Here is a 72,089-nt window from a genome sequence, read left to right on the forward strand (position 1 = left end):
CCCCTTTACTACCTGACTTAGGACGAACATAACGACAAAAAACTCCATCCTTTAAACAAAAAGTTTCCTTACACACATTATCGAGATCATCATCCAACTCACATTAAAAAATTTGGGTAAGTGTTTCATCCTCTCTCTGGAACTTGACTAGCACATCCTTATTCAAAAGGTTAGTGCCTAATTCATCACTGTAACTATTACTTGATTCCACGACATCATCTATGTTACCCTCGACAGCTACATCTTCTGTTTGGCTATCACTGGCACCGACAGGGTTAGGTCTCTCAGCCACACTCATGCCAAGATCAACCTCGTCACCTCTATCACACTCGTTCAAATCCAATGATCACACTCTCGTTCGAATCCATGAACTCACTCTCGTTTGAATCCACGAACACACTCTCGTTTGAATCCACGAACTCACCCTCGTTCGAATCCACGAACAAATTATGACCGTAGCCTATGTCTGTATCTAAACCTGACCTAGTTACTATCATTTCAGACACATGGAATCTCAATCACAACAGGATTCACATTCTTGGATAAAGCTAAGTCATTACCGACAACAATGTCAACGCCATCAATGGGCAAACTGTCAACAACTGCTAGTTTCACTAATCCTGACACTACCTGACTTTCTAAATTCAACTTCAACAAAGGACAAAGAACACAAGTGTTAGGAAATCCACCTAACATGACTTTTACTTCCATGTTAATTTCCGCCCTGTCTGGCACACTCTCCTAATCAGTGAGACATGCAGCTCCGTGTCTCGAAAGCAAGAACTACTTCTCTCGAATCTACTCCTCCAAAGAGGAGGGGAAACAACACCTTCTGACAGAAATTCACCAAAAAATGTCCTAGTTTCTCTCATCATATCATTCCTACCTGACAAAAGGTTAACTAGAGACACTGGTTTCTTACCGTCCTTCCTTTCTACTGTACAATTTCTCGCTAAATGCCCTTTCCCATTACATCAGAAACAAGTTAATTCTGAACCACTAAATGACACTTTAGTCTTACAAACCTTAGACATATGACCAGGTTTTCTGCATGTATAACGGGAATAATCAGTTTTACTCGCATTGCTATTACTAGAAATGAAACCTTTACTGCTTTGTATTCTACCAGACGAAGGATCATTTCGTTTCTTACTAACACTCAAATTATGAGTTAGACTATATTCGTCAGCTAACCTAGTTGCTCCTGCAAAAGATACTTCTTGCCTATTTTCTATATTAAGCTTAATCTCAGAGGATACATTATCTTTGAAGTTTCTAGCAAACACTAAGTTCTTCAAAACAAACTATCAAAATCCTCACTTTAGCAGAAGTTAACCATAAAAAAACAGCCTTTCTAACTTCTTACCGTATACAAAGTACGTAATATTTTCATCCTTTCCCAAACTTCTAAATTTCTTACGGTATGCCTCTGGCACTAGCCTATACGCGCTAAGAACAGTTTCTTTCACAATATCATAATCATCACATTCCTCCTTAGACATGCAACTATACATAGAAAGTGCCCTGCCACTCAAAACTGACTGTAAATATAAAGTCCACGTTTCTTTAGGAGAACCTACTCTTTCAATTAACTTTTCAAAACACATGAAATATTTCGTTACATCTTCCTCATCAAACTTTGGTACTAATTTCAGCACTGCACTCATACCTAAACCATCACCTTCACTTTCGTTCCCGCCTGTCTGACTGTTACTAGTATTTTGTCTTAACCAAGCAATTTCCAACTCATGCATACGTTCTTTCTCTCTTTCTTCCTGCTGCATTACCAACATTTCTCTCTTGCTGCATTTTCATTGCTTCTCTCTCTTACTGCATTTGCATTACTTCTCTCTCTTGCTGCATTTCTCTCTCAGCTGCTCTTTCCTCTCTCTCAGCAGCTCTTTCATCTCTCATACTTTTCTCTCTCTTTCCTCTCAACATACTCACGGAGATCATTCCCCTCTAGACGTAGGAGCTTACCCGACTCAATAAATTCTTTCACCATTTCATTCATTCTGTTTCTTTCTATATTCTCCTTGTTTCAAACTGTTATGGTGCCGAATATCCTGGCAGGGTCACCACTAATGTCACGGACCCCGAGAGGTCCGCCTCAGGTTCGATATTAAAAAAAAAAAAAAAAAAAATTGAACACCAACAGTTGAAACTTGGGATACGAATATAGAAAGATACACAAACGCAACAAAGGTTTATTTACAAGCTTACTAAGAAAGATAAATGCAGAATGGTTTCTCCTATTCACATAGCAAAAGTAAGATCTTACACTGCATGAACTGGGGAAACAGTGAGGCAATGTTAATACTAGCTGGAAAGTTTCAGCTGACGGAAATCAATGCTTGAAGTGATGGCTTCACAAAAGGAGAACTGTAACTTCTGACGTCTTGTTGACTCCGTATTGCAGAAAGCAATGTCTACGCTTGATACTCAAAGGGCAGGAACTCCTCGAAACCTCTTGTAGAACGTTTCTTCTCGGAATGCTTGCTCAATGTAGAAGTATCACGGTCTTCCACTCCCTGACGATGACTTGACCAGATTCTGATTAAACTCTCGAGCACCCTTTTCCCTCTGATCCTTCGTCTGTTCCTTCTCTTATCTCTCTCTGGATCACTGATCTCTAACTGATGATCTCTGATGCTGATCTCTCACTGATGATCTCTCTCTCTCACTGATGATCTCCTACTTCGTCCGTCGTATTTATACAGCAAACTGGGGGCAGGGCCTACCAGCGAACGTCACAGGCTCCCGAGATGACCAGAAAATCTTAGAAGAATCTCAACCAGGTATTGCATCATATTTCACTGCATTTTCTGACGACGTGACGGCGTGTGTTGCGTTCCACAAAACGCCTGCCGATTCTCGAACCATTATGAGAACAGGCGCCTCCAACACGTGCGAGAATGCCTCCTTGCTGCAGAACTTCTCAAAGATGTGTTTTCCTTTCCTTTAACTTATAACTCCTTTGCTATAAAGCAATTACCATGACATATGGAAATAAGAATAAGCAGTCATGGAAATAATAGACTATTGTTATGATGTGGCTACTAGTTGAATTAATAAAGAGAATTAAGAACAACGCAAAATGGGAAATTTGTCAACCGGACTACAATACCGCCTATGGAGAGAGGTAGGCAACAGGAAATGGATTATATAAGCTGATGGAGAAGTTGCACCTATCTGATGCTCGCTTCTGTTTCATCTTTATAACCACCTAAATGTAAGCTACCCGTGAATGATTGGAGGGAACAGAGACAAACACTGCAACCAATGACTTTATTGAATAAGCAAGCAAGCAAATGTCCAGCTAAAGTTGAAGCTAGTAACAACAGTTGTTAAATACAAGAACGTGATTAGAAGCTATTTTAGACAAAAAAAAAAAGTGCCAACTTTCATTATCACAATCACCATATGAGCAGCAATCCGTATTTCACCAATACCATTGAATTGGTGTAACATAAGAAGACGACATAAATATATACCACAAAAGTCGAGAAAAAACAGTACTGGATCTATATTTACTACTGAATATAGTCCCTTCACATAAACAAATAAATAAAAATGTAAGTAAATTATTGAAATACATAAAGATGTGTATCAGGGTAATAATGCAATGCATCTTTGCTTCAACGTTTGAAGTTCCAATTGCACGACATCCTCAGGGAGGCTGTTCCTCAATTACAGCATAAAATTAATGTTTCATGCATAGTTCTAATTTGAGTATTCCTGAGCAAAATTGACACAACTGATTTTACCTTGGAAATTGATTGTTCTTACAGTTTTAGTGCTTTTGATGAAGAAGAAGTAGTTATCTTTTGTTGACCAACTGTTATTTATCACCTATCTCTACCCAACACTGACAGGGAAATTTGGGAATTTGGGGCTTTGGGTCAGGGAGAACAAACGTAAACAAAGTAGCCATGTTTGTGTTCTGGGACGACAAAAACGGAAACCATTGGGGATCCATATGCTCCATGGAGGGGTGCAGCTGTGGGAGGGTAGGGTAACTGGTGGGGTTGAAGGTACGAGTTAGAAATGGGGGAGGGGTGTTAGGTATAGATCCCTGGGTGTAAATAACAGTTGAACAACAAAGAACTATTTCTCTACATAAAAAGCACTAAAACTATAGGAAAAACCAATTTCCAAGGTAAAAGCAGTTGTGGAGCAAGTACATAGAAAATACTACTCAACTGCAGGGGTGCCATAACTGGTTTTCAAGGCAACACTCATGACGAACCAATGCAAATTTATATAATACACAAGGTTCATCGACACTACAACGAATATAAATAAATACCTTAATCACAAGGGTAATGTTGGCATAATGATGGCAAATCACAAAAGCACTCACCTTACAAATTAAACACATGAATCTCCATTCTTTTCCTTATACCGGGGAGGTAAAAAACACAATGTTCTCAATAAAAATTCCGTAATGATGGTATAATGCAAATATTTGATGTAATTACTGCAATAACATAAACTGGAATAACACTGATTAACAGAATTACCAACACAATTAACAGTGAAAATGCGGCTACTTTAAGATTGAGGAGACGAGGATGTTGAAGGTACCGGAACTTGTCCTTAAGTGATATGGAAATGCAATTATATTAGGTGTACTACGTGGGTGATCAGGCCTGTGATTGGCTGAAAGAATGTGGTGGGGGGGGGGGGGGGGGGGGGGGGGGGGGGGGATGACTTTCTTGAGGGGGAGGATTTCAGACAACTGTGGCAACCTGACGCCATATTTGTTTTGAAGAAGAAGAAGAAAAAAAAAAACAGTGTGCAATACTGAGAAGGTAAATATTATAACAGACAGGATCTCATGATGGACATGAGAATTTCTATGAAGCCAAAGAAATCGTTTTTTAAAGGAAATACCAGTGTAAACAAATGTTATGGGACGGGTACCTCTTTACAAATAACTTTATACATACATACATACACATGTATATTACGTATACAGGCACATATATATATGTATACTGTTTAAGCATAAACTATGAAATGGATAGAAACCTCTAGTTCTATAAGGAAATACCGGATGGAATATTATTATCATTAAAGAATAGTTATTATCATCATCAACAATATCTGTTTCCCTATATCATATCATTTTTATATCAGACTTTGTTGCCAATGTATATATTTCTCATTTTTGCTACTATTGTCGTGAAAAATGAGTGCACCATTTCCCAGAATTGTGAGAAACCCAGTAGGCAACAAAACACAATGGTTCTCTGTTGAATTGTCATGTTTTGTAATCTTTATTAAATCATCCACGTAAGATCATTGAGAACATTTCAATACATTTCATGCTGCTAAATTTGACATTAACTTATAAGAATCATGATACTGGCAGAGTTATGAAATGCGAATATTAACTAACTGGTCAGGGAACGAAGCGCCTTGGGTGGCTGCTGGCTTCCTTCCCGCAAAAGACATGAGTGAGGTAGCTCATACATAAGTCTGCTCCCTATTTTCACACTAGAATTTCAACCTCCACCAAGGGGTGGCAGTGAGTTGCCTTGTTTATTCATTGTATCAATAGTTAGGATGTATGTAAACATTAGAATTTGAAGGGTTCTCGGGTAGTTTACAGTTTAGTGGTCCAGGCTGCGCAACACCTTTTGCCTGGCCCATAATCCCTCGCCAAGCTAAGTTATATAGACATGAATGAATGAGTCTTGTTATAAGAAATCTTAACTTTCCTTGGTTCTGGCTTAAAATCTTGAACAATATATATATATATATATATATATATATATATATATATATATATATATATATATATATATATATATATATATATATATATATATATATATATATATATATATATATATATATATATATATACACACACACATATATATATATATATATATATATATATATATATATATATATATATATATATATATATATATATATATTATATATATATATATATATATGACCCCATTCCTTCGGGGTTACTTACTCTGGTCCAGCTGCAGTACTGAGGGTCATGCTTAAATGAGGTTCAGTGGGTGAATTTAACATGATCTGTATTATCTAAAACTTACACAAGGGACCGAGTGAAATTAAACTTAATATCTACAGCACAAGCGAGATTGAGACAGAGCGAGGAAACCAGCAAAGGGCAACAAGGGGATGGACGTCTTCCCCATCTCATAACTGACGTGTAACTAACTAACTGACCCTCAAGGGGATGCTTTGGCCTTCTCTCTCTTTCCTTTAGTTCCCCCCACAAACTCCCGATATTTTTCCTCCGGTTAGTGATTGGTTCCGGTACCTATCCTTAGGCCTATTGACCAATGGGTGCCAATATAAGTGACGCTAAATACCAACAAACTTTTTGGGGGATGCTGCGGGCAGGAGACGCTCTTATCAACCTGAGAGAAAATGGCGTTCAGGGATTTTTGGGGAGCTCCTTTTAAGCCCTTTAGAATGGTTTATCACTCCCTCCCCAAGTCCCGTTGTATTCCTGCAAAGCTGCCCTCTTTGCCTTGTCCCACCCAGAGTCTTATCTAAATTAAATTAACTGTCCTTTAAGATAGTTAATTTTAATAAGGGGCCATTTGACGTGTGTACAAACTAAAAGTTACAAGTGAATTGAACACGTCTTACAACAACACAAGATATTAAAGAAAAAATATTCAAAACAATAACTCTTCCCTGGAAACCGATCAATACTAAAAATAAATAAATAAGTGAATAAAAACTTCAGTCAATAAGTTTTGCTTTACACTTACAACAAAATGGTGAAGACAAAAAGACAGAAAATTACACCCACGTAACCACTGCCCTTGGCAATCAAGACAACAGGGCATCAATATTTACATAACATTGCATCACGCAAATGCATTAAATTTTCTCAAGAGTTGGACAACAAGAAAAAGCAATAATTTAGAAGTTCAGGCATAGAAACACAAAATAATGCAGTAGAATTTTGCCACAAAATATAAAAGAATATTCCCAGAGTATCAATTTACATTTAAGACAACTACATAAGAACATAAAACAGAATTAAAAAATTCACGCACAAAAAATTTGTTATCTGTGAAAATATAACGTAACTTTAAAAGGCATTAGTGGAATGTATAAATGATAAAGAAAGGATGGAAACTTGGTTGTAACAAAATTTAACACCTAATAAAAAACAATAAACCATAATAATGAAATAATGTACATAAGCAACACAACCACAACACAACAAGAAATTACAACACAAGAATATGATTCACACGCAATAACATTTCTAAATATAATTTGAACAATGAATAAAAACATAAATTCGTGGCACGTTGCAATCTGACCGACATATATAAAAAAAAACAACAACTGCCATGATTCTGAATACTAGGCAAAGACATGGGTTGACATTTGCAGATTCTGATCACTGACCCCTTTCATTTACTTTGCAATAGCATTTACTTATGACCTGGGCTTGGGAGCTCGGTCTTGAGCTCCCGGCCTGGCGTCCACCTGTACTCGTGTGTGTTACACTGTCTCTTCTTCCAGATACCTGGCCAACCCTGGGTATGGGATTACTGGTTGGTTGGTGTAGTACACCAAACTGTCTTGATGTACTGCATGCATGTGAGACAGGTGTTTCTCTCTTTGTGCTTCTATAGCATTGAAGTGGAATAAGCCAGTATTGTGCTTAATTTCTTTCACATGATACTGTCCTCAATGGGCAGGTTATATCCACCATCTCACCCATGGGTGGGAAGCGTATGTACGAATCCACAAACGCGCAATAATACTTGTGTTGACCCTGGCACTGCAGGGAATGGTCTTACCACATTTATTGCCCATTTAACCCCTGTAGGCAGAGACTATCTAGTAACATTCCAGGTCCCCCCACCCCCACCCCCAACGCCATTTCCCCCTCATACACATCAGCATTCTTCTGTTCACCCCACAACTTCGCCTTTCCAGTCATTTTTCAAACATTATTGTTGCATTTTACGATATTTGTTAATATGTTAATGGTTCATTGTCCTATGATTTTTTACAGGTATCTCTAAATAATGATGGTCCGTCTGGTTTTACCTTGGAAATTGATTTTGCCTACATTTTTAGTGGTTTTGATGAAGAAGTAGTCTACTGTGATTGATTTATTTACGTCCAACACTCTCTTCCTAACAACCAACCCTCTCCCATACCCCCCATTACCAACTCATACCTTGTGCACCCACAGCCCCTAGAGACCCAACTCCCCTCAGCCTCTCCCTTCCGTGGAACATATGGTTCCCTGAAGGTGGCGTATCACTCGGCCTCTACCATAACACAAACATGGCTGCTTTGTTTATGTGTGTTCTCTCTCACCCAAAACCCCGATTCTCAAAGTCCCCCCATCATTGTTGGGTAGAGATAGGAGGTAAATACCAGTTAATTACCACAACATAACTACTGCTTCGCCATCAAAAGCACTAAAACTGAAGGTAAAATCCATTTCCAAGGTAAAGGCAGCCAAGCCATTATTAATTAGAAATACCCCTCTAAGTACCATCTCGCACAATCCACAAGCATGGCAGGGCAAAACATCAATAGGAAGACGAAGAAGTAACTCATTTATGCAGTTGGTCTGAGATCCTTGAACTGAACGGCTTCCTAACTCACAACAAAGATAAGGAAAGGGTGAAAACTCTTGGAGTCGTAAAGAAATCAAGGAGCTTAAAAGCAGTAGCAATGTTTTATAGCTTCCTGTCATTTACTCTGTGTAGCAAAGATTAAAAAATCTCTCCTTCAATTTTTTAGCAGTATATATATATATATATATATATATATATATATATATATATATATATATATATATATTATATATATATATATATATATATATAATATATATATATATATATATCTATATATATATATATATATATATATAATTGAGCTTATGATAAAAATCTCGTTTTCTTCGGTTTCGTTTTCTTTGACGCGTAAGGAAATGAACCGAGTCACCTTTGTTAAGATATTCATACTATTTACGTCTATTGCCACTCTTTCTCTCTTTTTCCTTTTTGACATTTGAGGTATATATATATATATATATATATATATATATATATATATATATATATATATACATATATATATATATAATATGTCCTACATAGCACACATAAATTCTGTATCATGAAAAGATATTTATAATAAACTGCTAATGTAGGTACATAATGCCTCTAACATGTAATTTCGTTGACTAAAAAGTGAATATTTAAAATTAACAAATTATTACTTTAAATAAAATTATATTTTCTTAAGTAATTGAAATTTGTAATTATTTATTATGCTATAGATTAACTTTTTCACATAAAATTCCTTTATTTTTCGAGTTATTGAATTTTATCCATTAAGAGCAGACAACAACTACAGTTATTCGTTTTATACATACTTATCGAATACACTTTGGAAGGAAGGCCGCTTGTGAAAGCTAAACTTCCTAAAAAATTCCTTTAATCCCTCCAATCAGCATATATCGTGCATGCCGTTCCCACTGCAAAATAAATCCTTCAATCTTCTACCCAGCTATAACCTATTTTTATACAGGCTTGCCATTGTGAATGAGTCATCTCCATCGATTTCTGTCCTGTGCATCGCTCTCGTTAATACTTTTCCATGGCATATCTTCACCTACACGATCATGCCATCTCTTTCTTGCTCTTCCCTTCGTCCTTCTACCCCACACTTCCATTTCCATCGTATGTGTTCCTCTCTTTCTAACAGGTGTCCATACCATCGAAGCCTTTCCTCTTGTATTTTATTTGATATTTCAACTACCTTTGTCGATCCTCTGATATACTCATTTCTAATCCTATCTTCCCTTGTTACTCCTGACATCCATCTCAACATTCTCATTTCTACTACATCCATCTTCTCCTCTGTTTTCCTCATACTTGCTGTTTCTGTTCCATATAACATTGCTGGTCTGACCACCATCCGATGACACTTTCCCTTCAATTTCAGAGGAACCCTCTTGTCACAGAGGACCCCTGATGCAGACCTCCAGTTATTCCATCCTGCCTGAATTCGACGTTTCACCTCTTGGTCCAAGCTTCCACTATCTTCTAATATGGACCCTTAGTGATTAAACTTCTGTACTCTCTTTATTTCTTCCCCACCCAATCTTATGCTATTTCCACCATCCTCAGTAATACTGGAACACATATATTCGGTTTTTGATCTGCTTATTCTCATTCCCCTCTCCTCAAGTGCTGCTCTCCACATCTCCAACCTCCCCTCCAACTCCTCCCTCCCCTCTGAACACAACACAATGTCATCTGCATATAATATGCACCATGGCACTGCTTCTTTAACATCCCTGGTCACTACATCCATCACAATGTTGAAGATGAATGGGCTAAGTGCCGACCCCTGGTGTAATCCATCTCTTATCTCAAATCCATCTGTCTCTCCAACACTGCTTCTCACTCTAGTATACACATTCCTGTACATCTCCTGAATAATTCTGATATGCTTTTCCAGCACCATCCTCTCCCTCAAACATCTCCATATTTCTTGCCTTGGCACTCTGTCATAGGCCTTTTCAAAGTCTATGAATACCAGATGCAGGTCTCGTTGTTTTTCTCTGAATTTCTCCATCAGTTGCCTTATGCAAAATATTCCATCCGTTGTGCCACTTCCCTCCATAAATCCTAACTGTTCCTTCCATATTCTCACTTCTTCTCTCAGCTTACTATCTATTATTCTTTCGAAAATCTTCAACGTATGAAACATTAGTTTGTTACTTCTATAATTACTGCATTCCTGGACATCCACTTTACCTGTAAATATAAATATCAAGATGCTTTCCTGCCATTCTTCTGGTATCTTTTCTTGTTCAAATATTTTTACCATCAGTCATACAAGATGTCTTCCTCTCCTAAGGCTTTCCAAACTTCGACTGGGATTAAGTCAGGTCCTGTTGTCTTCCCATTCCTCATTCTTTTTAAGTCTTGTATCACTTCATCCCTAGAGATCCCCATTGCCATTCCCATGTTCACTTGTCCATCCTGTCTTACAAGTCTTTCACTTCATTTAGCGGTTGCTCAAAATACTCTTTCCATCTTTTCAAGATGCCCTCTTCCTTTTTTATGATAGTACCATTCCTATCTTTCATTTGCTTAAAATGGGTGATGTCCTTCATTCTTTTATTTCTCACTTTTGACAGTTTGAGCATCTTACTCAACCCTTCCTTGGTTTCCAGTTCATTATAGACCTCTTCATATGCCCTTGCCTTAGCTTGAGGTACCACCCTTTTTACTTCTTTGTTCCTTTCTCTGTCCTCCTCCAGCTGTGACTCTTCAAATCTCTTCTTAGCCTCCCTTTTACCCTTCACCACCTCCTCCCCCGACCACCAGCTCTCCTTTTCCTCCCATACTATTCCAGATGTTTCCCCTAGTATCTCCTTTCCCTATTTGCTAATAACTGATACATTATGCCTCCACCATTCTCCACCTCAATGCAATGAGGCTCATGCTAGGAGCACCTACATGGACAAGGCTGTGCAACCTCAGGCTTGAAACTAACTTGCCAAAACTAGAGGATAGGATTGCACAGCGAAATGCAAGCACAATGGCCAAGAAGTTCCTCTCAGAAAGAGACTCCATCTCTAAGAAAAGAGCAAGAGAGGAACTTGCTAAACACCCAGAGATTCAAACTTCGAGTTCCTATGGTAAGGACCAAAGTGACAACATCAAGAGTCTAGGCATGGCAGAAACACTGCTGCAACTAGGTCCAGACACAACACAGGGCACACAACAACTACCACCCTGGAAGAAGGACACTGCAATATACAAATACACAAGCCTGCCAAGAGCAAAAGAGGACTGCACAAGAGAAGAGCTAAGAGCGGCGGCCTATGAACATACTACACTGATGGCACTGTAGATCCTGAGAATCAAACTACGGGAGCTGCAGTATATCCAAGAAACTTCACAGCCTGCTGGAGGACCTCCAACCACGCCTCCACTATGCAGACAGAGTTAACAGCAATAAGACAGGCACTGCTGTACTCACTGGAGAATGAAGAAAGGCCTGTAATCATCCACACAGACTCAAAATCCTCAATGCAAGCCCTGCAACAACAGAAAAATAAAGAAAATAAGGCACTGCTGGCTAGAATTAAAACACTGCTACACCAGCACAGGGAAAGAGGAAGACCTGTCACCTTAAATTGGATTCCCAGTCACATAGGAATTCCAGGCAATGAGAGGGCTGATGAGCTAGCCAAAAGTACAAAACACATTGACAGAGTGCAAATACATAAACAACCTGCACTGCAACAAGTCAAGAATGCAATGAAACCACTCTGCAAAGAAAAATTGCTAAAACACCATCGTGAGTGGGTAGAAAAGAACTCACCGTCTGCCAGATGGTATAAGACATCGACTGGTCTAGTGCCACCTCCCATAGACAGGCACACAACAAGAAAACTTGCTGTGATCATCCACAGACTCAGGCTAGGATATAAAGCCTGCTGGGAAATTGTGGAAAACAGTGTCAGACCATGTGAACACTGTCAAGAAGAAACACAGCAACCACTCCTTCACTACCTGCTGAAATGCAGAGAAACAGCACAGCTAAGAGGTGCAGCACAAAGTGAAGTACCTGCACAAGATGCTGAGCATGCAGCTGCCACAGTCACAAAGACAATAATTGAAAACTTAGAAGAGCATGCCCAGGTGCTCTACAACCTACCTCCACCAAGGTAATCAAACTAATAACATCAACCACCCTCATCCCATCCCCTCACTGTAAGGCTCTATCCACATCATCCACTATCATTCTTTTAAAAACTTTACCTACAACTAAAATCCTCCCGCAGGGACCCAAGGGAGTAAAGGGTTGGACAACCCCACCTGCACCGCTTCTCCGATTTTCGAAAGCCTTACACTCATTCAAACTTCTTCTATAATATGACATGATGGCCCTCTCTTACTGACACCATCATCCTTCCCCTGTCCACTCCTATCTCTACTACTAAAGATATTTCCAATTTAAAAAAAAAACTAACCATGTACCTAAAGAATCTTTTCAGATCACCTACGGGCCGAACAAGGGAAAGGCCCGTGCCAACAAGAAGTGTTGGCTTAATACAACAACAACAACAACAACAACATACGACAAAAAGATCACTGGTAATAATCATTAATATTATCATCAATGAAAACAAAACTAAAATATCAGTACTATACTGTTTATGAAGGACTCGCTAATTGTTCTTTATCATCACACTGCAATAACAATAAAAACAAAAAATATGTATACAGAAAAAAAAATGATATTCATCGTCCTTATCATCACCTTCATTAAAGAGAGAGAGAGAGAGAGAGAGAGAGAGAGAGAGAGAGAGAGAGAGAGAGAGAGAGAGAGGTACATATTTGTCCGTTACCTTTCCATATCTTCTTTTTTGTCTTCTGCTCCTTTTAAGCTTTACTTATTTTCAGGCGGCGAATGACCTTCGGTGCTTTATAGCCTTGAATCTTCTAAATTCCTATAAGTTGACGAAAAGGTAAAAATTATCATGCATTTCCAGTAATTATATATATTGCGAATTATTGTATATCGTACAGAGGGTCAAATTATCCTACTCGTACGATAATTATCGTACGTCTGGGAACCCTGTTCTTGACTTCAATCAGTCTTGATCTATTGTAAAGGTAATCTATTTGTGTGCATCTACCGCCACTCCTGTATGTTATCAAGTGCTTCCTCTTCTTTTATAAGAATGTGTTCACTATTGCCATATCAAAAGACATGGCAAAGTCTACTATACTCTCTCCTGAGTTTCTCTCCCAGAGTCCTCCAATACTTAGAAATATATACGCTATCCAAACCACATTCAGTCATTGCTCCATTTAGACAACATTACTCCCTTGAATCTAACCTGGCTATTCTATGGATTCTCTACTTTAACATTCTATATTTTTATATCAACTTACCCTCCCACCTGCAAAAACCACAAATAAATGAAGTGAATATTTTGGCCGCCTTGATTAGTGGTTAGGCTGCAATTTGGCTTTGTTCAGCGACCTCTTCCTGGACTTTGCAAGCGGTAGCAGACACACCTGAGCCCCCGTTTCCATACCTATTATTTTCTTATGGCTATGCTGCACCAAAGCACTTCCATGCAAATGATGAAATACATTATAATATCCCAATACACTTCCATGAGAGAGTTGCTCATCAAGAATGAAGCTGAAGAAATGTCTGAAAATCCAGATTTTACTTTTCTATTTGTTTTTCTCTCTTTGGATTGTTCCGCTTTAATGCTGATGACATGAACGGTTGTGCAAAGCAGAAAATGAATATGCATAACAGATACGGTGAAATTATTATGTTTAATTCTTGTAATATAGCTACAACATAAATATATGATGAGTTTAATCATAGCGTATTTATCATCCAGATATCATGTGATGAAATGTCTCTGCGTTTTAGAATAAGATACAATCATATGAGATAACATAAGAAAATGATAAAAATAATGGCAATCCTCATTATCAGATCAGAGTTCATGAATTTACTGTCATCTATATATACATGCACACACACACACACACATTCACACACCAACAGACACATACCAAGACCACCGAGATAGAAGGCCTGTTTGATGTTTTGTGACGTAAGCAAGGGTGGTCCGAGCTGCTAGCACTGACTACGCTGCCAGACGAAAGAAATGTAAACAAATCCTCGCTAAAATCTATCATTTTTGGTCCGCCAATTATTAATTTACTTATTTTCTTGTCTACACTAATCAGTGTACACCAAATAATACTTACTCGAAACACAATTTATAAGATTAATATAAAATGCTGAACCAAAAAATTTGTTTAGTTACAATAGTGTCTACCAAAGAATAAACAGCAGTGCATAGGTTTACATCACAACAAAAAAAACATGGTTCTTTCTACTATATGGAATGAAATAATTCTCTCTTACAGAGTCATTATTTGGTATTTAAATTTTCTAACTTTCTCTTTGGCTACAACAAGTTATTTTATTCAATAAAACGTTAGTAGAAGCCCATAGGGTTGTAATTATTCTGTACTATAACCTTCAGTTACTTATTGAGCAGCTTATCTATTATTTACCCTTTGACATTTAAACGTTTAAATTCATGATTGTTGACCAATGTAAAATTTTGACATTTGCATCCTGAATTTAAATAAAGGAGTGAATTTTTCCAATAAAGCTTGAACGATATATTCATTGGATATCTTTAAAATTAAATGAACATTTTGCTTCTCAAAGGTGTAGGGAGATAATGCTTTTATGATGGTTTATATGAATGTTCACTGAGTAAACATCTATAATGGTGCATTATGAATTAAGTTTTCCAAATTATTGACATCAAAGGAGAACTGAGGTAACTTTATTGTTTTATTTATAACTTTCTGGCCAAGCCAATTATTCCTGATATGTTTTAACAACTTTACTGAAACATGCATGAAAAACGGCCTTTGTTACTCTGAAATGGGTGAGGATACACTATAGACAGCTGTGGATTGCTGGGAAAATAGGACATTGCTTTCCCAGTGATAGCATTATGATGTTGCAATGCAAAACACTGTAAAAATGATTTGTTCTAAGCCTATATGTAATTACTTTCTTCAGTGTGCAGTGCAGAACATCAGCTTTTATGCTTTAATTGGGAAATTGTGCAACTTACTTGAATTTAGACTTTACCTGTTCAGCAAAGTAAAATGCACCTGTTGCAGCTTCACTATAGCCAAAGGCTGAACCAACAACATTTTGCCTTTATAATGAAAATTTGGTATTAAGTACGTGAGTTTCATCCACCATCAGTATCGCTATTTTGTCATTGGGTAGTAATGATTTACATTTACTCTTAATGTACATAAGAAAATTTGAGTCCTTTTGTTACGATGCTGGGCAGCCCTGTTTTGAAAAACGCTCTCTTTTTGATAGTACAGTTTTAATCTTGAGGGGACAACTATACATATAACAAAAAAAACAATATTATCAGCTCTGATGAAAAATCTAATTTATTCAATCATTAACTAGAGCTAAAATTATTGCCAAAAATGAAGTAACTAGTTTTATAACAGTAATGAAATATATATTGGTGTTAGAAATACATTCAGCAGTACCTGCTCTCTGGAGTTACTGAATATCTGCTTGATGATATTTGTATCATGAACCTCTGTAGGAATCTTGAGATCTCCAAGTGACGTACTTCAGTGACATAAAAAATGCATGTGCTGTACAGTTAGGCTTAACTGTAGGTAGGGCATTAATTGTGGCATAAGTATGGTATTTCATTAATCTGTACTGAAGTTTTACCTGCGGAAGAAGAAAGGTGGTCTTTTAATATTTTTGCGTGTATATATGAACACTGAAACCTAGTAATGCAATGAGGATAGGTTAGGTTAGGTTAGTGAAATTTCTAATGTAGGCTCCTGTTTTGAACCTGTAACCCTTAGAATATTATGCCAGTCTACTTTTTCAACTTAAACCCATCTAGGCCCGGAAAGGTTTGTCCAAAAAAAAAAAAATGCCCTTTGAACTATTGTCAATGGAAACCCCTATTTCCCCACCACTATACTGCTACTTAAGTTGTGATGAACCTATAACTTATGTCTGTGGTAATGTTAGGTATCCTATTTGCAACTTCTTACCTGATACAGGGCCCTTGTCCTAACCATTGCAATATACCTTTCTTAGGTTTACTTGTTTGATGTGTTTGCCCTTTCTTTGCTTGTTGGGAACTTTTTATATGCTGCTTGCCTTACCTGACTACTGCTACCATTATTAGTCTTGGCTATTATGACATTTAAATTATTTTTTTCCAAAGCTTTATAAGTCCTGAACTGGGTTGTTTGACACAGGTGTATAGGCTACACTGGGAGTTCTTTGACTTAGCCTAGCCTATACCTATTTGATTCTGTTAAGCATTGGTTGATATGAATTCCTACTAAAATTCAATGTAGGCTAAACCAGTCTTTCTTTATATTGCACCTGACCTTGTTGCTCACAACTTCTACCTAGAATGAAGACTGTATTTACATTGCAGTCGAAAGTCATCAGAGGAGAAAAGTCAAATAGGTAATACCTGTTGCAGTGAACTTATTGCCGAGTTTATCTGCTTACCACAGTAAGTTCGTCAAAAAAAAGACACTAGATGTATCCATGGCTCGCTACCTCATGATGCCATGTAAGTTTTATGTTCCAGTTCATAAATAAAACAATGGAACCACAAAAACACCTCGTGTCCAAGTGATGTAAGCGAAGGAAGATCGAGAGTCGGGAGTGAATTGCCAGTCACTCGCCTTGGAGAGTCGGACCACCAGGGTGGACGTCATCACGTCATCACGTCACATCGAACAGGCCTTCTATCTCGATGGTCTTGCACATACACACACATACAAAAATGAAACTAATCATACAACTTTTTCTAATGCATTACCATTACAACAAACCCACTAATGTCCGTTGAATCCCATGTAAGGACAACGCTTTTCCATAATTTTCTCCATATGTAATTCATCATTCACATTGTTCTTACTTCCCTCCGCGAGAGCGTTCAGCGGGCTTTCCGCCAGTGTATATAACTTGTATAGCCATATTTTGTGTACTTTTATATTTTATATTATATGCCTCTCAAGAAACACAAATCGGGTCTTGCCGACCCACTTTTGGTCTCTCGCGGGTCGGTAACCACATTTCCGTCCGCATGCGGTGTACCCTATTTATATTTTCTTACCTGTTAATAAAGTCAGTACACTTCTACCTGCCTCTTTGTCCACTCCTCACACCCAAGTGACATCAAAATGAAATACACTTGTGAGCAAATTAATGCCAATAAAAAAAACAAAAATTAACTTTCACACTTACGTCTTCATAGGCTACGGCACATGAACACGAAGTCATTTGCACTCGCCTTGGTGCGTAATATCCAGTTACACTTGCAACCGTGCGTACTAAATTCCCGTTATCCCTTTCCCCCAAGAAACACAAAAACATCTCTTACCCTTAAAAACTAGCTAACCTCACTGCCAAACGCCCAGCAGCCAGCTAACCAGCCGAAATCCCTGACTACTAGATAAATTCCCCATAAATCAGCAAAAGAGTCAGTTGCCAATATACATAATCCAAATAACCACTTTTTTTCCCACATATGCCTAATCTATAAAATCCTAGTCTCTCCGGAAACGCAACCTAAAGGCATGAATGCCCCTTTTCCACTTGCCCCCAATCTCTTACGAGGTCAAAACGACACTTGTTTAAACAATTGGAGAGAACTCCTAACTTGATAACGTGAGCTACCTTTCATGGTTAAGTGCCACCCCTGATGTTAGCTGAAAATCAGATATCAAACTCTAGGCTAATGGAATAAAATATGTTAAGATTTGTCTTAAAAAACATTAAACTATCATATTCTTCACAAAATCATTTTGAAGTAAGTACCCCCTCTTATCTCTTTCTGTCCAAAAATTCATAGTTTATCAAAAGTCAATACAAGTTAGAGAAATCCCATTTTGTTTTTTTCTATAAGGTGACTTCGAATCCTCTGAAATATAGAGGGCCATAATTATCAGACAATTAAAACATTATAAAGTTCGTCAATAAAATGTGTGTCACATCGTCCTCCCCCTTCTCTAGTACTTCACTTTTACCTTTTCCGACAGACCTCCGAACGCCTTCTCTATGCCAAAATCACTTGTGTCCACTATGACAGTTTGTCGCCTAATTCACCCATTAATTCACATACTAGAGATCATATGTAATTTTCTCTGACTCATATTTACGCCCACTAACCGACATATGGATACACGCATACAATGTAACTCAATAACTTTACCTGTGATTAACTCATTTACTCTTGCCGAGAACATCCAGCACACTGGCAAATAACCCATTTCAAGGTTTATTTTGCGATATGGGTTCCCACAACTTGGTCAAATGTAGATTCCTAAGCACATGTAAATGAGTTATATATTAGAAAGAACCATGTCTCTGCCACCTTCTTACATCTCCCAACATCCGGTCCGAGACTGCTGGCAGAAGCAAAATTCAAGAGAAAAATAGAACTCACATTTTTTCTTATGACAGCCATTACATGTGAGTCAAAGTTTCTAACTTTTTATTTCTAGTAAAGTTTTATTTACTACAACGAAGTTACTTTCTTGGGAACAATAATGATTCAATAAAATATTAGTAGAAACCAATAAAATTAATTCTGCTATTTTTTCTGTGCCCTTCATCGCAAAAATCATTCTGAAATGAGGCTTCATCATCAGCAAGAGCATTAAAGGTAAAACAGCTGGTGCCTATACATAAACCATATTTACGATATATCTGGGCATAATTATAACGAAGCCCTGCTGATAACAACAATTAAGGTCATTGTGGTTCTGTTGGACACATTATCAAATCTTTAGTACAAGCGCTGCATTTTTATTACTTTTTTGTTTAACTTGACTTTGGATCTGCCATTCTGTTTGGGTCAAAACCTTTAATCCAGTTTTATAAATTTTCCCTTCTCTCCGATAGACTTAATTCTGTCACAGAACTTTAGGAAAAATTGCATCGACAGGCATTATAGCACAGCAATTGCAGGACTGACCTCCAAAGGCCATATTGACATAACAAAACTGACAGATGAGTATCAAAGTTGGAAAATTATGACATCATAAATTGATAGAGATTTCGAGACGAAGATATGTGGAGAGGGAAATGCTTTCATTGGAAATAAAGGGAGACCTCTAAGGGATGAGGGGAGAGAAGCAGCCGGGCTTAGGAGGCCATATTGGACGACTTGACCAGATATAGATTTTATCTTCACTTTACATTTAATGTTAATTTTCTGTCTGTCTAACACTGCTGTTATTCTGGAGATGGAAAGTAAGCATTCGATATCATCATAACATAATGTGCTGTTGATCCAGGAGAGTTAGGATGCTGCCCCACCGAATCCACCAGGTGTGTCCAGGGTGTGCCCTACACTGCCAAAGTGGCCTCGCCTGTCTATAATCATGTCCGTCTTCTTTCTGCATTTGTGGCCCCACCAGAAAACAAGATGGACAGTTCAGCAGCATTTGATTACCATCGTGGAGGGAGCGTGTGAATTTTTGCTCTACGACTCACTGTCAACCAAATTATGAGTTGGAGGATAAGGATCTTTTGGATTCATGACAAATTTAGACAAGAGGAAAGAATGGAAATTATTGTCGCAAATTTCAGCGGTATTTGAACGACTCATTTTATCCCCTCTAGATGATATGGGACGGATGACCTAGACACTATGAGGAAAAATCCACAAACAGGGGGGTGAACACTAAACAAGAATGTTATTTTACGAGCATTTTATTACAAAATAAAATTCTTATAAATTTGGCAACATGGAAAGTAAAACCACAGCTTTCTCGAACACAAACTTGAAACCTTAAGGGCATATATGTTCACACATGTGGCGATAAGGACGATTTCTCTTTAGCCATTTCACAAATTTAGAAAAACACCAAAACTGAATCTCATTATAGTAAAACAATGACTTGAATCTAAAGCGGGATGACTAAACGACAGTTACTTTACTACTACAACGTGACAGCCCTGGGGATGGCAAACTTAATCTCGGATAAAACTGACGGTGGCCGGTATGCATATTCCCAAAGTGCACTGAGCGTTTGGACAGACTCCACCCCCTAGCAGACGACGCCCTTTTTTGTTCTCCTCCGTCATTAACTTATTTTGTAATGTTTTTATTATTTTTATGTTGTGCAAACATGAAATTGTGATATATATTCCACATTTACGATAGCTATATGCATATTTTGCTATATAAATCAATATTATTCATAAACATAAATTTTTTTGTAATATGCTGCTAGCCAAAGTTCGTTTGGCTTCTAAGTTTTACATTACAATGTGAATTGATGCTATGACAATGACAACAATATATACACATTTCATTGTAATTGAAGCTCAAAATGTGACAGTTAATGGTGTTTCCAAATATATATATTTTACTGATTGATATGAGTAATTGTCAAATGCTAGCACATTTAATAGGAAAGGAGCTTCATTTCCTAAACCCAAAGTTTTGTTTACATTCGTCAGCTGACGTGTGGCCTGACTTCTACTTTTCTTTTACTATATACAAGACAGAATTTGTAAATAAATTTTTGTTTTTCAATAGAGAACGAAGAGGGCATCGTCTGCTAGGAGAGTGACATATCTCCGCCCACAGTGGCTGTAGGGGCGGAGTCTGGCCAAACACTCAGTGCACTTCGGGAATATGCAGCCAGTACCTAATAATGTCACAGGAAAAATATCAGAATTGCGGCTAGTGAGAAGAGTCCCAATCAATTTTCAGTTCTTTGTTTATGCTTTTACGGCGTTGCAATTTTATCACAAGTTCGTTGCCCAAATGTTGAGGGCCGATGACAAGATCGTACAGGACCAAGCAGCAGCTACACAGGGTAGGGTTGAACAGACAAGGTTGACAATTTTCACAGTTTTATTAAAAAAAATAAACTATTCAAGTTGAAAAAAAAGAGACAGTTCCCATATATCACAATTATATCGACTGGTTAACAAAATTAAAAATTTTTAGTCATCAGAGTTGCAAACTGACTTTCCTGTGTTAGTTTTTGATGCTGATTACGTATCTGAAGTCCGTTTTTCTCTATGGGGTCACATTTTAATGTTACCGATACTTATTGTTTAAACGTACATGGTATGTAAAGCATACTCATATAAGGTATATTGAATACAAGATATGACACTTACATGGCTTTTTATTGTACAAAATCAAAACTATCATGTACAAAATAAAGTTAGAATGTACTCTAATGAAGTACAACTTAAAATCTTTTAGCTTTGGACTTTCTTTGTTTTTTTTTTCTCATGTTTCATCTCTGTATAACATCCAGCAGTAGTCAGCTAACATCCCTGCATTCCAAAATCCTTGATATCATTGTTCCATTGATGCAATATTTTGATGAAATCGTTCCCCTTGCTCATCAGACACTGCTCCAAGGTTCTCTGCAAAAAATTCCAGGTATGAATCAAGGAAATGGACTTTCAGTGACATCCGACAGCCCATTACAGCATAGGAGTCTAGAAGACATTTCACTCTATTTCTAAACTCTAGAGATCTCTTAATTGTTGCCTAGAAAATTTTCACAGAGCCATTTGAAAGATTCCCAGGCTTTAAGCTCAGTCTCATCCAGTGTTGTGAGAAAATTGTTGTCCTTCAGGAGTTATTTTTTCTGTGATCCTACGAATACACCTTCCTTCAGTTTTGCCTCAGTGATTTTTGGAAACTTAGCCTTCACATATTCTAAACCTTCTGAGCTTTTCCTTAGCAAGTGTCTTCACGAATTGTTTCAAGAGGCCAAGCTTTATGTGAAGAGGGGTAAGGAGAACATTTTCTGGACTTACAAGTGGCTTACTCTGGACGTTAGAAACTCCTGGTTCATATGATTTTTGCAGGGGCCGCTCTGATTGCACATGGTGCTTAGCAGTTGCATGGCTGTCCCATACGCATAAAAAGCAACAATAATTCGTGAATCCTGATTGTATTCCCATCAACATTCCAATCACCTTCAAGTCTCCACATATTTTCCACCTGTAGTTTGTGTACTTTATGGCATTGAGGAGTACCTGCATGTTCTTGTAACACTCCTTCGTGTGTACTGAATGTCCTATGGGAATGGATGGTTTTTGTTGCCGTTGTGTAGTAGTACTCCCTTAAGACTTCTCCTAGATGAATCAATGAATAAGCGCCATTCAGATGGAACATGTTCTTGAAACAAGCAGCAAAATAACTCTTCAATGTTATTACTGAAAGAAAGCGGTCCATCAACAGAGAAGTAAGAAGTCAGATTCCTATTTCTCTTTCTGAAATGAGTAACACAAACGTCTTTCTTAAGCAGACATTTTTCTTGTAGACGAGATGCCAATAGTTCAGCTTTATCCTTCGACAATGGCAAGTCTCTAACCAAATCATTCAACTCTCCTTGAGAAACTTTTTGTGATTCGTTTTCATTTCCAATCACAAAATCTGCATCCACCTCGGTTTCTTCGCTATCAGCAGTATTTTCCTCAAGAAAAACATCTTCGTCAGACATTTGAAGGCCATTCTCTGGTGGCACTGGAATAGGAAGGTCATCATCGTTGTGCATTACTGGTCTTCTTGCTGATTCCAAGTTGGGATACAATCTTATGCTTAGTCTGTACAATAAGCCAACATACAATAACCTTGCAGAAATAACAGTCCGTGAAATGATCCTTTGGTTCTCTCCATATCATAGGTACCGCAAACGGCATTGCTCTCTTCCATATGCCAATCCCTTAGTCCATTTGAACAAGCTGAGCAGATGATGTGCAGTGCCCAACTCTTATCTTGATCCCCAAGAGAACATCTAAAGTATAACTGGTAGATCTTGATTTCAGTTCTGATGGTACGTTGCTGAGTTTTGGTAGTAAATGAACCACAGACATAACAAAATATATCAGGACTGTTCTTGCAATGCCTTGACATCCTGAATAGAGTTTGATGATGATGATGATGGGACACCTGAAACAGAAAGTAAAGTTTTTTAAGGTACAAAAGATGACCGATGAAATATTTTGTAAAAAATGCCTTCTAAAATCATAAAGAAAAACATAAAATTGCATAATGTACACAATTGGGTATAAAATACCAACCAGAATTTACTGTATAAGATGTTTACGCATAGTGATGCTGCTGATCAGCATTTTATTCCTCTCTTATCTCATCAGACGAACTGTTCCCGATAGAAGGAAACCGATTACTGAAATCGGTGGACATAACTACATATGAAACACAACATAAAATCCCTGATGAAAATTGGCTGTTGACAAGTGAATTATTTACAATTCTCATAAATGTGAATCTACTACTAAATGGTCATTAAAAAGAAGGGGTAATCTTCACAAAACAGAACACAATAATGTCTTCCCACTGGGAGGCAATTGAAGTGCTGATTTCCATTTTAGGGGTAATGAAGACAATTCCTGGTACTCAGCTTGTTTCTTTATTACTCATTACATCATGCCAAATTTCTCCCAGGCCTAGTCTCCTGGACTTGGTTAATTTACCTAGTCTTCAGAACTCCTGGACTAGATCCCTGGACTAGATCCCTGGAAATATTCCTTTTATTTAATTTTTGATTTCCAGAAATCAATACAAGTGCGTAGTTTAAAACTACAAAAAAAAAATAACTCTTTATATTGAGAGACTTCAAAAAAATGTATCAACTACAGATTAATGGGAATTGCTTTTCCTTCATAATAGGATAAGTATCAAACATGGAGCAGTCCTGGAATCAATTAATTTACAGTAAGGTGTAAACCATTTGATACCCTACGCCACCACACAGTACTAAATGTTTGTACACAATATATGTCAATGGATAAGGCTACCTGAAAGATTTCTGAGAAAAACTTAACCTAAAATGAGGTAAAATTAGGCTAAGGTGCCTTTTAAACAGGATATAGTCTAGCCTAGGCCTCTTCAGAAATCGTTAAGGATAGCCTATGCAAAGTTTACATGGCTGATTTTTGACTAGGTTACAATAGGCCACAAAGTTAGGATAGTTTAATGAGGGTACAGGCTAAGTCCTATGTCATTAAGTTTTCCTTGAATTTATATACATATATAGCCTAACTATATTTATCAAAAATAGTCATAATTCCTCATTCAAACAGGATTAGTCTAGGGTAGGCCTTCTTAAATTACTGTATTGCCTAGTCTAAGATCATGATCGGCAGTGGAAATTTCCATGAGAGAGGTAGGGGTAACCCCTAGATGCCCTGTAGGTCAGCCATTTTGTTGTACCCTTTGGCAATGGTATTTGCAAAAACTTTATACAAACAAAACTTATAACTACTTTTGTACGTTTTACAACCCCATCAAATGCTAAGTTACAACTCAAACTAACGCAGAAAAATCTCATGACAATTAATGAATGTGAAGCATCTTTCACGAAAATGAAAATTTTCCATGTTAAGGTGTTGTAACATGTTTGACTGGGCAGGCAACTCTGCACTTGAATTCTCATCTGCTACTGTTCTTTCATGATAGTGATCTGTTCCAACTAATGAACTAACGGTAATATCACGAATTTAAAGCTTACCTTGCAAGGGATAGATAATCATTTGTATTAATAATTTGGTAACATAGCCAAATTGAAGGGTGGACCGGTTGCGTCCTTCTCACAAGAGAGCATTCGTGATTCTTACATGGTTCTTTCAGTTTCTAGTGTTACCAGAATGCAGACGAAAGATTCAGGACAACGCTCCCATACCCAAAGCGCAAGAAAAAAAAAAAAAAAAAAAAAAAAAAAAAAAAAAACAAGGGACTGGCTACACTGCCACGTACTCAACGTTCACAACAAAAATGAAAACATTTTACAGTTCCAATCACTTTCACAACAGCAGTGTAAAGATATTAGAGGAGGATGATGAATCAATTCCTAAATAAATAACTAATAATTAAAGGAATATTTTTCCCATTACATTTCTTCACAGCCGAAAATACACCTATAGTTTGACATAAAGGAAACGGATTTACCCGATATATACACTGATAAAAAGGGCGTGAATTGCTCTACAATTTAGTATCTGGAAGAGAAGGAATACACATATGGGAAAAAAGATATTTATAAAAGTAGGGTGAACATTCGGCCCGAATGTCGTCCTTAAAAACAATGCAACACAGTCAAAGATCTTAGGCCAATTGCATTAACAAGTGTAGCTATAATATAACATTTTCATGGGGATCCTGGAAACCAAAATAGAAAAGCTGATTAGAAATATAAGGAAAACTAATGAACTGTAATCAGGCTTTACCACATAAAGAGGAATTGATGATTTATATATCTTAGAATACTACTGAACACAAGAAAATATGTAGGTACAAAAGAAAAGACATTATCTGTGGCATCACTAGACTTCCAAAAAGCTAAAGGAGGCATTGATCATTAATAAGCTTTTATTTGCAGATCTGTTGAGGGGAAGTTGAAAAGAGGAAAGAATTATGGTATTGCAGAGAGAAAAGAAACTTAAACCAACATAATCAAAGGAGGAAAAAAAAAAAACCAGGGGAGTGGTTTTAAAAACAAATTCCATCTAATACTTCTAATACGACATCGCCTGGAGTACTTATCATCATCCTTTATCCTAATTATCTCGCGATTAAATAAATTATCTGTTTTTTTAATTATTTTTCCAATGAATATATCTAACTTTCCCCTTTTCATCAATTAAGTCTGAATCAAAACATATTCAAATTGGAATCACGAACGAAAAGTCCCTAGGAGACGACGCCCAAAACGTAAACAAACCTTCTCTACGTGAATCCATTATTTACCCTAATAACTACCATTAAATTATCCAGTTTATTAGCTAATTATCCGAATTTTTAATTATATTCCAACAAACTGCATACAATTGTCCAGAAAATGACTTATTGGAATGAATGAAAACCACCGAAACCACTTCTAAACCAAAGCCACAAACATAAACACCGTCAATAGAAGACGTCCAAAATGTCAACAAAGAGACGCCATTGACTGCCTTAGTAGCGTAAACTTCTATTCAAACGTCTTTTTATCTTCTATAATATTAATGCCGTCTTCAGAATCAAGACAATTCTAATCGTAATAATTGATAAATTTCGAAGACAACTGATAATTACTGTAATAATGTGAGTTATAGATGTTTATAGATTATATAATTAGCTTCTATAGATATGGTTCTCTTAGGTTACCCAATACTAGACCTGATCTGTGGAGTCTTAACCTGAGGCTGTCTAAATGAAATGAGTTATATTTTATATCACAATGATTTACTTGTAGGCTAATGTCAAGTTTAAGTTGTAAGTTTCTGTAGGATCTCATTGCTGTAGGCTGCAGGATGCCTCTATCCTGTATCCTGGCCTACTTTATCCTAAGACTGTCTGGTTCAGTGATACTGTATGATTTCTTAATGATTCCACGGAAGGTGTAGGTACGGTAATTTAATCTATAGCTAACCCTATACCCTAGGCTAGGCTATAGCCCCATGACCTAGGTTATTTTTTCAATTGACCAAAAGACGACTAGAGGAGGATTTATCCTACAAAATAACTAGTGTAAATTGTGTCTTTCACTAGTTTTTGTCATTTCTTTTTACAGGTATTCTCCTACATACGATGGCGTTAGGTTCCAAAAAATCCATTGTTTGTTGTAAAAGTCATATCTCGAATAGGGGGAAACACTGCCTTGGGTCCATCGTACTCAAGTGGATCAGCCTTATTCACTCGATATTTAATTGGTGAAACAAGAATATAATTACATCTTTAAGCATACCATTCAAAAGATTGAAGTTTCATCAACAAAATGTGATATATGAAAGCACCGTATAAACTAAAATAAGCATGTGAGGTCTTCATAAAATATGTTTTTAAGGCAGTTTTTAAATCCAATATGGCGTTGTCCACCTCCGGTCCCTTTTGTAACCGGCAGATCCAATGCCCTTCCCAACCTTCCCAGCGCTCATTTGAACAATATTAGCTTATATATGTAATGTTTATTGATCTTACTCAAGATTGCAGTTGTAATCAGCAAAATAAAATAACATTTCGATGCCTATATTAGTGAAAGTATGAAACTTCTTATTCCCAGGGTCATGGTTTGAACTGAATTTTTTTTTTATCTTGTAATCGGTGGTTTTATCCTTTCTACCATCACAACTAAAACTCCACAATGCTTATTTGATTGTAATTATACATGTTTTGGTCTTAATTCACTCCAAATTCCACTTGAACTACATTGAGAGTTTGTTGACAGCAAAGTCATGGCGGGAAAAAATTTCTAGAATGCCGTACATCTGGCTGCTGAAAACCATTGCCAAGCAGAAGATGGATTAGTGAATTGTTTATGACAAAAATTTTGTATTTTTTATTTATTTTTGTTGTTGCTAGCACTTTTCATTGATATAAGTCTATATTACTATTTTGACTTTTTTATTTTTAATAATTGTATGCCAGAAATAAATGTAACCTTTAATGCTTGTATGGTAGGAAGGGCAAAATTTCATTGTTGCCAATTTAATGCAGCTTTACACGTACGCCGATGCATATACAAAGTGTTTCCATGAATTCTAGTTGTCATAATAATGCAATAATTATAAAATTGCTCTAATATGTATATATTAGAGCAATTTTAGGCGGTTCTGTTCTTAAGACGCGTTGTAACAAGAAAATCGTCGTAAGCCGGAACATCATACAAAATACTAGAAAAAACCTTACTTTTAATGCTTTGGGTGCATTGAAAACTATGTAAACTACATTCTTATTGCGTTTTTATCAAAAAAACCTTCAAATATTGATTATTTTGCATTTTTGGTGTCATATTTCTTCTGCCAGATGAGCGTTGTAGGCATTGTAACCCTGGAACATGTGTCGTAACCCTGGAAGTAATTTCTGATGAATATAATTGAAAAGCGCCTTAACCTCAAAACGTCGTAAGCCAAACCCGTCGTAACCCAGGGACTGCCTGTATACTACATATAGATATGCTAATTTCACTTATTGCCCTGGTTTTGTGTAAGTCTTAAACCCCGTTTGGACGGTAAACACATACCAATTGGCAACTCTGATAAACAATAGGAGAGCACAAACAACACCTTATGTACTTCTCACAGCAAAACTGTTGATATTTGAGTCAGGAATCTAGCTACTTTTTCAACAACGAATATTTTTAAATTAATTATCATGAATAAAAATTTATGCAATTTATGGCCTTATACTGATGTTTAACTTTTTATTTAAATAATTATCTAGTGCACGCTTCTTCTTTCTACCAAAAAGTCGCGAGTTTCCTTGGATCCAAGGGGGAGGGCGTCATTGTTTACGATTTTTGTGAAGAAAGTGTCCCAGTTCAGAGCTAATTTTCTTGCTTCTAGTTTGCATAAATGAATATCTAGGTACTTTACTTATATGGGACAAGGTAATTTTTTGTTAAACATTGTGTTTTTAAGTTGTAATATGACTTGAATATGTCTTGTTATGAACTAAATTATTTTCTTCATAATAGATTGCGTTGGGGGAATGTTTATTGTATAAAAAAAATTGATTCTGTTCGCTATTTTCAATTGATTTAATTGTAATATGAACTTTAAATTCCTTATCTTTTATCGGTGTGAAAAGAATAGTAAAATGTGATTTTCCATGCCAGGTAGATTTGATAAAAAAAAGTTTTCTGTCGATTTTATCTACAGTTGTATTTGATTGCATATCAAAGTTTACGGGAGTTTTATCCTTGTTGCTGATGCACGATAAGTCATTAGCAGCTTGGACATTGTTTTCTCAGCTTCAGCTCCAACTTGCATTTGTTCCTACATGTTATACAAACCCTCAGTCCTTTGCATTAGGAATTTCTTTCACCGTAGGCTGGAAATCGGTTGTAGAAGTCTAACAACAAGGTAGTTAGGCAGCAAATACTTGTCCAATTGTCGGGAGTCCTGCCCAACTGGACGTTAACATTCCACTTCACTTTTGGCTGCCGTGGTGATCAGATGTGCTTTTGCTCTCTGTCCATTGTTGTTGTATGAAGTTCTGGAACTCTTTTGTTTGTGATATTTTATTTGCCTTTCTGTGATTATTTTGCAAGATGCAAACCCAGGAATCAAATAAGCCCAATTGCCCCCCCATTCTCTCAGCGCATTTGCCCTGGAGTTGGAGGCAAGAGTGTGGTAGCTCCTGCTCAAAAGTTATGGACCCTCACGTCCTCTGTGTGAAGTGCCGAGGCCATGAGTGCTCAATTGATAACTCACATGGTACTTGTCTCTCTTGGTCGGTGGAGCAGTGGGGTAGGTATGAGGGGAGGAAGCGATCTCAGGGGAAGGCTTCCAAGTCTTCGTCAGAGGGTTACACACCTCTGACGACCCCGTTGGTGACTAATCCTTTGTTTTCCTTCCACCCACCTCGTAAGCTTCCTCGCCTTGCTGTTTCCCCTTGGGATGAAATGTCTCCCTCCGCTTCTTCACTTGATTTGTCAAGCATAGATGCGGGGGGGAGACACACCGACTCATAGATGTACTCAGGGGCTTCTGCTTGCTCCAGAGGGGATTTTTGCCCTTCGGGGCGAGTAGGACCTCCTCCCACTAACCTGACTTTTGCTCTCTCAGTTGTGTCTGCCTCTGTGGTTGCGGATTTGTAGCAGGCATGGCTGAAGTTGGGGTTGTTGCCTGGTGCCCTTCTCTACAAGGGGCTGATGCATCATTTTTCTTTTTGTCGACCCTGGGTATGTGGCACCAACTCACCTGGTGTACACTCAACACGTGACACAGAAACACCCTTCTTTGGTTGTGTCATCCATGCCACATTACTTCAAGGGTTGAACCCTTTATTTCTGCCCCCTCTTCCTCCAGGTTATGCAGTCCTCTCTCCCCCAGCGACTTACAATCGGCCCCAGAGACCATTCCTGCTAGACCTTCCACCTGTCTCCATGTTCATGCCTGCTGCTGTACCAGTTCCTGATTGTGTGAGTGCTGGGGTGGAGGGGGGCACCGGTCCCAGCTTCCCTGGATGGGGGATCTGACTGATGCCCTGAGGAAGCTGACGAAGTCCAAGAAGAAGCATAATTTGTCGTCGTCTTCCTCCTCGTCATCATTTTCTGTCACCTCCTCCACTTCTTTTGAGGCTTCCTTGCCAAGGAAGAAGAAGGTAGTCTCTCTCCCCCTAAGAAGTCTCATTCTGTGACTTCTAAGGGTCTGTCTCGCCGTTCTGGTGAAACAATTGGGCCTTCCACTGGTCCTCCCGTTCCTTCAGGAATGGGAACCACCTCGCCGCCACCAGAGGCACACGGGTCGAGGACCACAAGAGTTTATGCATTGGCTTGTACCTCCACACCTAGTCCAAGAGGTTCTGTCTCTAGGATTAGTACCATCTCATGTTCTTGTTTGCGAGGTTCCCTGAGTGCATGCAAATCTACTGATGAGCATGCAGGTAGAGTGTTTGACACTGAGTCCACTTGTTTCCATGACTCAGGCACGGTGCGAAGGGAAGGGGTGAGTTGCTCAGGTGACTCATGCCTTGCCGATGATCACTCCTTTAGCGATCGATTGGCTCCCAGGGTTAACGTGATGGTCTCGCATGAACGTGCACGCGGCGAGACCAGTAGGAGGTCCCGTTCAGTTCTCTCAAAAGGTTCAAACATCTTCAAGGATTGGGATGCGTCAGGAGGATGGTAACCCCTTCTCGTCATGCAGGTGCACGCTATTCTTTGCCCGATTGTCGGTCACGACTGGTCCAGGTGTCGAATAGCACTTATCCTGTCGTACGTGAGCATTGTTGGACCCAGTGAATAATCTTGTCTTTGGGGAAGAGAATTCACTTAGGGCCAACAGATCATATAAGCTGATTCCCCCTCCTCTACCTCGATAGAGGCGTTTCTACACACCCTTGGAAAACCCTTTGCTGATAAACAGGTTGATCTGTAGCTAGTTCATCTGACTCCCGGCTTGCCGATGCAGCACCTTGCTACAGAGAACCTCTAGTTCATGCAGCATGAGGCAGGGGCCTTGGAAGCTACCACTATGGGAGCTTTCCAAACAGTCTCCTGGCTGGATCTGTGGTCCCTCACAGTATCCAAAGTTGCTTCTTCTTCGGGACTGATAGTTCCCGGAGAAGATTCAGTTTTTGGGAGACTTTGCCAGTCTAGAGGTAGGGCTATTTTCTACCTGGCCCACCAGATGGTAAACCTGTCGGCCAACCTGGTTCTTAGGAGGAGGCACTGTCCTGAATCGTGTAGCCAGGTCTGCTGGGCCAGAGTCGACATTGGTGTTAAGGAACGACGTGTTGCTGGGCTCCTCCTCTCTCTTCCCTAGAGAGATGGTGGACTCTGCAGTGAACAAGTAAAGAGCTGAAGATAATGATTGACTTTTCCATCGGGTAGTTGCCAAAACCTCTGGACCATCTCATGCAACTGCAGCTAGGCCTTCAAGCCAAGCTAGCTCTTCCTCCGCCTCCAAGAAGACTCCTCCTTTGAAGGTGGGTGCGAGGAAAGACCCAGCCTTCTTAGTTTGCTTCGAAAGGGGAACAACAACACCCCTTTCAGCCCCCTTCTCTCAGGGGAAGGGAGGTAAGCGAAAGAAGAACAGATGGAAAAGTTAGGGACAGCGTTCCCCTCACCTGCTGCCGTGGGGGGCGGGGGGTGGGGGGGTCTGTGCCTGGAAAGCCATTGGGCAACATGGCAGCACTATGCATCCAAGACCTGGGTAGTGGATGTTCTCGGGAAGGGCATCTTCTTCCCATTGAGTCGAGGCCACCTCTCACCGAAACTCCAGTCCTACTACAAACTTACATCCCTGGTTCAGCCAAGGATCTGGCACTAGAAGATAGAGTATCTGGGCATGCTGATCAGTACGGTAGCAGCACTGGCCTTCCCCGCAGACTTGAGAATCCGCAAGTCAGGAAGGCAGCTCAACTGTTTCTGTCACAGCATGAACAGCCAACTCAGCTTTGGCAGGTCGTGATTGGTCACCTTTTGTCACTAGAGAAGATAGTACCTCATGGGCATCTTCACCTGCGGTCTCTTTAATGAAGACTAAAGGAGTGTTGGTCACGGGCTCGAGATCCTCAGTTCTTTCTCATCCCTCTAACAGAGGAAGTGAGGAAGGATTTAGCCTGGTGGCTAGATGACAGGAACCTCTTAATAGACGTGGAGTTGCACACTTCCCCTCCGGACATGCTTCTGTTCTCGGATGCATGAACGAGGGTTGGGGCGCACACCTGGAGGAGTTGCTGACTGCTGGAATGTGGGTCCGGCACAACAAGCACCTTCACGTCAACATTCTGGAACTCAAAGCGGCTTTCTTAGCCCTCCAAAAGTTCTGGGATCAAGTGATGAGACATTCCGTGGTGTTGAAAAGCGATAACACCACAGTAGTGGCATATGTCAACAAACAGTTGGACCTAGTGTCCCTTCCATCGTATCAGTTGACAGTGCAGGTGCACGAGTGGGCTGCAGCGCACTCGGTAGAGCTATTGGCCATGTATGTTCCAAGCAAGAGGAATGTAGTGGCAGACAAGCTCAGTTGCCAGAATCAGGTGTTAGGGACAGAGTGGTCCCTACACCCAGATATGGCGAAAGGGTTGTTCAACCTATGGGGCATCCAGTGGTAGATCTGTCACCACCCGGTACAACAGAAAACTTCCGGTGTTCTTTTCCATACTTCCAGACCTATTGGCAGCTGCTGAAGACACGTTCCAACATCCATGGGACAATTTCGAAGTTTACACCTCTTCCCCGTTCTGCCTGATTTGCAAGGTGATCAGCAGGGTGATGGTCACCAGGAATCTTCAGATGATGCTGGTGGCTTCCATTGATATCCCACTCTGTTGGCTCTTATTTCCAAGGCACCGCAAGAGATTTCCCTGTAGCACAACCTTCTGTGTCAGCAGCGCATAGAGTGGTACCACTCAGCAATACAGTCTCTGTGTCTTCACACTTGGTGTTATCCACCATCTCTTGTGAGCGAGAGGCTTGTCTTGCCGAGCAGCAACAGAGATGGCAGTGTACCAGGGAAAGTGGGCTGTCTTCTGTGGATGGTGTTGTGGATGGGGTCTCTTTCTGCTTAGAGCGAGGACTTTCTAGTCTTTCTTCATTGAGAGAAGCTCCTCTTTGTCTCTGCAGTTAAAGGCTATAAGTCAGCTTTGGCTCTGGTCCTGAAACTATGTGGAGTGGATATTTCTGCTTTTATGGAGATCTCTCTCTTTATGAGGAGCTTCAAGAGGTCTTGCCCACCCAGGGAACTCAGGCCTCCTGAGTGAGATGTGACTGTTGTCTTAAGGAGTTTGACTTGTAACTCTTTATGAGTTGTTAGACAGGGATCTGACCCTCAAGACCGTTTTTTTGCTGGCCCTGGCATTGGCAAAGAGAATAGGTGAGCTTCAAGGTCTCTCTTTAAGGAATGGGGATCTCGTTTGCTCGATTTTGTCCTGGATTTCGTGGCGAAGACTCAGAATCCTTTGGTTACTGACACTAGATTCGAGTCCTTTATGATCCCCTCCCTAGAGGAAATTTGTGGTAATGACCCAGAAGAGACACTACTTTTTCCTGTTAGGGTGCTATGGCGCTATCTGAAGAGAACTCGTCATATCCGCCCTGAGTGTCGACGCCTGTTTGTTAGCACCTGGGTGACCAAGAAAGGGGTGTCCAAGAACACTATCTCATTTTGGCTTGCTGAGGTGATCAGGAAGGCATACTCTTCCAAAGGGAGGTACGACACTGGCACCTTTCGTCCGCCAAACCCAGTACTTGTATATTTGTCTTTTTGCTTCCGACTGTAAAGTTCTTGTTTCATTATTCATATGAGGCTACACTTGCCTCCCTCTTATGAAGTGGGCCAGAGGTCTGGATATTGTTCACACAGTTCCCATACTCCGATCAATTGGACAGAGGCTAAGTTTCCCTTCTCGCTCCTACAACCAGGATGGGAACCTTGGTTGGGCAAACACCAGTCTGTTCACAGGACCCTATCAGATTCCTCCCTCCAATCAGTGAGTCTTCCTTATGTAAAGGACCAAGGGTTTGTATAACGTGTAGGAACAAATCACAGTTTTTTAAAGTAAATTATATTTTTCCTAACTATACAAACCTGAGGTCCTTTACATTTTATGCCCACCTCATGCTGATGTTCCTTGCATGGAACTATAAACGTGGAATGGAAATGCGCGAAATCGCTATGCACAGCATTGCGCCATTGCAAAGGGTGGAGAGAGCTTTGTTATGGCGCCAGTGAAGGTGAAGCAGAAACATAATGACACCAAAAATGGCAGACAGTGCTTTGCCATTAACTGTACAAACTACAAAAAGGGATTTGCAAGAGCTTTCCAATGAGCCTATATTTATTAAAATCGGTGGAGAATTAAGGACGACAGTGAAAAAAGTACTTGGAAGACTATGCTTTAATAGCTTAATTCCCACCTTTTCCCATGGCGCCGCGCAGTGAAAATCAGCATCAATACATTTATGCACGCATGTCCATTCCATATTTATAGTTCCATGGTTCTTTAGTTGGCTCTGACTACGATCCTGCAGAAGCTGCCAAAGAGAAAGTCGAAGAAGAAGAGATTGAGGAAGGTGTTGTCATTTTTCTTTCATGTTCGTCATAGTCTGCCGCCTCCTCACCTCCCCCTTCGAAGGTTTCATGACCTTGAGGCTTCTAAGGGTCTGTGTCCTCCCTCTCAGGGGGAAAGGCAGTTGGCTCTCTCGTTGGCTCTCCCACTCCTTCGGGAGAGAGGACTGAGACTCTGCCCTCAGGGGCCAGAGTCTCGGGAGCCTCTGGAGCACGAACCAAGGTTTGTCCTCCAGTCCCTGGTTCCAAAGGCACTGCTGGCGGGACCGGGGCCATGTCGAAGACTGGTTTGTGAGTTTCTCCGAATGTACAACCTCCCAAGGGAAGTCGTACATCCGCAGTCAGTGACAGGGAGTCAGCTATCTGTCACAACAGTGGCACGGGGGGAGAGAAAGGATTGAGTTGCCGCTCAGACCCACCTGCGAAGACCAAGCCTGATTCTTCGTAGGAGCCGTTTTTTATGTCCCTGTCCCTCGGGATAGGGCATCGGGAGAGGCTAAGAGGAGGTCCCCTGTACAGACCTCTTCACTTGGGGGATTCGGCCTCGAAGAGTGCTGAGATGCATTTTGAGGACGATGCTCAGTCTTGCCAGGTGGAGAGCTGCGTCACTGCTAGCAGCAGCGCTGCTAACAAGGATATTGCTCTCACCAGCACTGCTACCAGTCCTGCTACCAGCACTGCTACCAGTCCTGCTACCAGCACTGCTACAGCGTGGCAAGAACCAATGCATTCTCCTCGGGAGAGCATATTGTCTGTGTGATCGTGCTCTCCTAGACCCACGTACTTGTCACCACCGCGGGTTGATGCAAGGGAGCAGCTCACTCCCCCTGGCAGCAGGAGGAGTAAGACCATCTGATCCACCTCTCCTATTCCCTCTACTTCCTCGGGCTACACCGGGAGGGGCGAGGTGAATATTAGGAATCCCTTAGAGCTTTTTCCATGGGATTCGGCGGCCTATGTCCTTGGGGTTTTAGGGATCCATCGAATGTATGCTCAAGTCGTCAAGGATGGATCCAGGGGGTCTCGTGAGGGTCTCTCTCGTGGGGCAGTAGATTAGGAGGAAGAATCTCTGGAAGAACTAGATGGTGCTTTGGCAAGAGCCTCTGACACCCCCGAGATATGGAGGACCTTTGCAGAGATTGTTGCATTGAGACATCAGCACAATGATTTCGGGGAAGCAGCCGCGACCTCCTTTACAGGAAATCGCCCCTCCCATCTCGAATCTTACTGGGGACCCAAGAGGGAACCCAGGGCTTTGACGGGACTTCTGTGGTAAGCCTTGGCTGACAGAGTGTTGTACCAGGTGAATAATATTGTTTCAGGACAAGAGAATTCCCTTAGGTCCAACCGATCGCATATACTTCTTCCCCCCTCCTCTACTTTGCCAGAGGCATTTTTACACACCCTCCGAAAGGCCTCTACTGACCAAGCAGGTGGACCCGAACCTGGTTTGCCTTGGTCCGGGTCTGTTGCTTCAGCACCTGACGAGCGAGAGTATTTCTCTCTCTCAGCAGGGGGCAGCAACTTTGGAAACTACTGCAATGGCGGCTCTCCAAGCAGTCTCCTGGCTGGACCTGTGGTCTTTCACAGTGTCTAAGGTTACTGCTTCCTCTGGGGCCATTGTCCTGGGGGAAGAATCAACCCTTTGGAGACTGTGTCAGTCTGGTGGTAGGGCTATTACCTATCTGGCCCACCGGACTGCTGACTTGTGGCCAAACCTGGTTCTCAAGAGGCATGATGCTGTCCTCTCTTGAGTAACAAGGTTGCTTGGATCTGAGTCTGTTTTGCCTTACGGAATGGACCTTTGCTGGGTTCTACCTCTCTCTTCAATAGAGAACAGGTAGATGCTTCAGTGGACAAGTGTCGTGATGACGATAAGGACCAACTTGTTCACGAGCCAGTGGCGAAGGCTTCCTTGCCTTCATTCCACTTTGGCTAGACCTTCCACTCTGGCTAGGTCTTATTCAGCCCCACAGAAGTCATCCACTCCTAGGGGAGCCCGAGGAAACTACCCAACCTTGTTCCTCCTCCTCAAAGGGAGCACTGTCACTGTCGGGTAAGGGTAAGAAGAAGGAGGGGCAATGCTAGGGTTGGCATTTGCCTCCAGCTGCTGCCATTGGTTGGGGGGTGCCTATTGAGCCTTAGGGCAACTTGGCAGCGATATGGAGCAGAGCCGTGAGTAGTGGATGTCCTTCAGGAGGGTTGTATACTCCCCTTCGAGTCTCCGCCACCCCTCACCAACCACCTGGTCCGTCTTCTTTCCTACGTAGTGGGATCATTGAAACACCAAGCACTAGCAGAAGAAGTGCTGAAGATTCTGAGCAAGAGCACTGCAGAAGTCGTGTCAAACTGGTCTCCTGGGTTCTATGGCCAAGTCTCTCTTTTAGAGAAGACCTCGGGGGATGGAGACTGGTCATAGACCTTTATCCCCTGAACCGATTTGTTTGCCAGACTTGGTTCAGGATGGAGATATGAACAATGTTTGCCTCTATCAGGGAGAACACCTTCATGCTTACGGTGGACTTGAAGGATGCGTATTTCCAGATGTGGAAGTACCTTCGCTTCCTTCTCGGAGAGACAGTCTACCAATTCAGGGCACTCTGTTTTGGGCTCTCGACCACTTCAGTGTTTATGACAGTGTTCAACCTGGTTTCAGCTCGGGAACATTCACATGGGATATATCTATTGGGGTATCTCAATGATTTGGCTGGTCCTGGGCAGCTCCTGCTCGCAATTGGTACAGGACAGGGACCAACTCCTCAAGTTTTGCCAGGATCTAGGGATCCTGATATATCACGGAAGTCCAATCTCGAGCCCAAGCAGAGGATGTTGTACCTACGCATGTGATAGACACCAGTAGCAGCAAGAGTCTCAACTCTCATATCAGCAGGTTCAGGGAGGCAGCGAGACGGTCAGCCTGCTTGGCTCTGGCAGGTCACCTTTCGTCCTTGGAGAAGCTGGTCCCTCATGGGCTGCTTCATCTTCGGTCTCTCCAGTGGAGACTGAGGGAGTGTTGGTCTCAGTCAACAACCCTCAGTCTTTTCTCATCTCCCTCTTGCAGGAGGTGAGAGAAGCCTTGGACTGGTGGCTCGACGACAGGAACATCATAATAGGAGTGGATCTCTCCACTTCCCCTCCGGACATGCCTCTGTTCTTGGATGTATTGACCGAGGGATGTGGCGCACACCCGTAGGAGTTGCTGACTGCAGGGGTGTGGGACCTTCATGACAAGCGCCTTCACATCAACGTCCTGGAACTCAAGGCAGCCTTCACAGGAACGTGTGATGAGACACTTTGCAGTCTTGATGAGCAATAACACCACTGTAGTGGCATATGTCAACAAGCAAGGGGGACTCACCTCTCTCAAGCCTCATCATTTGACAGTGCTGGTGCACGAGTGGGCAATAGCACACTCGGTAGAGCTGTCAGCCAGATACGTTCCATGCAAGAGGAATGTAGTGGCAGACAAGTTCAGCCGCCAGAATCAGGTGATAGGGACCGAGGGGTCCCATCACTAAGATGTGGCGGGAAGGTTGTTCAGCCTATGGGGGAGTACAGTCATAGACTTCTTTGCTACCCAGGTCAACAGGAAGCTAGAGACCTTTTGCTCCATTGTTCCAGACCCATGGGCAGCTGCAGAGGACGTGTTCCAACATCTGTGGGACAACCTCAAAGTTTACGTCTTTCTCCCGTTCTGCCTGATTCGAGCAGTGTTTGGCAGGGCACTGATCACTCTGAATTGTCAGATGATTCTGGTGGTACCCCCAGGGCAGAACCTGCTGGGCCAGCCATACATTTAACAGTACCACCAGACAGTGTCGTCCCTGTGTCTTCATGCCTGGAGGTTATCCACCATCTCTTGCGAGAGAGAGGCTTTTCTCGCCAAGCAGCAACAGAAATGGCAGGATACCTCAGACAGTCCTCTGCAGCTTTATATGATGGAAAGTGGGTCGTTTTTGTGGTTGGTGTCACAGACTGGGTATCTCCAGTCAGAGCCACTCTTCAGCAGGTCGCAGATTTCCTCGTCTTCCATCGCTGAGAGAAGCTCCTTTCTGTCTCAGCTGTAAAAGGCTACAAGGCTGCACTGGCCCTTGTCTTGAAGCTGAATGGTATTGATATCTCATCCTCCTTCAAGATGTCATTGCTAATAATAAGCTTTGAGAGGTCTTGTTCACCCTGGGACCTCAGGCCTCCTGAGTGGGACATGACTCTCGTGTTGCAAAGCCTAACTCATGCCTCATATGAGCCTCTTTGAGGGTCCTCAGACAGGGATCTGACCCTCAAGACCGTTGTTCTGCTAGCCCTGGCTTCAGGAAAAAGAGCTGGCAAACGATATGGTCTTTCTTTTGATGTAGAACACTCTAGGGTATGGGGATTAGTTACGCTCCATTTCGTCCTGAACTTCGTAGCGAAGACTCAGAATCCATCGGTCCCTGATGCTAGATTCAGGTCCTTCACCACTCCCTCCCTGAGTGACTTCATTGGTGATGATCCAGATGAGATGCTGCTTTTCCCGTTAAAGCATTATGGCGCTACCTGAAGAGGACTCGACGTCTCCGGCCTGAGTGTCAACAACTCTCGTTAGCTCTGGAGGTTCAAAGAAAGAAGTGTCCAATAACTCTGTCTTTCTGGCTTCGTGAGACGATCAAGAAGGCATACTCTGCTGCTGGTGATGACACCAGTGCACTTCATCCTAGAGCTCACGAGGTCAGGGGCATTACCCAGTTCCTTGCATTCTGCAAGAACCTGTCTGTTCATCAGGTTTTAAAGGGGGTGGGGCCACTTTCACCTCTCACTACCTTTGGGATATTGCCCACAGGTCCTTGGACACTTCCTTGGGACCAGTGGTGGCTGCCCAAAAAGGTTTGTAGCTTACCCAGCTCCTCTAACAGGACAGATTCGCATTTCACCTCATTGTACAATATGAATGAGAGTAACTGTGGAGTGACTGACTCTCCTTTCATCTCTTTCTCTACTCTTTCCCTTCGGGTAGAGAGTATGCGGAACGTTAAATGCTGGACCAATCATGATACAGGTAAGACACTCCTTAGAGTACCTATCTATTTTCTTAGACTATTTAATGAAATCAAATATCTGCCTTGTCCCTTCACAAGGCAGGGAAGGGGGCTTTGACATAAGGCAAACCTATTACTTGTATTTGCCTTCTGCCTCCAACATAATGGTTCTTAGCTGTCTGTTAAGGGGGACACAACCTCCCCTTATGAGTAGACCCAGAAGACTGACTATGAACTTGTATTTCCTTAACTCCGATCAAAACTCAGTGGCTGGATTCCCTTCCTCACTCTTGCGACCTGGAAGGAAATCTCAGGTAGGCTGAACCCCAGTCGGTTTATTGAAGATCACTCAGATTCCACCCACCAATCAGTGAGTCCTCCTATTGTAAAGGACCAAGGGTTTGTATATTGTATAGGAACAAATCACAGTTTTTGAAAGTAAATTGTATTTTTCCTAGTTAAACAAACCTGAGGTCCTTAACACTAACTGCCCACCTCATGCCACCCCTCAATCTACTACCTGGGCCGAAAGCAAATTGGAATGTTTATGTCCTCTCGAAGGGTCTACCAACGATTGGGCTGGTAGTTAACCACCGAACTGCCTAGTTTACAGATTTCAGCAGCCATATCCAGGCTACGCCTTAAGCAATTCCTATCATAAAGGGCCTCAGGTTTGTATAGCTAGAAAAAATACAATTTACTTTCTAAAATTGTTGTATTAAGAATTCCTTTCCTGATGGAATTGGAGAGGTGACATTATCAGCTGATTTGGGCTGGGAGGAGGCTGTAACAACTGGATCTTCAATGATAGTGATAATAATTATGTAAAGTTGCCACACATACTAAAGTAGTACTGGTGGGTGTAGTGTACATACACTTTTTTCACAATTATAACAATTTGTAAAACATTGAAAAAAAATTAAGTATTCCTTACCTGATGAATTTGGAGAGACATCAAAACCCTGGAAGGATTTAAGGTCTTCTGGGTCTTCATCACTATCAAAGAATTCTGGAATGAATAATGGAAAAAATGAGTTTATGCAGCAGTAAACATTTTACATATTGTATGTATGTATGTAGTACAAACAGTTTACGGCATGGAAATAATAAGAATGAAATTATGTTAATTAAGAATTCTTTACCTGATGGAGCTGGAGAGGCTGCTGGGTTGGGTACTGGTTCATGTTCAGCGGAATCTGGATTGGGCATCAGTTTTGCAATGATACAAATGATAAAGACTATTGGGTTATGCTGTGTATGTACTACAGTAAATATAAGTTACAGTCCACTAACACTATAAATTACTATAATTTATAACATGTTTATTTGTTCCTACCCGATATACAAACCCTCGGTCCTTTACATTAAGAATTACTTTCAGCTTAGGCTGGAATACAGTCATTAAATTCTTGAACAAGGTGGTTAGGCAGTAACTACCGTCTGGTAGGTGGGTAGGCCTGCCTGCCCAGATGTAAACACTACACTTTGCTTTTGGCTGTCTTCCGATGAAGATGTATGTTGGTGAGCTCTTGCTGACCAGCCATTAATCAACTTTTTCCTGGTGGGATCTTTATTTTGTTATTTTTAATTAGTATATACTGTGTTTGATATTAATAATTAATATACAAACCCACTTGTTCTGATAGCCTTGCTAGCTGCCTTTCTGCTTAGTGTTAAGGGTCGGCGGCAAGATTTGTGCCAAGACCTTTATTACATATCTTCGCCCTTTAATGTCAGGGTGAGACAATGTGTTCATCCAAAATCTATGCTTATGCTTTGGAAATCACCGAGGGGAACTTCGGAGGTTTGTCCTTTGTATTTCTTTTGGTATTTCCTCTTCTCTTTCGTCCTTTCTCTAGCTTATCAGACAAAGATAGAGGAGCTGACGTGTGATGTCGGTGTTTGGATGCGAGAGGAGTAACCTTATTTTTTTAAATCATGTTTTCTTTCTTTTACAGGCTAACTGTGTTGATAGTTGATTACCACAGTAGATTGTTGGATATCTCTTTGTGTTGACTATCCTACCTTGGAATTGTACCTGTAACTCGTAGCATGCTGTAATATTGGTCCTTGAGTGTGTGTGTACTGTTCCCCTGCTGGATTCGTTTGCCACTGTTATTGTACAGTTTCATCTTTGGACAATGCCTTCGTGGCATCCCCGTGATTATTAACTCTATTTCTGCTGGTAAATGTGCCTCATCCTGTAGAAGAAGTCTTGCAGAATTTGGAGAAGTCAAGGAGGAAGAGAGCTCGTAAAGTGTCATCATCTTCCTCTTTGTATGCTTCATATTTTTCTTCAACCTCCGCCCCTTTTGACTCCCAAGGCTCCTGCTGAAGAAGGAGAAATTAATCTCCCCCCCTTAAGAAGTCTCATCACAGGATTTCTAATGGTCTGCCTCCTCAAACTGAGGAGGCAGTTGGTCTTCTGCCGGCTCGTCTGTTCCTTCTGGAACAGGAACCATCACGTTCTCCCCAGGGTCTAGTGAGTTGGAAGCTGTAGAAGCGCAAACATTGGTTCACACTTCTACTGCTAGTCCTAGATATTCTGCCTCTGAGACTAGTTCAGTGTTGGTCGCTCTTTCGTGAGATTCCCCAAGTGCATGTAAATCTACGGATTTGCGTGCATCCAGAGTTGATGATACTGAGATTGCTCACCATCGCAACTCAGGCATGGAGTGGAAGAAAGGAGTGAGTCGCTGAACTCCACCTAGACCATGGTCACGTTTGATTGGCCAATTGGTCTCTGTGGCGGTGAAAGTTTCCCCTGCCATGCGAGAGTTTCAGGAAAGCGCTTCTTCAGAGCGAGGCAAGGCAAGCAAGGGCATCCAATCTTGCAGAGTGCTTAAATTCTTTGGAATTTCTAGTACTCCCCGAGTGTTTTGGCCTTCTATGACCTGCAAACACTCAGGCAAGATGAGAATTCTGATATTTGTTATTACAGTACCATGGAATTTAGCTGAATGTTCGAATTCCTTGGAATTTCTGGCATTCTCAGATTTTTACGGTTTACTGTTTTTTCCAAACACTTGGGTGAGACAGACATCCCCGGTAACTGTCATTACAAAAATCAAGAGTCTCACTAAGCCATTAAATTCCTTGGAATTTCTGGCATTCTCAGAGTGATTTGGTTTTCTATGATTTCAAAACACTTGGGCAACGGGTATTTCCGATAATTATTACAATAATCGGGAGTCTCGCCAAGCACCTAGATCCCTTGGTTTCGCTGGCGCTTGTTGAGTGCTCGGCTTCATCATATCGTCGAGTATATCAGGGCAAGACAAGGCTCGCCTGATTATTGTCTTACAAGAGTCAGGTTTTCTCGCCAGGAGTGGAAATTCTTATGAATTATAGCGCTCACTGAGGACTCACCATCATGAGTGCTTGGATAGCAAGAAAAGCCTTTACCAGTACAGAACGAACTCTGCTCTTGATCAGTGCAGTTCCTGCCATGACATAGCACCCTACCTTTCCGTGTTGCAGCAAGTTTTTCACGGGGTCATCATCTTTTGTCTTCCTCATCATACGTCCCCTAACTTCCCTCTTCAAAGGCTTCCACAGCCTAAGTAGAGGTAGGTGTTTTCTCCGCCCCCTAAAAAGTCTCTCTTTGAGAGCAAATGCCTGTCTCTTCTACTCAACTGCTCCTACCGTAGCGGGAACCAGGACACTATCCCCAAAATATAGTGTCTCAGGAGCCCCAGAAGTTCGAACCCAGGTTCGTTCTCCTAACTGGTTCCAAGGGCGCTGCTCATGGAACCAGGGCTGCGTCAGGTATACCCATGTACGGGTCTCTCCGAGTATACAATCCCCAAGGTTGTAAACTCCAGTCAGTGATAGGTAGACTTCTCTCCATCACGATAGTGGCGCAGGATGAGAGAAGGGACCGAGCCGTGTTGGTAACTCAGACCCACCTGTGAAAGCCAGGGGTGGTGGCTATTCTTCAGGTGCCAAGATCGATGTTTGCTGTTCCTCAGACAAGGCATCTGAAGGAGATAGGAGGAGGTCCTCTGCACAGTCCTCTTCATGAGGCTCGAACACAGAGAAGATAGTTGCGTAACAAGATGTGGCAAGTTTCGCCAGCTTTTACTGCAGTTAACTCCACTCAACTTTCGCTTGTGTTTGTGCAAACGAAATGGTTGTAGTAAATAAATATATGTTTAACAGAGTGAGAACATCACAAGTTCAGAGAAGAGCGGGCAAGAACAGAATAAACAAGGAAATAAGAGGAATCATATGGAATCAACTCCTTAGAGTTCAAATCCAAGAGACTAAGTTTTTGGTTCAATCTTAGGATCTTATCAAACATATGTCAATCTGTTCAGGATGGATAGCACCGAGAGGTTTGAACACCTCTCCAGTGCTACTGTTTTGGGAACAACCACTGGTTGAACTAGTCATCTGTGGTCTCCTGTTATCACCGTAGAAGTCCCCCTTCTGGACAACTTCACCTTCGCTCTCTTCATTAGAGAATGAAGGTTTGCTTCCAGTACTTATTCTTGTCTCTCAAGTAAAGAAGAATTAGGCTGGAGTGCTATTTAAAGGATCCTAAAAATATACTAGTATATTTCTCTCACAACATGCTTCTGTTATCAGTTGAATCTTCTGAATAATAGGTGCATATCTGTAAGTTAATTTTTCTGGTATGTGACCGAGATGAAAAGTACCATCATTTAATTAACTTGAAACTCAGGACAGCCTTTTGGGCCTCCTAATAGTTTCTGGTTTTGATTTTGAAATAACTAGTGGTATTGTTTACCAACAACACCACAGCATTTGCATTATTACTGAACAAGAGGGTTTTCTTCCCTCCCATATCGGTTAAAATGTAGATGCTCGATTGTCTTTTTTTGCACTTGATGGTTCTAGCCAAACATGGAATGCACTACCAGGCAACTCAGTATGACAAATCGACAGGACTTTTTCTATGATCAGAATCGTGAGAGTTTACTTCTCTCGATTCAACTGTGAAGATGTAGGTCCACATTCACCTTAGTCATTCACTAAGTAGTATTTTTTTTCCTTGGGTGAGATTCAACTACTGATTAGAAGATAGACGATTTGTATTGTTGTTCTCAGCATCACCCTCCAAAGGAGGGGGGTTGGTTGTGATGCGCAGAAGCACAATCATTCGGCTTCTGTTTATGAGTCTGAATCATTCGTGATCTCCTGCACTGCGGACTTTGTATTGGTTAATCCAGATCAGTCAAACTTTTCCCTATTTGTATGTTGCTCAACCTATGAAGGATCGACACCCTTCATTGAGTGTCAATACCTTTATGCACTGCAGACTTCCTTGGAACCTCTTTTCCTTGGATCAGTGGAGGATGCTCACAGGTTGTGTTTGCTTACCTGGTTCCTTCAAGAGGACTAGTTGCATCTCACTTATGGTGTGCAGTTCTAGGGGTAAGAAGGATGCGAGAGTGACTGGCCTCTCCACCTTCCCCTCCTTGTACTACTACTCATTTTCCTGCAGGTTGAAGATAGGACTCGAACTTACAATTGCTGGTCAGGCGATTGATTTGGTAAGCTTGCACATTGAGTTTCCTTTCTATTTTTTCTTATCAGAATCATAGAAGCAATCCCACTCTTTCTTGTGGCAAGGAGAGGAAGGAGACTGGCAATCCCTTCCCAGAACTCTGCATTTATGCCTCCACTCTAAATATTCTCCCCAGGCTTATTTCGGATGAGTTATGATTCCTCACTCATTTCAAAATGGCCCAGAGGTCTAACTCTTGATCATGCAGCTCCTATGCTCCGATCAAGTTGTCAGAGGCAGGGCACTCCTCACTCTTACGGCCAGGAGGAATAGCCCAGGTGTGCTGAACTCCAGCGAGTCTTCCTAATGTAAAGGACCAAGGTTTTTATATTGTGTAGGAATACATCACAATTTTTGGAAGTAAATTGTATTTTTCCTAACTATACAAACCTGAGGTCCTTTTCACATTAATGCCTACCTCATGCCACCCCTCAATCTGAAACCTGGGCCAAAAGGCAAAGTGGAGTGTTTACATCCGGGCAGGTGGGCCTACCCGCCTACCAGATGGTAGTTACTGCCTAATCACCTTGTTCAAGGATTTAATGGCTGTATTCCAGCCTACACTTACAGTAATTCCTAATGTAAAAGACTCGGGCTTGTATAGTTAGGAAAAATACAATTTCCTTTCAAAAATTGTGATATTACAGCGGTAAGCAAAACAGGAAAAGTTCAGAATTTCTTACTTAGACTAGGAGTGGCAGGTGGTGTTGGAGACTTCTTCTTGAAGAAAGCATCTACCCTAGACTGCATACTTTTCTTCATCTGTTTCTCCTTCAACATCTTGTAAAGGGTTGCCAAATTCATGATCTCTCTGTGAACCTTCACATACTTTGCGATGTTAGGGTCTTCAGCCTCCAAATATGCCAAAGCTCACTCTAGATGATTGAAACCCTCTGACAAGCCTTTGACAGTTAATGCTCTGGGCTTTGGGTCTGGTACCTCTAACTCCTCCTTGGTAATCTGCTTCTCCAGCTTAATGAGGTCCTCTGATGACAACTCCTTTCCTGGGAGGCCAGCAGCTCGGTAACATCCTCAACTTCTAAGTCCAGTTTTAGCCTCTTCCTTAGCCCAACGATCTTCCTCGTCACAGTCTCGACATCTCCTGCCTGGTCAAACCCTTCAAAACTGTACACATACTGCGGATACAGTTTCTTCTAGGCCCCTTTCAAATTTGTTGTCTTTACCTCTTCCCAAGCACTTGCAATTTTCTTCACTGTATCTGCAATGTTGTAGCTCTTAAGATATTGCTGCAATGTAAACTCCTTGTTACCTTCGACAGCCATCAAAGCAGAGCGTATTGTCCTCCTCAGGTAGTATGCTTTGAAGTTAGCAATGACTCCCTGTATGAGCAAAGTTTTATTTGGTGGAAGATGCACCACCTCCATATTAGGGTATGTGCTGCTCAAATTTGCAGGGTGACAAGGGTCATTATCTCAAACAAGAAAGACCTTAAAAGGCAGAGCCTTTGAGGCACAATACTACTGTTCCAGTACTGGCACAAAGTGATCATTGAACCAGTCTTCGAAGACCATCAAGGTAACCTAAACCTTCTTGTTAGACTCCCAAATGCCAGGGAGTTGACTCTTGAAAATGCCCTTAGAAGCCCTAGGGTTTTCTGCCAAATACACTAGCTTCAAGTCGCCACTAGCATTGGCCCCAAAGAGTAAAGTCAGTCTCTCCTTACCAACTTTATGGCCTGGTGCTGAATTCTCCTCCTTGGAAAAATATGTGCGGTTGGGAATCCTCTTCCACAATACTAACCCAGTCTCATCTACATTAACCACTTTGTCAGCAGTATAACCACTCAGACCACTAGGAAAACTTTCTGCTGCCTCGCTTTCAGTGCTAGCTGCTTCACCTTGCAGCTTCACGTTGTGCAAATTTGCAGGAGCCTCTACTGGCAGAAAACTCTTCACTAGCACCGCCTTCCCCATTCATTTTCACTACTGCCGCATGCAGCTCCCTAGCCTTTTCTTGGATCACACTTAAGCTCACTGGAAATTGTCGCTGATTCTGGTCTTCCTGACAGTTCATCAATAACTTCTCCTCTGCCACAATGTTCTGACTACGTCACTTCTCATTAATCACTGTTACCTTCATTGGTGCAGCATCTTTAACATGCTTAAGAATACATTGTTGTCCAACTAAGCCCCAAAGGACTACCTATCTCGGCGTTACTTTCTCCCTTCTCTGAAAGATTAATTACGTCGTACTTGACCTCCATGGTGATGGACTTCCTCTTCTTGGATGCACTGGCATCAAATGAAGTATTCTGCCATTTAGGAGCCATAGTAAAGGTGCATAAACTCAGGCCAATGAAATACAACAACAAAGTGAGAATAAACCTAGCGTAATAGAGGCAAACACATCAGTGAAGTAGCATTGTTTGGTATTGTTGTGCACCCATTTGTCCTCAACCTGAATAAGCATGATTAGCTGTGGTCAGCTACAGGCCATCCCCAGTTATTGCCAGCGGTTCCGTTCTCGATGGGGTGCTGATAAGCAAAAACCACCATTAACTGAAACTGCGATTTATGGCGCTTGTGGCATCGATAACCAGTTAATGGTGCCTCTGTTAGGTATGTATCAGTGCCATAACTGGAACTCGCCATTTTATGGCACCATAAATTGCCAATTTTATGTCACTAGACAAGCCCCATAAAACCAGATTGTCATTAACCTTGTCCACCGATAACTGAGGACTGTCTGTACTAATGCAGTTAAGGCTGTCTTAGTTTCACTGAGCTGATTACCAGCTCTCCTAGGGCTGGCCCAATGGATTAGATTTTTATTTATGTGGCTAGGAACCAATTGGTTACTAAACAACAGGACCTACAGCTTATTGTGGGATCCGAACCACATTATATCAAGAATGAATTTCTAATCACTAGAAATAAATTCCTCTGGCGCCACATAGGTGGCAGCGAACACTAAAGTAGTTAAATATAATAATTAGTACACCTGCAGTCAGAAACCTTTCTGCATAAAATACGATGTAAAAAGCAATGGAGAAATGTTGCAACCCTGGAATGTGCATTGTACCATAACAAGAAACTGATTTTTTATCAACCCTTAAACGCCGAATGGACGTATTAAACGTCAAGTCAAAATCTCCCCCGATTTCCGAATGGACGTACCATACGTTGGCTCAAAAAAGTTTTTTAAAAAATTCGCGGAAAAATACTTATAGGCCTACCAGCCAAAAACCTTTTGAATCATGCGCCTTGGGGGATGCTGGGAGTTCACGGATCAAGGCGTTGTTTTGTTTACAATCGTTACGCAGGCGCACAAGCGCGAATTTCTTTCTTATCGCACTAAAAAGTATCAGTGACACATCTCAAAAATTATTTCGTCACTTTGACATAATTTTTGCACCGTTTTAAATTATCCGTTACATGAAGTATTATATATGAAAATGTGCGCAATTTCATTTAAAATACAACAAAAAAATACTCATGATTGTAACTTTTATCAGTTTTGAAATATTTCCATATAAATAACGATAAGTGCCAAAATTTCAACCTTTGGTCAACTTTGACTCTACCGAAATGGTCGAAAAACGCAATTGTAAGCTAAAACGCATATATTGTAGTAATATTCAACTATTTACCTTAATTTTGCAACAAATTGGAAGTCTCTAGCACAATATTTCGATTTATGGTGAATTTATGAAAAAACTTTTTCCTTATGTCCGCGCGGTAACTCTTCCGAAAAAAATCATACATGCGATTGTGGTAATGTTTGCACCATTTTAAAATTAGCCGTTACATAAAGTTTTATATATGGAAATGTGTGCAATTTCATGCACAATAGAACTAAAAACAACCCATGGTTGTAGCTTTTATCAGTTTTGAAATATTTTCATATAAAAAATGATAAGTGACAAATTTTCAACCTTCGGTCAATTTTGACTCTACCGAAATGGTCGAAAACGCATTGTAAGTTAAAACTCTTATATTTTAGTAATATTCAATCATTTACCTTCATTTTGTAACAAATTGGAAGTCTCTAGCACAATATTTCGATTTATGGTGAATTTATGAAAAAATAAAATTTTCCTTACGTCCGCGCGGGGGTAACTTACTTCCGAAAAAATCATACGTGCGATTGTGGTAATGTTTGCACCATTTTAAATTAGCCGTTACATAAAGTTTTATATATGAAAATGTGCGCAATTTCATGTAGAATACAACGAAAAATAATTGAAGATTGTAGCTTTTCTCATTTTTGAAATATTTGCATATACATCACGGTAAATAGAAAAAAAACCACGTTCGGTCAACTTTGACTCTACCGAAATGGTCGAAAAACGCAATTGTAAGCTAAAACTCTTATATTTTAGTAATATTCAATCATTTACCTTCATTTTGCAACAAATTGGAAGTCTCTAGCACAATATTTCGATTTATGGTGAATTTATGAAAAAAACTTTCCTTCCCTCCGTGTGCGGATTCTCCGCCATAAATCTCCGAATTGCGTACATCGAATTCTCGGAAAATTTGCTCCATTTCATATTAGGCATTTCATAGAGTTTTATATATGAAAATGTGCGCAATTTCATTTAAAATAAAAGGTAAAAGGAAAAATATTTTGAAGGTTGTAGCTTTTCTCATTTTTCGAAATATTTGCATATAAATCACGATAAATAGAAAAAAAAACCACATTCGGTCAACTTTGACTCTACCGAAATGGTCGAAAAACGCAATTGTAAGCTAAAACTCTTACAGTATCGTAGTATTCAATCATTTGTATTCATTTTGAAACAAATTGGAAGTCTCTAGAACAATATTTAGATTTATGGTGAATTTTTGAAAAAAAAAAATTTTTATGTCCGCGCGTTACGAATTCGTACATCATTTTGTGATAATATTTTTCCGGTGTTGCTTTTATTGTTTTACAATGTATTATATATCAAAATGATTGCAATTTAGTGTACAATACAACGAAAAAAAAAGAAACTCGTTAGCTTTTACCGTTTTTTGCACAGTATGATTTTAATACAATTATGTATGAATTTCTTTTTTTTGACTACCATATATTGCATTATTTACATATGATAATGATATTATTTTTCATTTCTGATGATTGCATACTAAACTTCAGGCAATGACAAAAAAAGGAGCCAAAAATGAACTCTTAATCTTCAAAACTAAGCGCGCTGTGATTTTTTGAAAAAATTATTTTTTCCGCTTCCGCGCTCACTCAAAACCGGCTCCGGCATTCGGGGGAGTTTTTTATTTTTACCGCTTCGGCGTTTAAGGGTTAATACTGTAAACCAGAAATGGATTTTTTATCATATATGTATCTGAAAAATCGTCGTTGGCTGGAACTGTGGTAAACGTAAATACCTGAGTATTTGAATACCTCAAGAGTGAAGGAGACCTGACACTGGGTCAACAACTGAGTAAATACTTGAGGGGCAGTGGAAATATCACAGCACATTGCCCAAAACTGCCATACTTTCCCATCCCAACAAAACCTGAGAAGATGACAGGACTTAGGGTGAATGGGGTCTTGAAGAAATGCATCCGTGACTCAATGGAGACATCCAATTGTCCTGACAGATTGTAAGAACTGTACTGGGGGTCTCCATCTTGAATGGAGTCTTGAGCCCATGCTTGTTAAGATGAGAGGGATCTACAATAGGTCTCCAGCCTCCCGTTGCCTTTCTGACAACGAACATCAGACTGCAGTACCCCTTTGATGGAAGTTTAGGTGATTCCACTGTTCTCTTCATTGCTAAGGAATAGCTCTCAAGACTTACCAGCAGCAGATAACACGTTAGCCATATTCTCGTTCAAAATACTGCATAGGCGATAATTTCGCTACAGGTCAAAGAGCTTGCCATCCCATAACATACACGAACGCATGACCTGAAGTAGTCTCAGTAACATAACCTTCCAACCTAGGCCTACCCAGATCTTCCCAATCACCTTCAAGATCCACATCACTATCTGTATCTAGCTGAATATCAAGGGAAAGGTCCTGCTATTCACTCCAGTGAGTATGCTCCCACTTCCTGTGGAATGGGTGGTGCTGAATGCACCAACTGTGTTGCGACTGGGTCACTCACTGGTGAACCCAGAACAGGAGCAGGAGGGCTGGAATAAACATGATTAGCCAAATCCTTAACATCAGCTAAATCCTTGATCTGACTATCTACTTGATCTCTTAAGTTATAAAGGATAGAGCTCAAATAATCATAAGATACGCTTGATCCCAGACTTTGTAGCAGGTTTAAGCAAATCATATACCTTCTCACACTGGTCTGGTAAAAGTGCAAGATCTGGCAACTGAAAATATTTGCACATCCTTGGGCAAGACTGAAGGACTGCCTACAATACTACCCTGCACATCTGAAGCCACACTCTTACCTCTTATTTTGCACTTGCTGTTAGTCCTAATAAGACCAATCCGTACATTGATCACAGCTAATCTCGAAGCAGTCATACTCCCTACAATTATAACAGACAGTATGACCATCAAAAACAAGTTTTGACTCTTAGCCATTTGTGGCAAGAAGTGCAGCATCTTGTGTTCTTTGAAGGTGATGATTCCGTGCTGCAATGACTGGATAAATCCTCCATAATAATGTAGACAAATGCACTGATAACTAAAGGTAAGATTGCCGGCCAATACAACAAAGAGTTGTCAAGCCTCCAATATACACTGGACACCACAAAGGAAGGAATGGCTGGGTGTTGGAGGGAGCTCCATCGCTCCCCAAGCACTGGGGGCAATCAGGTTGCTTTGACTTGAAACAACCGGGAACAAGTTACAGTGATCTTATTCCATAGAGACCAGCTGGCTTCTGGCCTAGTGTTTTGGGGCATAAGTTCTCCATATATATGTAATTAAAGGGTATATATGTGACTGCATTATATGTGTATGCATATATATGCGGCATTTTAATGTTTGCATCTAATGTCTATGATTCAATGCTGGTAGGTTTGTCGACCATTTAATGGACGTGAAAGGTACATGCAAATCTTAGTTCTGCAGGCTAGCATGAAAAAAATAGATTTATAATTCTCCCAACACATGTAGGAAAGATGATGTTCATTTGATCGTCAAAATTAGAGTAAGTCGGTAATTTGTGGTAAACAGAATCTAGTTGAATTGTTGACCAAATTTGGCATGAATAAATTTGTTAATTTTGAGACCAATTATGTCCAAATTATCATTGCATTGTGGTATTTGTTTTCCCTGAGGATGCCTACTTTAGAGTTGTTATGAACGGTGCTATTCAGAACATGTTTTTCTCAGATTGTTTATTTCATTTCAGATTATTTCAAACAGAAGAAAATTTCTTCAGATCCTAACAAGGATTGAGTATAACACTTAAAACATCTTGTGAAAATGGAAGCAGAAAAATCATCATCACTGCTGTTAATCAAAGAAGAGAACGAGAATCTGGAGGAGGATCTTACTGAAAACACAGGGGAAGGCTTTTCATTTGCAGACCCCTTCTTAGAAGTCAAGGCAGAACCAGAATTTTTTGACGGTGGGGAATTTGATGTGAACTGTTCCTTCCAAGCTATTATGTGTGAGGAGGACAGCTCTCCAAGCTGTGATGATGAAAGTGGAAAGAAGATCTGTATTGCTGAGGAAAATAGACATTTGGGTAGAAACAACACAGCACGGAAACGAATAAATTGTCCTGAATGCCAAAGGACATTTTTAAATATGTGCCATTTGAAATCCCACATAAGAACTCATACTGGAGAGAAACCATATACTTGCTCTATATGTCAAAGAAGTTTTTCTCGGTCAAGTACTCTCAAAATACACATGAGAAGTCATACAAGAGAGAAACCCTATACTTGCTCTAGATGTCCAAATAGTTTTTCTCAATTAAGTAGTCTCACAAGGCACATGAGAACTCATACAGGAGAGAAACCATATATTTGCTCTATATGTCAAAGAAGTTTTTCTCATCAAAGTCATCTCAGAGAACACATGAGAACTCATACAGGAGAGAAACCATATACTTGCTGTACATGTCAAAGAAGTTTTTCTCAGTCAAGTACTCTCAAAAGACATATGAGAAGTCATACAAGAGAGAAACCCTATACTTGCTCTAGATGTCCAAATAGTTTTTCTCAATTAGGTAATCTCACAAGGCACATGAGAACTCATACAGGAGAGAAACCATATATTTGCTCTCTATGTCAAAGAAGTTTTTCTCATCAAAATCATCTCAGAGTACACATGAGAACTCATACAGGAGAGAAACCATATACTTGCTGTATATGTCAAAGAAGCTTTTCTCTTCAAGGTAATCTCAAAGTGCACGTGAGAACTCATACTGAAAAAAAACCACGTACTTGCTCTATATGTCAAAGAAGTTTTTATAAATCGGGTAATCTCACAAGACACATGAGAACTCATACTGAAGAGAAACTATTTACTTGCTCTATATGCCAAAGAAGTTTTCATAAATCGGGTAATCTCACAAGACACATGAGAACTCATACTGAAGAGAAACCATATACATGCTCTGTATCTCAAAGTTGTTTTTCTTTTCCGGGTATTCTCAAAAGACACACAAGAATTCACACTAGACAGAACCTGTTTACTTGATCTCTGTCCAATGAGCTTTTATTATGTACTTTAATTTAATTATCTTGACTCCTGAATCTATCTGTGTCCTTAAATCTTGCAACTCAATTTTCGACCTGTTCCCTTCGTCTGATGGACTTGAAATCTCGCCTGGTCACTCAATCCTGGTGACAATACAATCTTACAGGATCAGGGCAGCAATGACCTCTAGTGACCCTTTAGTGACTTCTCACAGCAAATCCCCAGGATTTGTCAGAAACTCTTCTTTGGATTTTTCATAGCTTCTTTGACTCTGTAGAGTCTGTCTCCTAAATAACTCTTCCCCTTTCTTCCTCTTCATCCTTCCCTCCCCTTCTCTACAAGAAATACATTTTTCTATTTCTAATAGCATTTCGTTCCATGTTTGAGGCCTACGCTTTTATTTCTATAGATATGATTATAATAGTAAGAGAAAATTCTGATATGTTTAAAAAAATATATGTATTTCTTTTTACTTTTTAGTGCATTTTAATAAAGGCATGTTTTAATTTATTTCTGAGACTGTCAAAGGACACAATGGAAACATTGTAGAGAGAGGAAGTTCTCCAGTACTAATATCAAATATGTTGGACAATTTCAAGTGCTTTGAGATGAATCATGCAAACTCATAATATTTTAGAGGGCAATTAAATGCACCGAATGCCATAAAGGTTTTCAATATTCCTCTGCTCTCAAAATCCTTTTGAGGACCCATACTGGAGAGAAGCCATTCATGTCTCCTGCATGGCAAAGGAGATGTTTTGAATCAAGGTGTCTCAAAATACATGTGAATACTCATGCTATAAAGAAGTCATGGCTGAATCTGCACTGGGTTCCCAAGAAGTCTTCTTTATTAGGTCCATATTAGAATGAATGTGTTAACTGAGAAGAAAGACGACACTCTTCCACAAGTTGTTAAAACGATTTTCCTCTTGTAGATTCATAAGATATGTCAGCACCCATGGAGGATAAATATTGTTTTTTTACACTGCATGTTGTATTTTTGTCTTGTATTCTGCAAATCATAGTCATTGGTTCTTAATGTCAGACTGTTTTTCAGGTGTCAAAATGCACCAGCGAAGTCACTCATCAGAGACGATCTTCAGTTGCACTGAAAGATTTGTTAATGTTTTGCACCCCAAAGTAAGTTGCACTTGATGTGGAGATAATTCTTGTAAACTTGTCTGCAAAATCTATAGAAAAAAATGCAACAGCAACCTAAGGGACAATAAAAGGAAAAACCATATTTATATTTTAATGATCCAATTCATGACCATCATCATTGCTGTTAATCAAAAAGGAGAAGGAGAATCTGGAGGAGGGTCTCACTGAGAACACAGGGGACGCCTCTTCATTTGCATGCTAGGTTAAGAAATTTTCTTGTATCCTCTTCACTTTTCTGGTTCCTGTGTGCTCTTTGTATGATTTCCAAATGAAGAATTAGTTCTGTCTTTGGCTGACATGAATGGAAATAGAAAGATTAATTTCTTCATTACACATCAACGAAAATTAGGTGCAGTTTTATTTTATTATTTTTAAATGACCTTGGTTTTAATCTTTTACAAAGAATATGATACAGCATTAGTAAGTAAATCCTAATACTTTGTATTAGCTCATTAAACACAGTGGGCTGTGTAGTATTTTGTTTTAGGTTAACCAGTCAAAAGTATTATTAAGACTGGACTTGTTTTGTAAATGAGTGAAGTAACGTATTATTCTGGTTAGATTAAAATCTTTTTTAGTTTTATTTCAATGTATAAATAAAAATATTGATAAATGATAAAAAATATTTTATTCGTAAATCAAATCTTTCATTTGACCCCATAAAAACTTAAATAATATCAGAATAATATTCTACACTGACAAAAGTGAATGATGCACCGAGTATCTGGTCCAAGTGCACCTCTTCCCAATTGAAGTGCATCTTTCCTTGCTGTCCCAATGCACCAACTTTACTCACATAACAACTGCCCTTTGGCAAACTGTATAGATGACTATACTGTTCACTTTTCAGGATTATTTTCTTTGGAAGTGAATCCGTTTAAAAAGTCTTAACAAAAACAGAATATTACAAAACCAACAAACACATCATGCTATGAGGGAGAAGTTTAAAACTTGACCACCTTGCTAGGTAGCTACCTCTTAATTCAAACTGCAAGCCCAACTGTGGTATTTCTACAGAAGCATTCTGCAGCGGCCTAGGCTATGGCAATTGACGTTTTCCTATGCTATTTTACTTGCTGTACAAGATTTGAAAGTAATATTTATTCGGACAACTGTAACTAAACAGTAATTTACCTTTGACGACTACATGATGGTACCAACGGGTCGACGTATCGAGTTCAAAGGTAAATTAAAGTTTAGTTCCAGTGGAACGTAAAAAATATTCCCTTCAACTCTTGTAAAGCATGTAAAATAACATAGGAAAATGTCAACTGCCATAGTCTAGATCGCCGTGGAATAGTTCTATAGATCTAGGGGGAAGATGGGGTACTGGGTGGTGGGGGGAACACAGGAGGTACAAGTTGGCTAATTGACGCTGGTTCGTTAGGTAGTGATATGGCAAATAACGATAACTACCCAACAAAATTTAACACTCCTAACTGAAAATTACTAAACCACGATTGTTCTAACAATAGGGGAATATAGTTTGGGAACTTTACCTTAAAGGGGCAGATGGTACAATTTAGATATGTACTTAAGTATGCCAAATAACGTCTCGTCTTCGATTCTTGATAGTCTACCCATCTTGAATCTTGAACAGATTTTCGGCCAAATACCAAACGAATCACGAACACAGATAAGTTTCCCATTATATTAGGATGTCCGTATATCGTAACAGAATTTTTAACACTATTACTGGTGAAAAGACAGTCACTTTGAGAGTGTGAAGAATGGGATGTTAACACTGCGAATACTTGCTAAATGATTTTAAAATGCAATCTGTTGAGGGGGATGATTTCACACACACGTGGAAACTAACGTCATATTTTCAGAAAAGAAAAAAAAAGTGCAATACTGCGTAACACATACGTGAACAGGATATTGTACAAGAAATCAAAGAGGCATGTTGAAGAGACAATGTGAACTCTGTAAAATCGTAAAACTTAGTTTCTTTTATTTCCATGAAACCTAAGATATTGTGCATTATTATTAAAGGAAATAATATTGCAATGAAATGTTGTGGAAGGACACCTATTTTGAACATCAACATATAGGTTACCATACAAACGTAACCAACCTAATGTAACCTAACCTAGTAAAACATATTACCTGATTGGGGGGGTGAAGCCTCCCGTACCCCCGTAAAGGAAGACAAACTTGAAGGAAGACCAACATATAGGCTACCATACTAACCTAACCTAGTAGAACATATTACCTGACCAGGGGGGCGAAGCTCCCTGTACCCCCGTAAAACTAACTTCACCAACCTAACCTAACCTATCCTAGTAGAACGTGTTACCTGACTGGGGGGCTCTGCCCCCTGTACCCCCCCATAAAGGGAGGCAAACATGAAGGTAGACTATAATATAACCAATGAAAATGTTCTAATAATTAGTAAAATTTTATCCAAAAATTTTTTATGGGTGAGAAAGGATTGTAAAATTATGAGAGTAAATAGACAGAGGTGGATAATGGAAAAAGAAGGGAGAAAAAGTTGTAAATTGAAATATCTGTAAAAGGATATAATGGAATATATTTAAGTAAATGTTCCAATAAGGTCAAATTTTAACAAAGAAATGGTTATGGGTACAAAATGTATTCTTAATGATGAAACACAAACAGTCAGACGTGAATAATGGAAAGGGAAGGGAGTGAGTTGTGTATAAATCATGTATAAATCATGAATGAAATATCCAAAGCAACTTGCAATTTCACGTAACCGACAGGAAGGTAGGTATCGAATCGTCCTAAAACCCACTTCTAGGCATTTTCAGGTGACTGCCCTCAATTATAACTTAATATTTCAACATATATATGGCCAAATTATTAGGTGAGAACATGCCAAAACAAATATTTTACAAATACTTTGATAAAGGAAACAGGAATAAACACTAGAATTCATATAAGATGATTAAAAAACGAATTAGGAAAATGAATTTATGTAACTCAATGTATGGATACCCCCCGATTCTTCACTCGGTCCTATAGCAATGTAGGGGTCACACTGCAACGTGATTGGCTAAATACATGTACCCCTCTCGTACACCCCCATTTTTTCCTCACTAAGAAGTCTGTGTTTAGAACAAAAGCTCCCTTATAACTAGTGCATGCGCAGTAGAATTGGCGCATGTGAAAACCATATATTCTAAAACTTGGTTCTTCTATTTTAAAAGCTAGCAATGGCTCGTGCGTCTAAAGCACGGCAACAACCACCCCCCTCTCTCTCTCTCTCTCTTCACGCAACTCTCTCTCTCTCTCTCTCTCTCTCTCTCTCTCCTCTCCATGCAAAGGCCATTAAATCAGAGTTGTGAATTACAAAAATAGATTTATTTAAAAGCAAAGTTTTAGATAAATAAACTCAGGTTCTTAACAGAATGATTAAGTGAAAGATTGAACTCAGAAAACCCAAACAACTCAGTTAACCCTCAATAATTAATCAGATAACTAACATTAGACATTGTTAACATAGTCAGTACACCAAGGAACATGAGTCAAGTTCCCATATCAATTAAGTCACCATATTCAGTACCCCTTTCTCAGATCAGTTCCCCTTTCTCAGAATCGCCTACAAAAAGACAAGAGAACATATCGATAAGCACAAGATTATAAATCAAAATCAAAAGATCATATGAAATAGAACATCTCTGAAATAGATATTCAAAGTACAGACAAGCCACACTTTTGGCAGAAAATAAGTATGCTTACCCATTCAACACAGTATTCATACACTTTATAATAAAAGTACTGTTTGAAGAAGCCATCTTGGCTTCTCGCCTCTCTTGTACAGCTCTCCCCATCTTGGTCGCCTTACATCTCGTTATGTAGGGAAAAAAGCTTGCACGTGCGCACAAACTCACGCACATTGTTCACACCCCAGGAAACTGCTTGTAACCAGTTTCATAAGTCACCTCTGTATCGAGCGCCCATAGCGACAGGACATCACGCCACTGTCTCTAAGGAGAAGCTAAACTGCTGACCCCTATATTCTAAGAAATGTCACAGCACATCACCTTACAATGGTATCTGTAACATATTGTCTTAATATATCCCTCTTTTTATATAACAGATGCGTAGTAGGATTCGGTGTCGTAATAGTAGTAGTAGTAGATGGGATTTAGATGTGAAGCAGTTCCACTATCAGTGTTTTTGTTATCTCTTATTTTCGATTGTATTTCATGTTTTAAATGTCATAAGTAATGGGGAAATACCACAATAACACAGCAAAACCTCCCTCCAAGTGGTTTGTCCCGCCCAAAACCCCGGTTCCCACTTGGGGTCCCCCTTACCATAGGATAGAGTTGAATAGCATAATTCTCCCCAGTGTTTTGTCCCCACCCAAAACCCTGGTTCCCACTGGAGGTCCCCTTTACCATAGAAAAACCACAACTGCCATAGTCTAGGCCGCAGCGGAATAGTACCCTAGATCTACCCCAACTGTTTCTATGGCTGGTAGTTAACCTCTAAAAGAAATGAAAGTGCTGGTTCTTGGACTTCCTGTAGGCTTCCCTCATCCACTGGCATACTTGACTTTCAACTAGTATCGTTGATATTAACAGGAGCGTTAGAATTAAGACTTTTGGCATATCAAAACAGTTGAATGTGTCCAAATGTATGTATAAAGCTAAATTTCTTGTAACACCTTAAACTCGTTGTGTACTTGGCCAGGAATATCCTCTCTCTCTCTCTCTCGTTTTGACGATAGTTTCCATATTTCAAAGTTATAAAGCATTACTACATGAAGGAACTCGTGCTTCTAGAATCTACATAAATGAATAAGGCACAATTCTACAGTTTTAAAGCTGAAAATGGCCTATTTTAAGGTTAACAGAATAAAGCGAAATGAGCGAAAACCTGCTATTTTAATTGCCATATTTGAAGGCGGATTGTCTCCTTATTTCGAGCTGAAAATAATCGGCATTGATTAATGAAGACAAATGAGGGGTGATTCTGTATGAATTAAAAGCTGAAGAAAAGAAGCCAAACAGAAGAAAGGTTATATAAAGAAGCAAAATGATCATCATCAACTCCCTCTATGTTTCCACTGGCGTCTTTGAGGGCGGGTTTTCCCAGTTCATCTGATGCCTGCCGAATCGCTCTAGTCTTCCAACTGGTCTCTCTCCTCACCCTTCATTCCTCCCACTTCATTGGATGAATCAGGTTTCGACTGAATTACTGTTGTTCTCTTCCCGTCGGAAATTCGTCTACTGTCTCAGTTACCAGAACACGAAGCCTAGAAAACGATATATTTGACATAAAATAAATTTATATTCGTTATGAAATTAGTAATTATATATATCTTTCATACAGTAATCCTTTAAAAATTGAAAATGTTAGTATTTTATAGACTTTTCAACATGAAAACATTTTTTTTTTTTTCCCAGTTGACGACACATAGGAGACAGATATTTTTGAGATAGTCTAACATATTAAGACAATGAGATGAAATTTTTTTAGATATATAAAAATATATATTATTTTCATACAAATACAGATACTTTTGTTTATTTTGATAGGTAATGAGTCTTCATTATTTCCATAATAGATCTTTCTATATCAAACAAAAAAAATATTTTACAAATGATACTTCGAAGTATAGATAATATGCTTTTCTTGTTACAAGATACTGCTAGTTAGTTTAAACGTAATTATTTGAAACTTATCCCCAAATTAAATACAACAATATGACGAATTCAGATTCCCATTCAATGACATCTTGGAAAAATTATACAAGATGACTCGGCAAATTCTCCCAAGAATATTTTAACATTTTTAATGTTACATTTTTACGAATACTTAATTCTATATGATTTAAGGATAGTAGATCGTATATTGATTAACTTCTTAAATATGATTTAGTGTTTTTCGTTGAACTTTCTGTCAAGTTCCAGTTGGGTTTGTGTACTTTTTCCGGGTACAAAACCATATTATCCTAAATTAAACAAATGATTTTTTATTAAATTTTTCATAATATTTTTCTTCATTACCCTTTGATACACTTTCATAATATGCGATGTTAGACTCACAGGCCTATAATAACCAGGATCCATACAGATAATAACTTACCTCTAGTCTTGACAACCTGACTCTTTGATTTATCAAACTCTGAAGGGAAAACATCTTTACGATTTCTTGTTTTTATTGATCAGAGTCTCCATTAATGATAGCTGTTGAAATTATTAAATATAATATCTTAGTGACATTTTTACAATTCACAAAATACATTGAAATTAATATGTTAATAAGTAGTTTCTTTTTTTAAGCTTAAACAGTAGTTGTATACTGTTAGAGGCCAGAAGTTCAATAGTTGCTTTGTGGGGAGTTTAAAATCTATTTTATTTTAGAGTTTTTAGCCAAGACGAAGAATTATCTTCGAGACCAGAGAAAATAAGAATGATCTGACCATCTATTTCTCATATTAAAGGGTTAAAATTTCTTGTTATTTACGTACGTAAAATCGAAGGATAGATGATTGTGTCAACAAATAAAAGCTGTCAGTATGATATTTCAATTTTTTAAAATTTTAGTTTCTTAATTTCCCAATAGGTGGCTATAGTGTCCCAAAATCTACAGGCCTAAAGATAATTAATCCTTATCATACGATAAATATAATACATATGATTATTAAATGTAATATTAAATAAATATTAGGCTCTGTTGAAAACTATTATATACTGTCTTTATGATACGAGGTCATTCATTTTGGAATTACATGAATTTTATATACAAAATAAATATGGCATTAAATATCCACCGTGGCTTGAGCAGTGATGATGCACCTATTGGATATTCAACTGATGTGGGTTGCAGCTCTTTCTTTGGGGTAGATTATATGATCGTCTTTTTGGCAATATGAGGACACTTCTTTTTAACAAAATCCACCTAAGTTAAATAACAGATGAAAATTGTCAGTTATAGTATTTCAGCATTTTTGACAGATAACTATTGACTTTTTTTCTTTTAATGGCACTCTGGGGGACCCAAATCCCTTTGCTAGGCACTTCTCTGCCTTGTTGTAGCTCATTTATGTACCCCACCAACACAATTGGCACTTGCGCGGGCATCTACGTCAAAGGTGAACCACTTATTTCTTTTTCCTGCTGCTTAATTTTCTTAACAGCACTCTGTATTTATTTGTGAAATACTACTTACCTTTGTTTAATTATTTCGTATAATAATAGTTCATACATTGTCTTGTTGGAGTTCATAAATGTTAAACAAATTTGGATGTTCGTACGGTCATCTTCGTCTGCCTTTCTTGTGTTATCAAAATAAATTTAGCAGAAAAATAAAATGAGAGGGGCCAATTATTTTGTAATAAATTGCTATATTACTGAAAGAAAATTAATTTTAGATATGATAATATAATAATATTTATAATATACTTCAGGAACAGAAGTTTTTCATACGAATTTGTGGGATAGAAAGATGATAGTCCTTTTCATTGAATATGACAGCTGACATGACAGTGCAGAGGAAAAAGGCCCAAAAGATAAAGATACAACAAGGACATGAAAGAGGTAAAAGTCATCAACTTATATTTTTCAGTCTTTCTGTCACTCAATCATTACATTTGAGATATAATAGCCAAAGTAGTCATGATTCATATCTGAATTGATTTTGATCACTGGAAGAGTTAATTTTAGCTGACTACCCTTAAAACCATAGACTTTAACTTGACTATTTGCAAGATACTGCCATTTAAACTGCTTATTATTATCTTTAGTAAATATTGTAAATGGTCTATTTTTGACGCCTGTTTGTGCTTTTAGAATGAATGAGACGCCTTTTGAGACATTATTTCCACCCTTTCCAAAATTGATTAAATTTACACGTGTTAATATTTTAGGCCTGTCTTGCATGGTGAATGATAACTGCATCTTGCCTTACATAATGACTGTCACGAATGTTATAGTGACTGATTTTTAGGTTCGTGCCAGATGGAGGGACAACTCGAATGGTAAACAATTTTATTACAAAACTAATATATCAATGATTGCAATTTAGTGTACAATACAACGAAAAAAAAAGTAACTCGTTAGCTTTGACCGTTTTTTGCACAGCGTGATTTGAATACAATTATCTATGAATTTTTTTTTTTCGCTACCATATATCGCACTATTTACATATGATAATGATATTATTTTTCATTTCTGATGATTGCATACTAAACTTCAGGCAATGAAAAAAAAAATGAGCCAAAAATGAACTCTTAATCTTCAAAAACTAAGCGCGCTGTGATTTTTTGAAAAAATTATTTTTCCGCTTCCTCGCTCACTCCAAACCGGCGCCGGCATACAGGAGAGGTTTTGATTTTTAGGGCTTCGGCGTAAGAGGGTTAACCCAGCAAAAAACACTTGCTCAAAGGTTCATTAATCAGTGACAACAATGATCCCGATTGATTAGCTCAACGATGGCTAAGACAAAGAACGATTACTTATTTCATGTACAAAATGGTGTTGCTCGCACCTCCCTCATGACTAAGTTCACACCCATATGCCACATACAAGACCCGGAAGAGTTGCTACCTGATCTACGTTACTTAGAAGGAAGAGGGTGACCCCTTGGCACGACCTGGTTTTATACCCGAGCAGACCGGGTTAGTCAATTTTACCGAGAATTTATTCTCTTCAAAAAGAAAGTATTCTTCTGTTTCTTATATAATTTACAAGACAAGAATTCTATCATTAATCTATGAGGGAAGAGAGGCGATGACAGATAAATGCAAATTGACAAGAAAGAACCATTCTACTTTAGCCGCCAGACCGCCTAATACGTGGCAATTCGCCTTACATTGAAAAGTGGGAAATGGATGGATGGGCGGGAAATACGTCATGGAAAATTCGTGCACTAATTTTTCGCAATTACGACTTCAAAAAGAAAAGGTCCACAAGCGGGCAATTTTTCATGAAATCCAAATTGTATAAACTTAACATTTATAAATTTTAATTTGTAATTAATTCATTCTCCGTCTGTTGTCTAGTCAACGGTTTTTAATAAGACCTTGTTGTTTACTTTTAGATTTGTGTAAACTCCTGCAAGTCATCTAGTTAGTTTTATTACCGGACATTTTTTGCAAAATAACTTTTAAGATTTCTCGTTTTGACGGTAATTTATCTACAAAATATTATAATAACAATTTTACTAATTTAAGACATGTTCGAATTAGATAAAAGTTATTTATACTAGTTTTTATGAATATAGACAATAGCTGTTCACTTTAAAATGCTCAATTAAAAAAACTGCCGAGTCACATTTTCAATTTTATTTATTTTAGTAACTTTTAGAGGTTATCATGAACAACCTGTAAATCCAAACAAAATAATAAGATTTTATATTCAATAACATTATTTTGATAAAATCTCTTGTCTTACGTAAAATGTAAGTTTGAATCCGCAGTCAAGACATTAAAAGCTGTCAGTTACTATTTATTTTGATTTTATTTATTTTAGTTAATTCAAATGCCAATAGATGTCCATTGCGGCGCTGGCCCCATATTTTTGCAAAAAGTGCAGGCCTAAAATTGTTTGTGAAAATATTATGAAACCACTAAATTATAATATAGCCAGTATATTCATAATTTTTTAAGGTATAATTTCAGTCCATTCAAAATATGACGAATTCCATGCAAGATGTCTCGAGTTCTCATCTAAAATCCGATCGATATTTAATGGATATTTGTAGAATGTGCACCGTGATACGACCTATGGGTTCTTTAATGTCCATTTAATGGTTTGTATATTGATTTTATTCAATAACTGTCATTTCATTGATTGAAATCATGTGGCGAAAGTCATGACTGACTCGGGACCTCATCAATTAGCCATATTTTTTTGTTGCTTAATCAGCAATTATTCTTTCATTATTATACTAATTTAAAGCCTTATCTAGGTCAGTCAGCATCAGACGCTGGTCACTGCATTGGTGGTTAGCCAATATTTTCGTCCCTAAGTGTAACTATGTCTAGTTGAAGATTTTTCGCATTGAACTCACTGTATTTATCGAACAAATCGAGCATCTCAGTGAATTCATGTTGGATCAAGGAATGCTGATCAGTCTAATAAACCAGAAACTATCACAGGGTCAGGTATATCAAAGAGTTGTAGACTTTCTCCGAAAGTGCGATTACAATTTGTCCAAACTGTTTGAAGCATTACACTTCCTCATCCGAAGCATGGAAGATGATATGCTCCAGAGAGAAGACTCTTCACAACCATTGCGATCAAAGGCATTGGAAACCAACACCCCAGTATCATGTCCATTCTGCAATGGAAATCATTCCGCATTTAGCTGTTCAAAGCATACAAATGCAGCGGCGAAAAAGTGCCAACTAGTTTTGTCACAAAAATGCTTCAGCTGCTTCGCTTCTGGCCATAGTAATAAACAGTGCAGTAGCAAACTTAACAGCAAATTATGTAATGGAAGACATCATAGTTTGATTTGTGAAAGAGATAATGGTAAATCCTGGTCTAGTCTGCCTTCAGCAGCCAGTATGAGCTTCCAGTCATCCGCAATACCTTCTCCTCATATAGTTTCTGAACCCGTTAAGAACCAAGGGCAGAATCGATGTAAATCAAAGAAACCCATCAAAAGACAGCAATGAAAAACCTTGTGTAAATGCTAAGATGGTAAAAAACAAGCCTTCTGCAGAGTTACCAGTCACATTGTTACCCATGGCTACTGCAGTTTTGTACGCCCACGTACAACCATTTCGAACTCTCTTGTTTATAGATACAATAGCCAGCATAGTTTTATTTCTAGCTGGTTGGCTAAGAAGTTGAATCTGCCTGTCACTAAACGTGTCTCATTAATATCGCTCCTTTTGGGTCACAAGTAGTACAAGGGGAATTCGATGTACTATCATGTAGAGTACATATGTAATGATAAGTATATCAATTCCATAATAAAAAGAAATGTAATACTTTCTTTAGAGTAAAAGCTTAACTCCGAATCAGGTCACAGGTCAACGAGGAAAGAATTGCCAAAAATATCAGACAAAGAATGAGCGCGAAGGCTAGATATGCAAAACAACAAACATACGAACGAAAACCTCCTCCTGCTCTGGGAACCTACTTTTGCTCCCACGAGAACTCTGATGAGTAAGTTTAACCTAAAAAGAGGTGTTCATTCTTACACAAGTATCTTTTGTTAGGTTTGGTAACCTAGTGCACTGTACATAACTCTGTAAGACATCATTTCTTCTTCGCCCTCCAACTATCATAGACATATTAACCCTCTCTTCTGAAAAGTCTATCTCAAGATGTAACTGCTAAGAAAATATATATATTTTGGCTACTTGCGTGTTTCCCCGACATCCTCCGAAATATATACCAAGATGATGAAAGAGAATTAAAGAATATATCCTTCCTGCCTGCAGAGAGAGAGAGAGAGAGAGAGAGAGAGAAGGGGATGAAGAAAGCAAGACGGAGATTGTCAACATCTCCCAGCACACAGCTGTTTGCATTTGCAAGCCTTCGCGTACAAACTGAGGACTGTGTACGGACACTTTAACACACAAGTGGGTCCAGTCCCTCATTACAATGGTGGCAGTGGTAGCCTTTTACATATAATGGAAACTTTCTATGATGTCGAAATGGAAGCAACTTAATACAGCCACTCAAGACTTCATCATACGATAGGCAGCGGCATCGCAGTGCCATGAGAACTCATCATATCCTACAATGACTTTGATGGAGTGAATTCAGCTACATTATCAAATATATTAGCCATACATTTTATCAATTGGCTTCTTCGTCATAAGGGTCATTCGTTCAAAGTTGGTAGTCCATGATGATGTAAATACTCCTATCCATAATATAGGACTAAGTAACGTAAAAAGTCACTTGCAAAGTAAGGGAAGTACAATGGTTTACAAAGAGATAAGGAAAATGTATTAAAGAATATTAACTTGTTCATTAGGGCAGACTATTTCAATTTGTTTGTGATAGTATGGAGGAGTAATGATGAAAGAGAGAGCAAAATTGGTGGAGGAATAAATGGGAGTGGTTTGATGGCGGATCGTAAGCGTGTATCTGTTGTGGCGATCAAAGTGTATATCAGTGGTGAGCATCTGTTAGGAGAGTCACGAAGTGAGGGAGTCTGTGATCAGAGCCGGTGAGGGATAGTCACTGTTTTTGGCAGTCTTAAATAATATTGATGGTCAGTTGTTTTGTGTGTTTTTTGAAGCTGTTATTGAATTATTGTTGGTATTGTGTGTTTGAAGGTTGTTGTGCCTGTGTTGTTGAATTTGTTGTTCGTTCGAAGTAGGTAGTCCATGATGATGTAAATACTCCCATCCATAATATAGGACTAAGTAACGTAAAAAAGTCACTTGCTAAGTAATTGAAGTACAATGGCCGACGAAGAGATAAGGGAAATGTATTGAAGAATATTAACTTGTTTATTAGGGCAGACTATTTCAATTTGTTTGTGATAGTATGGAGGAGTAATGATGGTAGTTTATATTTGACAACGTCTCCGAAGGTTGCGGGAAAGAGAAAGAGAAAGCAAAATTGGTGGAGGAATAAATGGGAGTGGTTTGATGGCGGATTGTAAGCGTGCATCTGTTGTGGCGATCGCCGTGCATATCAGTGGTGAGCATCTGTTATGAGAGTCAGGAGGTGAGGGAGTCTGTGATCAGAGCCGGTGAGGGATACTCGGTGCTTTTGGCAGTCTTAAACATTATTGATGGTCAGTTGTTTTGTGTTTTTTTTGAAGCGGTTGTTTGAATTATTGTTGGTATTGTATGTTTGAAGGTTGTTGTGCCTGTGTTGTTGAATTTGTTGTGCTTATGAGTTCTGTTGTGTTGTAGATTAGTTGTTGGAGCTGTTGAGTGTTGTTGGTGAGTTGTTGTGGTTCCTTGGTATTGTGGGTGGTGTGTTGACTTGTCGTGTTATTGGATTTTGGTGCTGATAGTGATTATTTGTGCAGTGGTCTTTTATTGTATAGTTATTGAATTGTTGTGTGGTTGTTGTCCTTGTTCAGTTGTTTGTGCATTGTGTTACAACAGCTAGCCTAGCCTAGCCTAGCCCAGCTATATCCAGAGAGAAAGTTTTTTTGGTTTAGGCTTGTAATCCCGCCACATTATTTATTGGCGCCCAACGTGGGGCTGCTGGTGTGGCAACGGCAGGACGGTTGGTGTGGTGGGTTGTATGATTGGTGAAGGAAAATGAGTATGGAAGGTTTGATTGAAGTGGAGAGGCAGAAGGAGGAGTTGCAGTTGTTGAGGGAAGCTAAGGAAAGAGTGGAAGAAGAGAATAAGAGGTTGAGGGTAAAGTGTGAGGAGCTGAGGAGTGAGTTAGAGGAAATGATAGGAATGCTAAGGAGTGCGAAAGTGGAATTGAAAGAAGAGGTGAAAGGAGCGGAAGAGAGAATGGGTAAGAAAATGGACGAAAAATTCGGAGTAATGGTGAATGCAGTGCAGGAGATGATGAAGGGATTCACGGGAGAGGGAGCAGTAAGAGGTAGGCCTTCTGGGTATTGTGACAGGCCAGGAGTGGTGAAGAAAGTGGAAGAGCAAATGCTATATTAGCAGCTCTGTTATATAGTGTTCAGTGTCTGATCTTATCTGAAGTAAATCTGCAACCATCATCCTTCCAAATTTCAGATTACCTACGGGCCAAACAAGGGAAAGGCCCGTGCCAATAAGAAGTGTTGGCTTAATACAACAACAACAACAACAACAATTCTCTCCCATAAAGCTAGAGTACCCACTTTATTCTAACACCACACACACACACACACACACACACACACACACACATATATATATATATATATATATATATATATATATATATATATATTATATATATATATCTATATATATATACATACACTACACACACACACCCACACACACACACACATATATATTATATAATATATATATTATATATATGATATATATATATATATATATATATATATATATATATATGTATATATATAATATATATATATAATATATATATATATATATATATATATATATATATATATATATATATATATATATATATATACTATATATATATCATATAATATATATATATATATATATATGTGTGTGTGTGTGTGTGTGTGTGTGTGTTAGAATAAAGTGGGTACTCTGGCTTTATGGGAGAGAATCGCAGATTTACTTCAGATATATATATTATTATATATTGCTACTTTCAAAATGCATATTTCCCCTCTTTGAAATGTCATGTAGAATTGTGCAACATTTTTTCAGATTCCTAGATAGCTTAGAGATAGGATGTTTTAAATGTGTGTTCAGATTTCGCATTACATATTGTACAAGATATATATATATATATATATATATATATATATATATATATATATATATATATATATATATATGACGTAGAATGTAAAAAGAGAGAGATTTTCTTGTCCGTTCGAAACTACGACTGTTTCCCTTTTATGTCAACACTTTGAGATTGGAAGGTCTGCGAGATCCGTTTGCTTTCCTAATTCTGTCAACGCGTTTGATAGCGAGCTCAAATCTCCATTCATGTTTTGGGGAATCTGTCATTGTATGTGATAAGCCTTCTGCTTCGTGTCGAACGAGTAGAGTACATGTCTTTTTTTTAACAGAATCGTCTCATACGTGTATGTCTTTGCCGAGTCCCACATGGAGATTGCACATTTTGTGAGTAAGATTGTGCAATTTCGAAGCTTCTGGAAGCATTTGTGCCAAAAACGTTTTGTGTCATCTGCCCTGTCCAGTTTCCGTAAAGGAAAAGAGATTCATTACATCTTAGACATCTCGGTCAGACATCTCCCTCTCTCTCTCTCTCTCTCTCTCTCTCTCTCTCTCTCTCTCTCCCTCGCGCGACATCCTTGAGATTATATTAACGTAACGTAAATTGGTCACTCGTAACTTAGAATTTCATATTTGATATTCCTTAGAGTTTATTTAGTATTATTTAGTGTTTTTGTGGAATCTGAACAAACATTGTTTCGTAACGGCGCCTGGTTTTTATGTGTGATACAAGCTGCAGCAAGAAAGAAAGAAATTGGTATACCAAAAAGGTAAAGTGTGTTATATTTTTATTAGTTGCAACTAATATCTAATGGTTATGGTGGTTTGGTTAGCTAATAACTAATAATGGATAGGAATTCTGATTAACTAATAACGGATAGGAACTGTGGTTAACTAATAACAGATGGTTAAGAAGGTTAGGTAAAAACTGTTGGTTACAATGTTTTGAGTGAAAAAGATTTACACTTTTATACATTGCTGATTTTTTGTGTTTGTGTTTTTTCTATTGTTTGTGCACTTGTTCATTTTCTTATTGAAGTGTGCCTTTTTATTTTATATTTTCATTTGCATTCACAATTTAATTGACTTAGTTATTTTCATTGTTTAATCATTGCACATTTAATTAAATTTAACATTTGTGAATTAATTTGCATTTACTTAGAATTCTTTTCAAGTTTTTTATTGTTTAGCACTTGTGAATTAATTTCTAATTTTCAATTATTGGCTAACACTTTTGAATTTCAATTGAATTAATTTTCTTGAATTTTGTGATAAATTAATTTTGATTTAATTTTACTTAATTTGATTCAAGAATTAATTAAACTTTACTTTGTTTTTAAGTAACAGCAATTTTCCCTGATATTGTGAATTTTACCCCTGATATTGTGAATTTTACTTATAAGTTTTGAATTTAATAATAAATTTTTGTATTTAAAATTTTTATAAGTATTTCATTTCTAACCAGTATATTTGCATTTGATTATATTTATGTTAGGTAGAAACATAGAGTGGTAATTGATTTGCTTTCCTTCAATTTACTTGAAGTGACTTAGAACTAGGGAAGTACTTAGACTTCTGAAATCAGGGAAATACTTAGACTTTTAAAGTTGTTGATGGAGTGATGCCCTTTGATTAATTTAATTACTTACAAGATTACCTCACACCTGTTTTGATGAACTTAGTCTTATTTTCTGCAATACTGGTAAGTTGTTAAGGGATCACTGTTGCCTTTAGAGTATTCAGTCGTTTAGTACGTGTTATGAGGGTTCATGTGTCTAGCTTTTGGTGAGGTAATAATTGATGATTGGTAACCAGATTGTATTAATGGTGCCCAGAGACCCGGGAAAGCAGATTTCATTATCACTCTAGAATATACTGGTGGTGTTAGGGATGTATTTTGTTAGGAGAGTGACCATATAGTTTTTGTTTTGCATTTATTGTATTGAATTGTAAGTTGATAACTTAAAGGAAAATGGCTCAGTTCAAGGTTCAGGAATTTTTAGCAGCCCCTTCCATCCAAGTTTTGTCTGAAACCACTCCGACTAAGGCACAGTGGAGCACTTTAGCAGTGGCATGTGGTGGTTATGTGTCTACTAGTATGGTAAAGGCACAAATAAGATGTATTGCTATGGAATCATTGATAAACTCTGGTAGAATAACTGATGAAGATGAGTTAGAATTGGCTCAAGAGTTGTTGAATGTAGCACATGCTGATATCATAAGTAAGCAAGCAGAAAAGAAAGAGAAAAGTGATGCAGAGTTAGAGCTTAGACGCATTGAAGCAGAAGAGAATTTGATTAACCTAAAAATGCATGCTGAAAGAGAGAGAATGCAAGCTGAAAGAGAAAGAATAGACAGGGAAAAACAAGAAAGAAGAGAA

At 39.1% G+C, this 72,089-nt stretch overlaps 1 protein-coding gene across 1 annotated transcript; it reads left to right on the forward strand.

Annotated features, from left to right (window-relative positions):
• The first annotated feature begins 26,594 nt into the window (after positions 1-26,594).
• LOC135204660 (gastrula zinc finger protein XlCGF52.1-like) lies at positions 26,595-55,996 on the forward strand. Its single transcript, XM_064234810.1, has 2 exons — positions 26,595-26,734; positions 52,985-55,996. Exon 2 carries the CDS (start codon positions 53,059-53,061, stop codon positions 54,280-54,282), a length of 1,224 nt encoding a protein of 407 aa, XP_064090880.1. The 5' UTR covers positions 26,595-26,734; positions 52,985-53,058; the 3' UTR covers positions 54,283-55,996.
• The last annotated feature ends 16,093 nt before the right edge of the window (positions 55,997-72,089 follow it).

This window comes from Macrobrachium nipponense, chromosome 47 (genome assembly GCF_015104395.2).
Source record: "Macrobrachium nipponense isolate FS-2020 chromosome 47, ASM1510439v2, whole genome shotgun sequence".
In the NCBI taxonomy this organism is placed as follows: Eukaryota; Metazoa; Arthropoda; class Malacostraca; order Decapoda; family Palaemonidae; genus Macrobrachium; species Macrobrachium nipponense.

What these genes read in the sequence shown, in the direction of transcription:
- LOC135204660 (XM_064234810.1), top strand. Translation starts at nt 53,059, where the DNA reads ATGGAAGCAGAAAAATCATCATCACTGCTGTTAATCAAAGAAGAGAAC.